The 72,089-nt window shown below is 43.6% G+C and overlaps 3 protein-coding genes and 1 pseudogene across 5 annotated transcripts in view; 3 read left to right on the top strand and 1 right to left on the bottom strand.

Annotated features, from left to right (window-relative positions):
• The first annotated feature begins 9,450 nt into the window (after positions 1–9,450).
• Positions 9,451–11,494, top strand: LOC147897780 (aspartic proteinase nepenthesin-2-like). The gene is made up of 2 exons (XM_087380591.1): positions 9,451–9,566; positions 9,726–11,494. The coding sequence occupies exon 2, from the start codon at positions 9,746–9,748 to the stop codon at positions 11,267–11,269; it is 1,524 nt and encodes a 507-aa protein (XP_087236717.1). The 5' UTR covers positions 9,451–9,566; positions 9,726–9,745; the 3' UTR covers positions 11,270–11,494.
• Positions 11,495–21,592: 10,098 nt separating this feature from the next.
• LOC147897779 (aspartyl protease family protein 2-like) lies at positions 21,593–41,988 on the top strand. Its single transcript, XM_087380122.1, has 3 exons — positions 21,593–21,658; positions 21,818–22,837; positions 41,945–41,988. Exons 2-3 carry the CDS (start codon positions 21,889–21,891, stop codon positions 41,986–41,988), a joined length of 993 nt encoding a protein of 330 aa, XP_087236248.1. The 5' UTR covers positions 21,593–21,658; positions 21,818–21,888.
• Positions 41,989–47,459: 5,471 nt separating this feature from the next.
• Positions 47,460–49,170, bottom strand: LOC147897778 (ava biosynthesis cluster protein M-like; annotated as a pseudogene). Its single transcript, XR_015541628.1, has 3 exons — positions 49,018–49,170; positions 48,574–48,926; positions 47,460–48,426 (listed from the first exon to the last, which is right to left on the bottom strand). The product of XR_015541628.1 is annotated as an ava biosynthesis cluster protein M-like (transcript).
• Positions 49,171–70,426: 21,256 nt separating this feature from the next.
• The window catches only part of LOC147897777 (actin-like), a 2,785-nt gene continuing 1,122 nt past the window's right edge, over positions 70,427–72,089 (top strand). Inside the window, exons 1-3 of one of the 2 annotated variants that reach the window (XM_087380518.1) lie at positions 70,427–70,581; positions 71,524–71,597; positions 71,738–72,089. The exon at positions 71,738–72,089 is cut by the window's right edge and continues 42 nt beyond it. In XM_087380518.1, coding sequence (XP_087236644.1) covers positions 71,538–71,597; positions 71,738–72,089 — 412 coding nt within the window. In that variant the 5' untranslated portion in view covers positions 70,427–70,581; positions 71,524–71,537. Of the gene's footprint in view, positions 70,582–70,911; positions 70,934–71,523; positions 71,598–71,737 lie in introns of those variants that run through there. The other variant, XM_087380519.1, reaches the window with a different exon arrangement.

The following is a 72,089-nucleotide window of genomic DNA, read 5'->3' as shown; positions in this document are numbered from 1 at the left end:
CCTTGGGGAAGGAGACCCAGTCTCCGATGTGGACTGATTTGAGCAGATATGTGAAGCCTTTGGAGCTCCCGAGGATCTAGAAATGGCTAATGCATTTGGTCTTAGCTTGGATGGCAAAGTAGGCCAATGGTATAGGGTTGTCACCCCAAAAGAAAAAGTCAATTGGGAGACGAGAAAAGCCTTCATTGTGGGGTTTTCCCCCAATGGACATAAATGGAGCCCAATTAAGCAGTTATATGAGGTAAAGCAAAACGACAAGGAATCCCTTCAGGATTACATAGCTAGAATCAAGAACCATACAAGCAGATGAGTGATGAATGATTGTTGCCCATACAAGCAGATGAGTGATGAACGATTGTTGCCCCACTTTCTCATCAGATTGTCAGACCCGAAGCTGCACAACCACCTAATGGTTATGAATCCTACCTACTTTGATCTATGCAGCAAGGTGGTTATCCGTATAAGTGACAATATGATGGACAAGGCTAATTCAGATAAAACCCCAATCCCATCAGAAGTAGCACCATTAGTTAGGTCTTCCAGTGTGGAGACAATCAAGAAGGAGACCAACGAGTGAGCCTCTATTACATATCGCTTCTCTAGGATTGGGTTAGGATAGGTTTCCTTATAGGAGGGCAGGGGTGCTAGGCCTTGGGCATGCACTGGCTTGTTTACATCTGAGCTCAGAGGTACCTTTGGTTCTTCATCGTGGGTAGAAGCACGTTTGGAGGCAGAGGAGGTGGCGAGGGTGGCTGTCTCCTCATCAGAACCGTCTTGGATGAGCACCTAGTCAGACCCATCACCTACCCGTATGGCCTTCTTGGATCGGGTCTGCGGATGTTGAGGGACCTCAGGTCCTTGCGATAGGGGCCCTTCATATTTCCTTGCCTATTTTGTCATTACCTTAACTATTGCAGCTTTGGCTTGCATCCTTGTGATGACTTTTAAGGGTACTGTGGCCACCTAGCCTTGTTTGATACTGAGCAAGTTAAGGCTGGTGCTCTTAGGTAGGGTGACTGGGGTTGTTGGTCTTCTCAAGGGACAGTCCTTTTACAGATGCTCAATTCTGCACCCCGCACACAAGGGTGTAGGGCCGATCATGGGAGGAGCGGTGGGGGTCACGATCCCTATAGGGGCAGTCCTATAAGAAATGCGGCCCCTAACACTTGAAGCATGATATCGAAGGGTTCGAAGTACCTTTGTAGGGGCATTCACTTGCCCTATGTGGGCCTGGCAGGTATAGCATTGGATCGGGGGCTTTCAAGCAATAGAGTTTAGGTCTCTAGCCCTTGGGTTCATGCGATCAGTCTGGAACACGAGGACTTGTTGGTCCTCTTGCAGGAGGTAGTGACTTAGGGTGCCACTTCCTTCATCGTAGGGGTAGTAGTCAAGGGGTCCGTGGTCTAGATCCGTCTCGTCCCAGTCATTGGGCACTTCCTTTACCAATACTTAATTGACCGGAGCTATACAAGGTAGTGGAGGTTGAGGGCCCACTATGGGTGGTGGTAACGGAGCCTGTTGGTGTACTGGCTTGAACTAGCCAAAGGGCCACCTTGTGCATTCAGAGGATTAGGCGGAGCTGTTAGGGCTAATGGGGGTCTCGTTTGATACATGGGTTGGGGCAGGGACCTCGAAAATCAGCATTGGGAGGTATTGTGGTTTCCCCATCTATGACAGTGTGTGCAATAAAGTGCCGGCCTTGTCCTCAGGCGAGGCCACTCATTGGAGGGATGGTTGCCATTGCATACCCCACACTAGATGTTGTCTCTCTGTGGAAACAAGTGGGGGTTGCTTGGCGTCTCCTTGGAGGTTCTTGACCTCCACTATTGGCCTAGTTGATTTAGCAAATTTGAGGCTAGCTCACTCATATCCAAGCCCTTAATTAAAGTATTTGGATTCACATACCCCGTCAGGTTCGTAGTCATGGACTTCACCCAGCAATTGGGATATGAGGCTATCCTAGGTAGACCCTTCTTACGAATGTCCAGGCTTGTACATGACTGGCATATCGATAACAACTATTTGAGGCACAAGGAACAAATCATGCAAGTGGACTTATGCACTTACAAGGCCCACCCATTGTCAAGACACCTTTTCGTCGTGGAATCTGACACAACCGTCTAGACCACATCCCTGAAGGTGTTCCAACACTGTGAGAGGGAAGAGGATGAAAAAGATTCCGATGAAGTTTCTCAAAACTGGATGCTCATCTTAGCCAACATTGATGTTCCAGAGAGAATAGGGTTCTAGATCACAACCCTCGAGCTCGAGGGAATGACCCCGGTGGTCCCCCTTAGAATGTTTAATATGCTCAGACCCCATGAGGTGAGCAAAGGGACAATAAGGGTCAAATCAGACCTCCACTGGCTAGCATACATGGGCACCATGATTGCTCACCATGAGTTCTCTTCCAATTGGGGAGCCAAGGTGTGAGCAAGATAACTTCCCCAGTTGGCTCTATAAGTGCAATGAAAGAGCCCCCTTCAGGTCTAAAACTCCCTTTCTCCAAAAGCTCGGCTAAGGCCAAAAGGACCACTTCTCCTGCAAAAATAGAGGAGGTTAAAGACAAGGAAGACCTATGACAGGTACCAGCCCAATACAAGGCCTACACGATCAAGCATCACAAGACCTTTTGCCAACAGGCCAAGAGATCTTGGGAAGGGTGCTCCCAAGGATATGACGGTCCAGCCCTAGTCAAGGAGGTAATCCTGGCTCTAGAATGGTAGGACCCCCAACCTGTATTCGTCATCGCCATCGATGATCTCACCCCCAACGAGGAGAATACTCTGATAGCTCTCCTATGAGAATACAAGGACTGCATGGGCTAGAAATACACCGATATTAAAGGGGTGCTACTGAAGTAGTGCAGCACACGATTCCCATGCTCGTCAAAGCTAGGTCGATACATCAACGTTCCTACCCTACGAATCCCAAGTACGTGCTCATAGTGAGGGAGGAAATCCAGAAACTGATATATGTGGGATTCATCTATGAGATCAAGCATACAGACTAGGTATCACCCATCGTGATAGTCCTGAAGAAGAATGGAAAAATTAGAGTATGTGTGGATTGGAAAAAAGTTAAGGTTGCCACCTGGCATGACCAATACCCCTTGCCATTCATGGAACATGTCCTGGAAAGGGTAGCCGGAAAGGAAGCCTATAACTTCCTAGACAAATTCTCTGTATACAACCAAGTGTCCATCGCCTCGTAGGATCAACATAAAAGTCTAGCCTTCGCAACTAAGTTGGGTGTGTATGGGGCTAGAGTAATGATATTCGGGTTGACTAATGCGCCTGCCACCTTCCAACGGATGATGATCACGATCTTCAAGGAGTTTTGAGAGAATTTGTGGAACTCTTATTGGATGACATGCATGAGCTCAACGTGGGATGATCACTTGAAATACCTCAGACTCATCTTAGAAAAGTGCCAATTATACCACATATCCCTAAATCCTCTTAAGTGCCAATTCTAGGTCAAACATGGTGTAATTCTTGGCCACATAGTGTCCCCAAATGGAATCTCCATGAACCACAACAAAATCAAACTCATCTTGGAATTATCATCCCTCACCAATGCCATGGGAGTACAACAATTTACTAGCCACACGGGCTACTACAAAAGGTTCATCTTGTTCTACGTGAACATAGCCAAGATGCTAGTATCTTTGAGTGGACCGAGGAATGCCAAAAATCCTTCAAAACCCTCAAACTAGCCCTAGCCACCACACCGGTGTTGAGAGCACCTTACTGGGATCTAATATTCCACGTCCATATCGATGCTTCCAACTTTGCTATCGGGTGTGTGCTAGCCCAACCAGGGGAGCATAACCTGGACTACCCGGTGTACTTTGCAAGTCATCAACTAAATGGGGCTGAGGTCAACTACACAACAACCAAGAGGGAAGGTCTGCTAGCCATGGTCTATGCAGTCAAAAAGTTTAGGCATTACTTGTTGGCCAACAAGCTCATCTTCTTTGTGGACCACCAAGCCTTGTTATACTTGGTCAAACAAGCCATGCAGGATAAGATGAGTCACTAGGTGGATGCTAATCCTCATGGAGTTTTACTTCACAGTTATTGTATGTAAGGGGAAGACCCATATCCTAGTTGACCACCTATCGAGAATTCCAAATAGTGAAGCCCCAATGGGAGTTGAAGATGACCTCCCTGATGCCTCCCTCTTTCTCATCAACATCATACCTGAATGGGCCGTTGAGATCGGTCACTACCTGGCCAACGGCCTACCCCTGGGCCAAGCTCTTGAAGCATCATAGATCAACCTTGCATACTTCCATCACAAAGGGGTTGGCTAAACCCAGTTGGGCAGACAAAGCTGATTGGAAGTTCTTCAAGAAGCAGAATAGGGACCATCCCAAAATGTTTGAGGGTCAGAGGAGGGCTACGAAGAGATGGCTGGACATCATAGGTACTTCGCACTTTGGTGCAGGCAGACGATTGGCATTCGAGGCAACCGTGGTAAGTCTACTTCTTCTCATTTAATGTATTGTTCTATTTGTTTTACTACATATTACATGCACTTTAGCTAACTCTAACTCTCGTAAATTGGATCCACAGCAAGCTGCGATGGGTCATCTTCCTACAGATGCAGAGACGCGATGCGCATTTCGCATAGGAACAAAGCCATGGTTTATTGAGCAAGAGGCAATGGAAGCGATGGTCAATTGGGCTAAGGTGGCTACTCGTATAAGTCTACTCCTACTTGTAATCTCACTTTTTAAATTGTTTTATTCTTTAAGTTCCAATCTAATTTTCAACTTTTATGGTTCACTCTTAGGGTCAAAGCTCAAGCGTCCCATCATCGGAGGCGAGCGATCACCAGGGCCAGGGATCAGATGCATGTGACAAGGATGAGGAAGAAGGCGCAGCTCACGAGGACCAAGGATTAGGCCAACAAGACGAGGACAAGGACGAGGAGTAGTAGTAGTAGCAGCAGTTTGCATTTTCTTCACCATGTATGTCATTTTGTATATCCGCTCGTTTGAGCAATTTTGTATCACCCTTTCGAAAGGGTAATTTCGTAACAAACAATGTTGTATATGTTCGACATGTATATGCTTTTGTTGCTTGATCATTTCATTTGAGCGATTTTCTATCACCCTTTTCGCAAGGGAAATTTTATTATAAAAAACTTTTTTTTGTAATTACAAAAAAAAAGGATTAGTGGGGCTAAACAGCGCCATAGCAAGCCCTGTTTAGCCCCACTAATCCTTTTTTTTTTAGTTGTATTAATCGTCGCTATATAGTGACGTTTACCAGTGTTGCTATATGCTATATACACTACTTTTCAAAGTTATTTGATTCCGTGGAAGTATTTACATTTCATTGTCAATTAAGCTGAAATGAATATCTCCTTTGACAAAGAAATGCTTCAAAACCTAGACTCATTTGACGTTCTTGCAAATGAAAACTTTTTAAACACAAGTCCACATAACACAGACATTATTAAGTGCTGAGTGAAACTTTTCCCCTCACAATCATATTCATCATTATTATGCATTCTTACACAATCCATCCAAGAGAATGTTAACTCAAGTAGTTGCCCATGGAATGCACTTAAAGATTAAAATGACTTTATCAATGAAACTAGTAGAGTTGTTTACATTGTAAGTATGGTAGCCAACGTCTCCACTTGAAGAGCATTGATTTATAATTGTTTGATGAAGTTTGTATAGCAATTACATTGCTCATTCAAAACAATTTGCCAAACCGCAATGAATACTTACAAAAGCTTCCATGTAGTTTGTCATTATACTACATCATACCATGCGATAGTCATTGATGAGACAACAATTCCAATAGGGTCAACGTTTGCTTGGGTGTAGCCAATCACGAAACTATTTTCGAGGCCATTTTGGGGCCGTAATGCGATGCGCTTCTGGGTGAATATTTGAATTTTCATGAACCCACGCTCTCGTCGAAAACTTCCCCGACGTCATGAACGTGCAGAGGCTTTTTGTTACCTACAGTCATTGTTTGTAGTATAAGTGTAGTTGTAATATCAGCCCTAAATAGAGGATGTCATGGTAGCTAGTGGTGAGGTATCTTGCCTACCAAGGCCAAGGCAATGGCCCTCGTTCGAGTCCCAATAGCATGCTACATAGGCACACGACAGGGTGCCCCTTAATTGCACCAATAGGTGGGTGAGTTGGTGCATGTGTTTCACATACATACATACATACATACTGTTGGCTCTTTCCCATGGCTTCCACAGGAAGAGCAAGGTGTTTTGAGATGCAATCTTATCATGGTCAATAGCACAGAGCTCGACACATGGCACTATATGCATTTACTCATGAGCATAGAGGCTATGGCTCCTGACTACATCATGTAGCCTTTGCCTTGCCATGTTTGCTTTCGCAACTTCGCCATCTGTCACTGTGCAACATAATCTTTTGCTGTGCTGACCACTATGCTGGTTCGAGCATAACCACACTGGGCTGACAACAGCACAAAACTTTTGCCTTGCCACCTTTCATTACACAACTTCACCATCTATCACTGCGCAACACAATCTTTTGCTGCGCTAACCAGCGTGTTGATTCAAGCAATGATGTTGGCATGGAGACACCACCACATTGGCATGAAGACCACTGTGGAATGTCAATCTCTAACAGGACCCCTCAAGGTCCATATCTGCAACCACCACACTGGATGTTAGAGTTGTTTTAGTTCTAAACCAAGGAAAATAGTGTTATTTTAGAGATAATTTAGTCGTATTACTCCTTGTGTAACAATTTCTCAACCACCGCACATGTTCTTGGAGCTATTTTAGTTCCAAGCTAAGGAAAATGTAGACATTTACAATTTAGTATAGTTTTCTTGTAGCCATCGCACTGGTTATTGGAGCTATCATAGTTCTAAAGCACCGCGCTGGTTATTGGAGCCATTTTCACTACATTAAGAAAAGTTTTTTCAACAATTTCTTGTGCAATGATCCATATGGTTGCAGCAAAATGTAAACGAGAGCAAGAATATGCCATTTGTTCTTCATTAGAGCCACTTTCACTACCGAAGTAACAACCAACAATAGTTTTGGCGATAAAGGTACTACATTGAAATTGAAACAAAAGAAATTACATCTGATACTTTTTGTAATAATAGTATTCCATCAAAATTGAAACAAACTCTGGGTGCCTATTGCTACTAAGAGCACACAATCACCAGTTGGATTTTGCTGGTAGCCTAGCCTAGCATAGGCAGTCATCTAGATCATCCTCTAGCCATCACACATGCGATTAGATGGTTGCTATGCTAGAATTTCTTGGTCATCGGAGCGAAGATCTTGTGTCAGTTGTGCGACTCTGGGTGCCTATCACTACTAAGAGCACAAAAATCCACCAGCTGGATTTTGCTGGTAGCCCAGCCTAGTGTAGGCAGTCATCTACATCATTGTCTAGCCATGCCGTCCAATTAGATGGTTGCCATGCTAGAATTTCTTGGTCATCATAGCCAAGATCATGATAATTCAATAGGATGAGGGGGGAGGAGCAGTGGCACATACACCCAGCTTTGTTGGTAGCCCAGCCTAGCAACGGCAGTCATATACATCATCAACTAGCCATGACGTGTGATTAGATGGTTGCCATGGGATAATTTCTCGGTCATTGGAGCCAAGATCATAATAATTCAATGGGATGAGGGGGGAGGAGCGATGGCACATACATCCACCTTTGATGGTAGCCCAGCCTAATGTAGGCGGTCATATACATCATCGTCTAGACAATGATGTGCAATTAAATGGTTGCCATGGGAGAATTTCTTGATCATCGGAGCCAAGATCATAATAATTCAATGGGATGAGGGGGGAGGAGCCTAGCCTAGCATAGCCCAGCCTAGCGTAGGCGGTTATATATACCATCGTCTATCCATGATGTACAATTAGATGGTTTCCATGGGAGAATTTATCGGTCATCAAAAAATGCTAATCTGGGTAGCCTGTGAACTAGATGGCCCCTCATGCAAAGTCATTGTTATTACAATCAACTAAAGAAAGGAAAGATCAAAATAGGACATCAGATTAGCATTGAGTCAGTCCATCAGGCTATTATAACAACAATAGTTCTCATTCTAAACTATTGTTATTACATCCGGATACACTGATTGAATGCTAATCTAAGCTTGTGAACTCGATGGTCCCCCATGCAAAGTCATTGTTATTATAGTTTGATTCCAGCTCAATGCTAATTTGAGCCTGTCAATTAGATGGTCCCACATGCACAATCATTATTATTATAGCCTGATTCCAACTGAATGCTAATCTGAACCTGTGAATTAGTCAGTCCCTCATGCACGGTCATTGTCACTAAAACAAGCTCGGTGGCTGTTTGGGATTAGTATATTGTGTGGGATTTATATTTTCCTTTTTCTGGGATTTATTGATTGCCACATCGAATATTGCACATCTTATATGACAAAAGTAGACAAGGAAACTAGTGAGGTGGTGAAAAAGGCATTTACAGATTATATTGAATAAAAAATGCCAACCAATGAATGCATACGTAAAGTTGGCAATGCAATTCTCAACACTCAACATATAAGTGCACATCAAGCTATGTATTTATTCCTATCTCTTCCTTTGACCACAAGCACCAGAAAGTTCTCCTACATTAACACTAGCCCAATCAAGGAGACTAGGACTTATTATTGAAACGATGCCAACAATTGGAGAAGCTAGACCTTGAAAGCAATGACATCTTCTTTGCTAATGTTGTTTCCAAGTACACGCAATGTAAACCATCCATGCATAAAGCTTGCTTGGTCTCCTTTATTAGTGAGTACGGTAGCAACAAAAACAATACGAAGATACCCAAGCAAAAATCATTCGCTTCAACAACTATAATCAATTCAAGGAGACCCATAAACCTATTATAGAGAATTGTGCTTGCTTTACTTGCCTTTCTTTGGGCATTCTGTACCAAAAGCTTCTTCCTGAACTTGAAAAAAATTGGCAGGCCTTCTAAATGTAATTCAGCTTGTTAAAGGTGGTAGCCGCTCTGGATACTTAGCTTTTTAGGTCAAGAGAAAAGATTAAAGGTGGTAGTGATTTAGGTACTTGGAAAAGAAGCCAAGTTTAAAGGTGGTAGTGATATAGATACTTAGAAAAGAAGCCAAGTTTAGGGGGAGTGCTAAAAAACAAAACTACTACTAAATTTAGGACAAACTATAAACACCTTAAACTATCCTTAACCTGCACAAAAAGTTTTCCATGAACACGTATGTACTATACAGGCCGGTGTCGTGAGCTTCTACACGTTCCCCGCTGGAGTCTTGATTGATTGACATGGGGTACGAGCTTTTATGACTCCCCTGAACTGGCTGCCTCCAGCATTCAATATGCACAAGCTCACGAGAGTCTTGTGTTACACTCGGCGTTCGGCTCAAATATTAGCTGCACACATCCATCTTCTCCATCTGAGAACGAGCTTGCACACTCAAGACAGGATTCAGACCCTCATGGTTCTAGTTTCGGAGCATTTGTGCAGCAGCTGCATCCCTCTCTCTTCTTTGATATCGTCTCGCCAACAGGGAAACGCCAATCTGGTGAGCAGTGTGTTTTCTCCTCTGTCTCGTTTTTCCTGCATCGCAGAAAAATCGAATCTTAAGCGGAATGTAGGGTAAAACTCTGCGTGATATCACCGGCTTCATGGATTGACGGGTTGAGTAGAGGAAGCAGCATGTGCTAAGATGCATCGTTCGCAGGTTCCGAGCAATTGTGTAAGATGGAAAAGATACTAGTCCTCGTCTTGCTCGTCAGCTTTTGTGGTGCTTACATGCTTTGCTTTTCTGAGGGAACGAAATTTGTTCGTCTCCCTTTGCACAACCGTCACACGTCTACAAAAGCTGCATGGAGGAATGGCTTGAGAGGAGAAGCTCATGAGAATGCTTCAAGGCTGGCATTGCTCCAGGCGGCTGTGACGGAGAGCTTGGTGAGGGCCAATACACTGATGAACAACGGTAGAGGACTTATAAAAAAGCGAAGTCTTCAGTCTGAGGCTCGGGCCAATTTGACGCAAACTGGGGATTACATTGAACCGGTGGTATCGGGAGGTGGAGATTACTGGACTGAGATAGAGCTGGGAACGCCGGCGACGACGCAGGTGGTGGTGCTGGACACAGGGAGCGACTTAGTGTGGGTGCAATGCAGGCCATGCGTGGAGTGCTTCGAGCAAGAAGGCGCGATCTTCAACCCCGAGAGCTCATCGAGCTTCGAAGAACTATCCTGCGCATCGGCCGAGTGCGAGACCTTGGCCTACTATGGGTGCGGTTACGATGCTTCGGAATGCGTTTACGAGTATGCCTATGGCGATGGATCGGAGACCATAGGAGATTTGGCGACGGAGTCCTTGACGCTAGCGACGGAAGGAGGCGATGAAGTGACCTTCCAGCCGTTCGTGTTCGGCTGCGGGCACGAGAACGCAGCAACGTTTGCAGAGGAGGGAGGACCTGCGGGGCTTCTAGGAATGGGAAGGGGTAGTCTCTCTCTCGTGATGCAGCTGGGAAACTACATAGGAGAAAGGTTTTCGTACTGTTTGGTGCCATATGCGTCGACTTCGGAGAGCTTACTGGAACTAGGCTATGGCGACGTTCCGGCAGCTGCTCGTTTCACGCCGATATTGACAAACGGCCCGGCAAACTACTACTACGTAGGGCTACAAGGCATATCGGTGGGAGGAGAGCGATTGGCGATACCAGAAGCAGTGTTTCGAGTGAGCGAGGAGGGAGGAGGATCGATCTTCGACTCAGGGACGACACTAACGTATCTACCGCCGGAAGCGTACGAGAGGGTGGTGGAAGCGATGGAAGAACTGGTGGATGCAACGGCAGTGGAGTCACCGATAGAAGGGTTGGATCTGTGCTACGATGGAAGCGGAGGGGAGATAGAGTTTCCGAGCTTCGAGTTTCATTTCGAAGGGGGGGTGACGATGACGGTTCCGGCGGACAATTACATGGTGGAAGTTGACGAAGAGGGTACTATCTGTTTGATCGTTGCGAACACCGGCGAGGACTTCACCATCCTCGGCAACCTGCAGCAGCAGAATTTCCAAATGTTTTACGACCTCCATGCTTCCCGCATCGGCTTCGCCCACACCGATTGCACCGCTCTGATCGCTTCTTCCTCATCATCTTCATCATCGACTTCTGCTTCCAAACAACAGCCACAATCCAATTCTCATCCTCACCATCGACGTTTTAGCTCCCTTCGTAACTCTTCCGCTTCTCTCGTCCCAAACATCGCTGCCTAGCCTAATTGCACCGGCTAGCTGAAGATCGTCTCTGTTTGTATATGCATCTCAAATTTGCAGAAGATCATCACTCGTTGTTTTAGCTCACTTCGTAACTTTTCCACTTCTTCCATGGTGTCAAACGTACCTCCCAAACCTTTCAGCGGCCAGAAGATCAATAAGCGTCTCATCGCACTTTTATGCTCATTTGAGTTTTCTGATCTTCTGCTTCCACACAAAAACAATCCATTTTCATGATCGACGTTTTAGCTGCCTTGGTAAATCTTCCACAGCTTCTCCCACCTCAAACATAGCTGCCTAGCCCTGCAGCAATTATATGCATCTCAATGCACTTTTGCGCTCATTTGAGTCTTGTGATTTTGTGAACCTACCCTGCATATTAATATAAAGTTGACTTGACTTTGTGGTCACTCTTCTAGAAAGAGAGATCTCTTAGAGAAGGTCCTTTAGAGTGAGTCATCTGCAATTTCACTTTAAAGAAGTGGATGAGCTTCTCTTTGTATCAATTTGGTACTAGTCTTTTGTCATTTTGACTTTATCACCCGAAATAAAGGAGTGGGTGATCTTCTCTTGGTATGGAGTGTGAATGCCAAGCTAGTGGGCATAGCCAAACTAGATTTGCGACAGGGAGTCTTTCCATTGTGGAGCATGTGACTACTAACTCAAAATTGAAGCTAAATCTTAGTATTTTAAGGAAAAAAGCGAATGAGTAAAATAGTGGACATGAGATGTGACACAAGGTCAGTTAGGAACCGATCCTCCCTACAAATGTCAAGGATGGTGATTTATTATTGATTTTGTGATGTCCATATTTTGGAAGTTGAAGTCCAACAAATACATGAATAAGGCAATACAATAACTGATCCTCATTGTAGTTTATACAATACTGTCACATGGACTACAACCATATGAATAAAGGTGTAGTCATCCTTCAATCCTGCATCTATCTTGGATTTCCTTGCTCCCTCGCATCAATAACATATATTAAACGAGAGGAATATTGTAAGAATTCATATTGAAAACAAAAAAATTTGAATGGACGAGTAATTGAAAAATATTTATATGATAATATATAATATATAATTATTATAGCCACATATAGTGTGGGCAGGGAGGCGACGCGCTTCCTTCCCCAAAGAGTTATAATTCGAGGGAACGGGCCCTTCCCTAGGTGCCGAGATAACACCAATAATATAAACGCCGAGAATATTAGTGCTGAGGATAAGTCTCGCGAATGGATAAGAAACTGGCATATTACCTGGATGTCAATAGTCGTAATCGTAGTCAAATGTCGTTAAAATCACTACGAGCTGTGCGATAGGCAAAATTCAAATTCTCATCGTCTTTTGGTGATTTCTTTGGTCTTAGAGACATATCCTGAAAAGTTGCCAATGTGATCGTGAGAGGATTTGTGCTTGTCCTTGAGCGGGATGATTCCAACATTCTCAGATTGTTCAGTAGACTTTGGACAACACAAAAAGACAACAACTATCGGTAGAGGAAGTCAGAGTTTGAACATTGTAGTAAGTCGAGCTTTTAAGCTTGTGAGAGTAGAGTATAAGGTCATCATGAGGCTCTCCAAAGCTTCACATGCCAAGGCTATGCCATGCTGTGCTTCATCTCTTCAAGGCCCTTGCTATGCTTATGTGCTAGCACCTGCTTAAACAGAAATCCATCTTGGTGGTTGCTTACAGCTGCAAAACTGCAAATCTTGGAGGCTGGTTGGCTTCCAACAACCTCACCGCAGTGTCTCTATTGTAGATAATGTGATACCCGGAGTGATAGACAAATAGATAGATTGTTTAGCATCATTCCCATAGAGCTCTAATCATTCAATTGTCTAGCAACCTCAAATCTATAAACAAAAAATACCAAATGCACATCGACTTGGTTGAAGACACTACAAGCAAGTAGACCTCTGCACCGTCGCTTGAAGACACACAATATGCTGACAATCATGTTCTTGTTTACGAATTATATAGATTTAAGACTAAAGCACTTCTACAGAATTTTGGGCTAGTATGCGCTTTTGCAGGCCCCTCAAACATGGCTATAAATTAATTCAAGCTACAAACAATTCATCCAAACCTCGTCTCCATTAGGGGAGATTAATTGGGGTCTCCAAAGGGCCCCCAATTAGTGTTTCCTAATTTCAAGGGATTGCTCCTTTTTGTGGGGCAATGACATGTTGAGGTGGAGGGTGGGAAGACCTGCAAACAGCCCCTATTGGCTACTCCTCTTACATTGGGGACCACTCAAACCATCCCACCCCCCCCTTAACCCATGCTTGACTTTCCTCCCATATGCACCTCCCCCAAACAAACCTACAAGTCATTCAAGAGGCGGTGGGCCCTTTTGGGTGAATTTCCCCCCCTCTTAGCTTGTTACAGGCCTGCCCCTCCTCTTCGCTAGTCCAGCTCCATTCTCCCTCCATTTTTGAAACGTGGGAACTCATTTGGCAGCTTCTTTGCCCCCTCCTGCTCTAGTCCACTATCTTTCTCCCTCTCCAGCACCTCCTGTAATAGCTGCTCATTCTCTCTCCATTCCTAGCTACAGCACCTCCTACAGTAGTAGCTGCTTATCCCCCTCTCCTCTTTCTCCCTCCATTCCTAGCTACAGTACCTCCTGTAGTGGCTACTCATCCCCCTCTGTGCTTTCTCCCTCCATTCCTAGCTACAACAGCTCCTGGAGCAGCTACTCATCCCCCTCTGCTCTTTCTCCCTCCATTCCTAGCTACAGCACCTCTTGGAGCTTCTCTCAATGTTCACTTGCACCCTTTATACCTTCTCCCTCTCTCTCCCTCTATGCTGCTCTCTCCCTCCAAGCTACACTTTCTAGTCCACTATTGTTGTTGTGACCTCTGTACAAGCATGGTGAGGAGACCATACATGTACTCTATGTCCCACAGGAGCAAAAATGCACTGGGTGAATGGGTGCCTTGCACCTACACCTTGAATGATTAGATAGTCATGAGAGGATCTGCCAAGGGTCCACATAAGCTTCCCAAGAGCAAAAGAGGTAATCTTTTGCATGAATGGAAGGGCCGCAACATGAAGTTCAAGCTTGGGAAGAAATGATGGCTTGCAAAGGTGCAACGCATCTACATGGGGAAGGACATGCACCTTCCTCCGTCAAGAAATCAATTGATAATACCATCGCATTGTAAGTCTACATTTTGTGTAAGATTTTGAAGTTTAATGAGTCAGTTTGAAATTGTATTTTGAAATAGCACCAGTGTAATGAGTCAGTTTGAAATTATATTTTGAAATAGCACTTGTGCATAGCAGATGTATTTCCTTCAGACTTTGAGGAGTGGGAACCAGTCGAGTGCTTCTTAGTAAGTTTACTGCCATTCATGAGGATTTAGGAAGGCAAATGCATGCTAGAGAGAAGTCCTCTGCTTTGAAACAGAGAAATATCTATTGGTATAATGCCAAGTACATTACTCCAAGGATGGCATCAGGCTATGGCCATCTTCAATGCATTGCAACACCACAACTTGAAGACATGGATTGCAACATGGTGGACACAAGAACAGAGCAATCATACAAGGAAAAGATTGCAAAGGATGTGGGCATGGCCATGAAGTTTACATTTGCCTCTAAATGGGTAAGGTTGTCTTGGTTTATGCCTCTACACATTTTTGCTTCTTGTTTTTAGAATATCTAGATGCATAGAACAAAAACCATGTGGTCATGCAAGTGCCTACATGAGAATGCCCTTGAGGAATTGCTTGGGGTGAATTGGGGAAGCAGGTCAGGTGAACAAAAGGGTGATCTGTTTCAATGCCATGTATGTAAGGACAATGTGGTTGTCAAGTACCACATCTCCCGCTAAATGTTATATTTTGCTTTCTAATATAGGCGCTGGAAGAAAACAGGTGGCAATCGGCTCCCCCTTGACTCTAACAGACGATGATAATATAGGGGTAAGTTTATGTATTGGTTCTCATTTAGGAGATGTCAAGAATGTGACTGTCACGTCACAGTGGACTCTCAGGGACGTGCGGGAACACCTATTGGTCATGGAGGATGGCATGTCTGAGTCCTTTCACTCCACCTTAAATGGTGAAAAGGTGGGAAAGTGTGTAGAGAAGCGCATTCATAGTGCCACTTTTATCCCTCCTACAATATTGAAGATTGTAAACAATGTGGGGTGGAACAATTGTGCATTTTGACAATTTCCAATTAATAGTGGTGCAATTAATTTTGATGTTTTGAATGGTTTTGTTTCATGTCAATGTCAAGTTTTGCCCAAAAAAGTTATAATTCTTTTTATTATTTATATTTAGAACATTTGGTTATATATAGGTTATAAAGTTACTTTAGTTTCAAAGTTTCACTATCATAGCCATAGTTCTCCTAGCTACCAAACTACCATGGATTTTGCTAGGTCTACCTTCCATGATTTCATCTCCCATACTCCATTAGTTGATAGAGAGGAGGAGTTATTTCCAATCTTTGGTAAGAGTCTAGATGTCCTAAGCACCTACTTGGGAGCCCGAGATGATTTTGAAGAGCTCATCAAGTACATGCAAGACCACATCGCGAGTTTTGCATATAAACTTCATGAGTCTACAAAAAGATGGGTCCCAATTGATTATTTGAAGTACTTGTTCAATCAAGAACCCAGGTTCGTGAAGCGTTTAGATCGCTTTCAAGCCCGGCTCGCACCCTTAGGGTTTAGGGAGGTGGACATGACCTCCTAGCATGCGGAATCGTCGAAAACACAGGAAATAGGTTCCTATTGACCCTGTCCCTTCCCTTTTTGATCCTCTTATTTATGTACATGAGCCCAACATCTACAATGAAGAGCCCATAGATAAAGAAGCTGAGGAGCAGGAAGCTACATTGGCCCTAAAAGTGCTCCAGCAACCTCCTGAACCCCATTCTACTTCTCAAATTCCATCCACCTCGGGCACCACCTTTGTTGACCCCGCAATAGTGATATGGTTTCTTGCTCCCCTTCTTGTTAATGGAGAATAATACCTCTTTCTCCATGACATCAAGGATGAAGCTCTTGGTGTCCTGTGCTCGAGGGGGTCACCCATCTTATGTAACCCTATCACGTGAGTTCAACAAAAGGATATTTTTAATTTCTAAAATTTACAGAATTTAACTTACATAAGGGAGTATTTTAAATGATTTAAGAAAAAAATTACAAATTCATATAGAAAAAGAATACATTTTATTAATGAAAAATCTATGGATAAGGGAATTTACAAATAAGCCTTGCATGCATGTGATATAGAGAGTTTATACATAGTGACCCCCCCGAGGTCCTGTGTGGATATGAGGTGGACACGACTATGCAAGAACCTGGGTTTTTGGGAGTAGATGATTCAATAGAAGAGGTTCTTGCTTTAACACTAGCCAAAATCAAAGATGCAGAGACATCAATCTACTCCGACCTACTTGATGTTCCAGAAGAAGCCTCCACATCTCACTCCGGATAGCAAGAGGCCTCTGGATCCATCCTCATTGACAAAGAGGAAGGGATTGAGCATGACGACTCCATAGTGGTAAGAAACTATGAGCTTTGAGTTTCTTCTCTATTGGTATAATTTTGCTTTAACGGAATTCTAATGTAATGTTGGACTGTTGCAGGTCTAGGCATTTAAGGTTGACCTATTCTCATCTCGGCAATGCCTTGTTAGCAGTAGCTTCGGCCGAGATCACTCACTTGCACATTACCTTGGCCAAGCAAAAGGGCACTTTATGGTTATCCACAAAAAGTTTTCTCCACATGGCACTGATGACCTCCTGAAATGCAAGGCCTTGTCACACGTGATTGGTCATGTTGACATCAATCGCAATGCTGACAAGGTCATTTTGGTGAACCGCATGGTTGCCCTCAATGCTTTTGGAACCAATTTTCAAGGTATGGCATTGATGATAGTAGCCATGTCCCTAGCCAGCAACGACAATAGCGTTAACTCTCTATCGACTAGGTTTAGAGCTAGGAGTGTATTTGGGAATTCAAAGCCCGATGTTCTCAGTGTTTTAGAGAAGAGAGAAAGGCTTTGAAGCCTTATTGTATAGAACTTTTATTTTATATGAATACATATATACTTTTTATACAGTGTCCCATTTTGTATTCTTTTACAAAATTTATTTTATACTATCATTGTATTTTGTAACTTTAATTGTTGTTGGCATTAATATTTTCATTCACTATTCTGTTCAAAAGCATGCTATCAGATAAATTTTTGCATTATAATTGTCATTTCTGAGCAATCCAATAAGAATCTCACCATGGCGTAGAATGAAAAAGCATCATGCGGGAGCTCAGAAATGTCAAAACCGGCTATGGCGCGTATGGACCTTGTTTGACCCATAGCAGGTTTTGACATTTCTGAGCTCCCTGCACGATGTCGAACACATTTGCCTTCTATGCCATGGCAAAAAAACATCATTTGACCACTCAAATTCACACTGAACTTGCATAAATTGATGGAAAGCATCACGTAACATGTATAATAACATGGGAACAGTAATAGAACATAAAAATATCTTTTATTCATTGGCCTCAAAGGGCAAAGATTTACAAAATGATTCAAATTACACCAAATGAACCTAAACAACATCTAGGGCCTAAGGGAGGAATCGGAGCAGATGCAATTGGCGAGTATATTGTCTCTTTTAAAGAACTTTACGGTTTTTCTTTTAAATTAGGGTTTTTTTAGTCCCCCCCCGGTCTTTTGTTGCCAGTTCGGTAATACTTAATCTTCACCACTATCCCTCCCAACCCACTCACCCCTCTACCCTGCCATGTCGCACATGCAATTCTGCAATTTCCAAACAAATTTGTGAATTTTAGAATCTATATTTGACTCAAAATAGCGTTAACTTTATTCATCAAACATTTTACATTTGGGGTTCTCTTAGGACCCAATGCCTCCCCTGTCTAACTCTACGACGTTGCAACCAAAGTGCAACCCCTTGGCTCCCTGTTAAGGACTTCCAAGCAACATATCTCCTTGTCTTCTTGACATTTTTAACCGCTTTTGCGAGACTTGAGACCTCCACCTTATCGCGCTTGAGAGCCCTGGCCTCTAGACATCTATAAAATCAATCAAACATTTCGTGTAGTGCATTGCTTCACGTGGTTCCACCCCCATGCCTTGTATTCTTGAAGTATGCTGCCTTTGCTCTGTACTGCGATTTCTCCATTCCTTGAGTATTCCAAATGGACAAAGGGCCCCATTGCTCCACAAACCATGGTGCATGTGTGAAAAGAATATGCTGTAAAGAAAAACATCGTATTGAAAACATAAACTGGCTCAAGTTTAAAGCACAAAATTTCAACCTATCTCTCCTAATAAAGCTCATCTATTTGACCTTGTCTAAGCAACTTTATAAATGCATCAAGCTTTGTCCACAGTTTGCTCTCAAAGTAGCAATTCACGGATGAGAAGCTTGATTTGTAACTAGTGTACTCATACAAAGCTTTCTTGTACTCCCAACCTAGGGTGCTTTGAGCTAATGTATGTTTTTCTTTATCAACATTGTGGTTGGACAAGAACCTCCTTGCCTTTCCTCCGGAGACCCATGGACACTTTAGCAGGAAGATTTTGTGTCTTTCTTGATTGTTTCTTGTCCTGCTTAAGCTTCACATTGCCTCCATGAAGTCCCATTAGTGAGAGTAGTTCTTCATCTTTTGCAATGCATTGTGCAGATACTTGTTGTGGCCTCAAATTCCAAGCATAACTAGATGGAGATAGAGTAACATACGTAGTTCAACATGCAAACTAGACACGTGTACCCGCTCCAATGGAATTGGTAGAATGGGGTCCCACTTAGGATCCTTTTTGTGATGATCAGGAGCTGCACTTTGGTTGCAAGAAAGGATGCCATTTTCCCACTGTAGGCTTAGAAGAGTGGGAGCAATACAAGCATGTCCATTTTGCATCTGCACATGTATCACAACCATACAAGCACTTGAGGGTCTTCGAATCACTAGCTAGATGCCATTCAACTTGAAACATTCCATTCCCATCCACTATTAATGTTTGCCTTGCCTCTTATCTTTGAATAATTGACGGGATGCCAGTTCTATCCAAAACCCACTTCAATGTCTTGTGGCACTCCTTTGGGGTCTTAAAGGATGCAATCCACCATATGTCCTTCTCAAATTGGACTGAGGAACCCTGATCAACTTCCTTATCGCCTTGAGCAAAACACAAGGCATCTTTCATAATACAAATGCTCACCCTCTCTAGCTTGTGCTCTTTTAGCAACTAAGCTTCATCCATTTTTATAACAAATACTAGCTTGCCATCTATACAATGAAAGAGAAATACAGTAAGGATATAGAAATAAGAAGAAATAAAGTTGAATGCAAAGAGGGAATTTCTCTTACCTTCTTCTCTCATCCCATAGAATTTGACCATGGCTCTCTGCAAATTCTCTACATCCATGTAAACATTATTGAAAGCATTCATCTCAAACATTTGGATGCCAGATTTCTTTTTACTCTTTCAAGTCATTGTGCCACTTACACAATGGTATCCTCTGGACCCAAATCGAGCTATGGACTCTGGAGCTGTACAAAACCTCAATTACTCTTAGTAGCTGAATGAATGAAGCGGGTTATAGGACACCTCTTCTGTGCTGCCACCTTCGAGTAGTCTCCACTCTCCCAAGTTCCAAGTTTTGAGCTATCAAAAGATGTCTAGCATTGAATCAATCAATTACACAAACTCATGAAACTCACTCAGCTCACAATTCACAGTCCGCCATAGCCATAGCTTGAGAGCTCCTCCCACAGCTCAAGCTCGCTCCTTTCCTCTTCCTCCTCCTGCATCCCACCCCTGTCAGTTTACCTTCCTCTTCATTCTTCCTCTTGCTCTTCCCAGTTCCCACCCTCCCCTCACTTTTGCATCATCAATGCCTCTCTCCATTCAACATACGTCCTTCTTTACCACTTCTTTACCACCTCCATGCACAACTCACCTTGCATGCACAGTATCCTGCCTGTCCTCTCCCCCCTCATCCAACTCCCCACGCATCCCCTCATGTCTTTTCCCAGCTCCACAAAAGCCGCGCCAATTGCTACAGAATTTCAAAATCGTGGTAGCCAGCATGACCATGGATTGCTATGGATCGAGGAATCTCTTGTTTATGGTGTCTCCACAAATAGGAAGATAGAAGAGTATGTAGTTTTGTCGAAGCTGTGGGAAGTAAACACTGACCTTCAATTCATTGAATCCACATGGAATATTGCACATCTCATATGACAAAAGTAGACAAGGAAACTAGTGAGGTGGTGAAAAAGGCATTTACAAATTATATTGAAAAAAAAATGCCAACCAATGAATGCATACGTAAAGTTGGCAATGCAATTCTCAACACTCAACATATAAGTGCACATCAAGCTATGTATTTATTCCTATCTCTTCCTTTGACCACAAGCACCAGAAAGTTCTCCTACATTAACACTAGCCCAATCAAGGAGACTAGGACTTATTATTGAAACGATGCCAACAATTGGAGGAGCTAGACCCTGAAAGCAATGACATCTTCTTTGCTAATGTTGTTTCCAAGTACACGCAATGTAAACCATCCATGCACAAAGCTTGCTTGGTCTCCTTTGTTAGTGAGTACGGTGGCAAAAAAAACAATACGAAGATACCCAAGCAAAAATCATTCGCTTCAACAACTACAATCAATTCAAGGAGACCCATAAACCTATTATAGAGAATGGCGCTTGCTTTACTTGCCTTCCTTTGGGCATTTTGTACCAAAAGCTTCTTCCTGAACTTGAAAAAAATTGGCAGGCCTTCTAAATATAATTCAGCTTGTTAAAGGTGGTAGCCACTCTGGATATTTAGCTTTTTAGGTCAAGATAAAAGATTAAAGGTGGTAGTGATTTAGGTACTTGGAAAAGAAGCCAAGTTTAAAGGTGGTAGTGATTTAGATACTTAGAAAAGAAGCTAAGTTTAGGGGGAGTGCTAAAAAACAAAACTACTACTAAATTTAGGACAAATTATAAACACCTTAAACTATCCTTAACCTGCACAAAAAGTTTTCCATGAACACGTATGTACTATACAGGCCGGTGTCGTGAGCTTCTACACGTTCCCCGCTGGAGTCTTGATTGATTGACATGGGGTATGAGCTTTTATGACTCCCCTGAACTGGCTGCCTCCAGCATTCAATATGCACAAGCTCACGAGAGTCTTGTGTTACACTCGACGTTCCCGGCTCAAATATTAGCTGCACACATCCATCTTCTCCATCTGAGAACGAGCTTGCACACTCAAGACAGGATTCAGACCCTCATGGTGCTAGTTTCGGCTCGTGATCTTTTAATCCTGAGCCTTTGTGCAGCAGCTGCATCCCTCTCTCTTCTTTGATATCATCTCGCCAACAGGAGAACGCCAATCTGGTGAGCAGTGTGTTTTCTCCTCTATCTCGTTTTTCCTGCATCGGAGAAAAATCAAATCTTAAGCGGAATGTAGGGTAAAACTCTGCGTGATATCACCAGCTTCATGGGTTGATGGGTTGAGTAGAGGAAGCAGCATGTACTAAGATGCATCGTTCGCAGGTTCCGAGCAATTGTGTAAGATTGGAAAGATACCAATCCTCGTCTTGCTCGTCAGCTTTTGTGGTGCTTACATGCTTTGCTTTTCTGAGGGAACAAAATTTGTTCGTCTCCCTTTGCACAACCATCACACGTCTACAAAAGCTGCATGGAGGAATGGCTTGAGAGGAGAAGCTCATGAGAATGCTTCAAGGCTGGCATTGCTCCAGGCGGCTGTGATGGAGAGCTTGGTGAGGGCCAATACACTGATGAACAACGGTAGAGGACTTATAAAAAATCGAAGTCTTCAGTCTGAGGCTCGGGCCAATTTGACGCAAACTCGGGATTACATTGAACCGGTGGTATCGGGAGGTGGAGATTACTGGACTGAGATAGAGCTGGGAACGCCGGCGATGACGCAGGTGGTGGTGCTGGACACAGGGAGCGACTTAGTGTGGGTGCAATGCAGGCCATGTGTGGAGTGCTTCGAGCAAGAAGGCACGATCTTCAACCTCGAGAGCTCATCGAGCTTCGAAGAACTATCCTGTGCATCGGCCAAGTGGGAGACCTTGGCCTACGATGGGTGCAAGTACGATGCTTCGGAATGCAGTTACAAGTATGCCTATGGCGATGGATCGGAGACCATAGGAGATTTGATGATGGAGTCCTTGACGCTAGAGACAAAAGGAGGTGATGAAGTGACCATCCAGCCGTTCGTGTTTGGCTGTGGGCACGAGAACGCAACAACGTTTGTAGAGGAGGGAGGACCTGCGGGGCTTCTAGGAATGGGAAGGGGTAGTCTCTCTCTCGTGATGCAGCTAGGATACTACATAGGAGAAAGGTTTTCGTACTGTTTGGTGCCATATGCGTCGACTTCGGAGAGCTTACTGGAACTAGGCTATGGCATCGTTCTAGTAGGTGCTCGTTTCACGCCGATATTGACAAACGGCCCGGCAAACTACTACTACGTAGGGCTACAAGGCATATCGATGGGAGGAGAGCGATTGGCGATACTAGAAGCAATGTTTCGAGTGAGCGAGGAGGGTCAGGGGCTGCACTTTGGTTGCAAGAAAGGATGCCATTTTCCCACTATAGGCTTCCCTTTTGCATCTTCTGACATTTTGTATATGCACGTGTATCACAACCATACAAGCACTTGAGGGTCTTCGAATCACCAGCTAGATGCCATTCAACTTGAAACATTCCATTCCCATCCACTAGTAATGTTTGCCTTGCCTCTTGTCTTCGAATAATCGATGGGATGCTGGCTATATCCAAAACCCACTTCAATGTCTCGTGGCACTCCTTTGGGGTCTCAAAGAATGCAAGCCACCATATGTCCTTCTCAAATTGGACTGAGAAACCCTGATCAACTTCCTCATCCCTTGAGTAAAACACAAGGCATCATTCATAATACAAATGCTCACCCTCTCTAACTTGTGCTCTTTTAGCAACTAAGCTTCATCCATTTTTACAAATACTAGCTTGCCATCTATACAATGAAAGAGAAATATAGTAAGGATATAGAAATAAGAAGAAATAAAGTTGAATGCAAAGAGGGAATTTCTCTTACCTTCTTCACTCATCCCATAGAATTTGACCATGGCTCTCTGCAAATTCTCTACATCCATGTAAACATTATTGAAAGCATTCATCTCAAATGTTTGGATGCCAGATTTCTTTTTACTCTTTCAAGTCATTGTGCCACTTACACAATGGTATCCTCCAAGCTTTTCTCTAGCACATTAGTTTGTTTCTTGGCATGCAAGCCTTACAGACCACGGTGTTGGCAATGGCATTGTAGATGTCTTATACTTTCCTCCATAGTAGACTTGAAAATTTTAAAAACAGAGTTGTAAGCTTCACGACTTACACCAGCAGCATCACAATCTCCAAGCACCTCCTTTGCTTGCACGAGCCCTTGAAGTCCTTCATTACCTCTCTAGCAACTTGTTCTTGTAGCCCTTTTTGTCTAGGGTCCTTCAACACTTGAATGACATCACTTGGCTTTAATAAACTTCCTAGAACATATGAAGGATCACCATCATCCATTTCCATTGTTCCCATCACATCCGCCATGAAATTCCTAAAGTAGAGTACAAATGAGTCTTAGTGGAAATAATGCAACACCACAAATATTTTGAGGTAAAAAATTTCATTGAAAATTTGGGGAACTAATCTTGCAGCCCATATTCTTCTCTTTCCAGCACCACTATTGGTTGACAATGCATCCATAGATTGCAATTGTCTTTTCCTCTCCTTCAGTCCGGAAGGTGTTCCCTTCAACTTTTGTAATCGTTCTATCGACTTCTCTCATTCCTTCTCCACAACACGTTGAACTTGGCCATAGATAGACCTTTCCAAATCTTGTTTGCTTTTAGCGAGCTTCTGGATTGATTCTTCCAATTCCTGTCGCTCCAAGTCCAGTGCACGTGCTTTGTCACTGAGTTCTTTGTTTTGCAATTGGAGATCTTGCATACTATTATGCATTGCCACAATAGTAATATTTCCCAAATGTGCAAGTTCTTCTGCTTGGGCTCTTTGCACCTCGCTTGCTTGCATAGCCAATGTCTGAGAATGGTTCAATTGATTGCAATAACCAAGCAACCCAGCATGTCCATTGCCAACAAACCGAACAACATCATGCACTGTATGAAAAGGAGGACTCTTTTGGGTGGCAGGGTCTAAAGGATATAAGTTTCCATCCACCCAAAGGACAAGATGCTTCTTCCCTTGCAATCGAAGACTGTGGAGCGCACTTTAAGGAGTTCCACTATATCCCAAATGGCGTGTGCTTGCATATTCTTCCTCTAGTTGTAGGTTCACATGGTACTTGTTGGATATGTCCTCAAATGGTGCCATGAGTACTCAAAGAGAGGTATCAGTGAGATACTCCACCTTCTCCTTGAGTAGGGGAAAACTTTCTCTTTCTAGAGATAGGGAGAAACCTTCAGTTGCACAAGAACTCTTGTCTGGCTTTATGGTAATCCATAGAAAAAGCACACCCTACTACCCCCAAGGGAATTGACAGGCCAAATCTACCAACAAAATATTATGCATTATCCTCACCAAGGTAGTAGTAGAACCACAGTGTTCTGATTGGGTAGAGAAACTCAATGCAGCCTTATGGGCATACCGAACCACACTCAAGGTTAGTACAGGAAATACACCTCTTCTATTGGTGTACGGCCTTGATGTTGTGGTCCCACTCAAATTTGTAATATCAAGCCTATGCCAACGATATCAAGGAAGGTGACCTGGTCTTGCTATACAATGCCAAAGTCCACAAGGGAAACCTCAAGTATCTAGGTCAAGGACCCTATCAAGTAAGAAAAATGAATCCCATGAGAGCTGTGCTGCTAGAAACATTGGATGGAGTCTAATTTAACACAACCACAAACGGGAGCCGACTGAAGCACTACTACATCAACATGCAAGCCATCCCCGACTGAAGCACTACTACATCAACATGCAAGCCATCCCCGACAAAAATGAAGATTTGGGAACCCCAAGTCTTCCATAGTTAGTATTACATTGTATCACGAGCACTCACTTGCATATGTACACCTTTGCACATATAGGTAGCATCAACCGATTTCAACCTAGGGCATAGAAGTGATGCCTAAGCCCTAGCTGTCCTACGAAGTCCTAGCAAAAATAAAAAAAGCATATAGTTAGTCTCTACCTAGTTACTAGGTCATGTACACTCACACGCTTATGCTTAGACACAATCAGTTGCATGAATAATAACATTTTCTTACCCTCCCTTAGCGGGTTGGTGTGGCAAATCTCATGGTGAAATAATCCTTCTATATTGGCATAGCCAGTTTGATGGAGCACACGGAGACGAGGGTCATTTCTTTTTCAAAATTCACTTAATATTGGAAGTGTTTTTCTGCACCCTCTATCTGTTCTGAGCAGCTAGGTGGTTATGTGGCAAATGGGGTGGCCATGAGGAACTATGTGGTTGTGTGTGATACATATGCTCAATGCCCCACTCTCTTGGTAACCACCAATGGTCCAAGGTGCACAATTAGTTGTAAGGCCCCCATATGAGGAGAAGCCCTGTGTGAGCTCGGGACGCTGGATGGTGGATCCTGACTTGCATGTCAGATGAGGTCTATCAATGAGACCCTTGATGGTAGAAAGGTGGCTGTGTGGGAGCCCCTTATTCTTATTGGGGTCTGGGGGCCAGCGGCCCCCCAGGTGGGAGTTCAAGGGCAAGAGCCCCCGAGGCAATAGTATAGGGAATATTCTTTCAATATTCCATGGACGACTAGTCGGTTCCATCGACTAGGTTGACTGGTCGTCTCCATCGACTAGGTCGATTGGTCGACTCCACCGGCTACCTTGATCCGACTACCGCCCTCATATAGAGATTCAGTATCACTATGTGCGTGATTTGATCGCGGATGGGATAGTGGGATTGGTCTACTATCCAACAGAGCGAAATAGAGCAGATATCTTACACCAAGGCACTCGGGAAGGATCAGCTTCAGGGTCATCTTCAGAGACTCTGCATTGGGCCGAGAAGGTAGTTCACCTACGAGTGGACATTGAGGGAGGGTGTTAGATATGCTCCATGCCCTACCCTCCTGGTAACCACCAGTGGTCGAAGGTGCTCAAGTTTTAAGGCCCCCATATGAGGAGAAGCAATGTGTGAGCCCAAGACATTGGATGGATCCTAACTTGCATGTCAGATGAGGTCTGTCAATGAGACCGTTGATGGTAGAAAGGTGATTGTGTAGGAGCCCCTTATTCTTGTTGGGACCTAGGGGCCAATTGGCCCCCAGTTGGGGGGTCCCAAGGGGGCCAAAGACCCCCCTGGTGGAGGTTCGAGGGCGGGAGCTCTCGAGGCAATAGTATAGGCAATATTCCATGGACCAGTAGTCGGTTCCATCGACTAGATTGATTGGCTAGCTCCATCGACTAGGTCGACTGGTTGACTCCACTGACTACGTTGATCCGACTACCGCCCTCATATAGAGATTCAGTATCACTATGTGCGTGATTTGATCGAGCACGGGATAGTCGAATTGGTCTACTATCCAACAAAGTAAAATGGAGCAGATATCTTCACCAAGGCACTCCGTAAGGATCAGCTTCAGGGTCATCTTCATAGACTCGGCATTAGGCCGAGAAGGTAGTTCACCTACAAGTGGACATTAAGGGAGGTTGTTAGATATGCTCAATGCCACACCCTCCTGGTAACCACCAGTGGTCCAAGGTGCTCAAGTTGTAAGGCCCCCATATGAGGAGAAGCCATGTGTGAGCCCGGGACACTAGATGGATCCTGACTTTGGATCCCGACTTGCATGTCAGAGATGAGGTCTATCAATGAGACCATTGATGGTAGAAAGGTGATTGTGTAGGAGCCCCTTATTCTTGTTGGGCCCTGGGGACCAGTTGGCCCCTAGCTGGGGGGTCCCAGGGGGGCCAGTGGCCCCCCTGGTGGGGGTTCGAGGGCGGGAGCCCCCAAGGCAACAGTATAGGGAATATTCCATGGACGGCTAGTCATTTCCACTGACTAGGTTGACTGGTCGGCTCCATCAACTAGGTTGACTGGTCGACTCCACTGACTACATTGATCCGTACTGACCTCATATAGAGATTCAGTATCACTATGTGCGTGATTTGATCGAGGACGGGATAGTGGAATTGCTCTAGTGTCCAACAGAGCAAAATGGAGTAGATATCTTCACCAAGGCACTCAGGAAGGATCAACTTTAGGGTCATCTTCAGAGACTCCGTATTGGCCGAGAAGGTAGTTCACCTACGGGTGGACATATAGGGAGGGTGTTAGATATGCTCAATGCCACACCCTCCTGGTAACCACCAATGGTCCCAGGTGCTCAAGTTGCAAGGCCTCCATATAAGGAGAAGCCATGTGTGAGCCCAGGACCCTGGATGGATCCTGACTTGCATGTTAGATCAGGTCTATCAATGAGACCGTTTATGGTAGAAAGGTGATTATGTAGGAGCCCCTTATTCTTATTGGGGATTGGGGGCCAGTTGGCCCCCAGCTGGGGGGTCCCAAGGGGCAAGCGGCCCCCCTCGTGGGGGTTTGAGGGTGGGAACCGCCGAGGCAACGGTATAGGAAATATTCCCTGGACGACTAGTCGGTTCCACCGATTAGGTTGACTGGTGGGGTCCACTGACTAGGTCGACTGGTCGACTCCACTGACTACGTTGATCCGACTACCCCCCTCATCTAGAGATACAGTATCATTATGTGCGTGATTTGATCGAGGACGGGATAGTGGAATTGGTCTACTGTCCAATAGAGCAAAATGGAGCAGATATCTTCACCAAGGCACTCAGGAAGGATCATCGTCAAAGACCTGACATTGGGCCGAGAAGGTAGTTCACCTACAGGTGGACATTGAGGGAGGGTGTTAGATATGCTCAATGCCCAACCCTCCTCGTAACCACCAGTAGTCCAAGGTGCTCAAGTTGTAAGGCCCCATATGAGGATAAGCCATGTGTGAGCCGGGGACACTGGATGGATCCTAACTTGCATGCCAGATGAGGTCTATCAATGAGACCATTGATGGTAGAAAGGTGATTATGTAGGAGCCCCTTATTCTTGTTGGGGCCTAGGGGCCAGCTTGCCCCTAGGGCAATGGTATATGGAATATTCCTTGAATATTCCATGGACGACTAGTCGGTTCCACCGACTAGGTTGAGTGGTAGGCTCCACCGACTAGGTCGACTGGTCGTCTCCACTAACTATGTTGATCTGACTACCACCCTCATATAGAGATTCAGTATCACTATGTGTGTGATTTGATTGAGGACAGGATAGTGGAATTGGTCTACTATCCAACAGAGCAAAATGGAGCAGACATCTTCACCAAGGCACTCGAGAAGGATCTCCTTCACGGTCATCTTCAAAGACTCGACATTGGGCAGAGAAGGTAGTTCACCTATGGGTGGACATTGAGGGGGGGTGTTAGATATGCTTAATGCCGCACCCTCCTGGTAACAAGCAATGGTCCAAGTTGCTCAAGATGTAAGGCCCCCGTATGAGGAGAAGCCATGTGTGAGCCCGGGACACTGGATGGATCTTGACTTGCATGTCAGATGAGGTCTATCAATGAGACTGTTGATGGTAGAAAGGTGATTGTGTAGGAGCCCCTTATTCTTGTCGGGGCCTGGGGGCCAGCTGGCCCCTAGCTGGGGGGTCCCAGGGGGGCCAATGGCCACCCTGGTCAAAGTTCAAGGGCGGGATCCGTTGAGGCAACAGTATAGGGAATATTCCTTGAAGATTCCATGGACGACTCGTCGGTTCCACCGACTAGGTTGACTGGTCAACTCCACCGACTAGGTCGACTGGTCGACTCCACCGACTATGTTGATCTGACTACCGCCCTCATATAGAGATTCACTATCACTATGTGGGTGATTTGATCGATGGGATAGTGGAATTGGTCTACTATCCAATAGAGCAAAATGGAGCAGATATCTTTACCAAGGCACTCAGGAAGGATCAGCTTCAGGGCCATCTTCAGAGACTCCGCATTGGGCCGAGAAGGTAGTTCACCTACAGGTGGACATTGAGGGAGGGTGTTAGATATGCTCCATGCCCCACCCTCCTGGTAACCACCAGTGGTCCAAGGTGCTCAAGTTGTAAGGCCCCCATATGAGGAGAAGCCATGTGTCAGCCCGAGACACTCAATGGATCGTAACTTGCATGTCGGATGAGGTCTATCAATCAGACCATTGATGGTAGAAAGGTGATTGTGTAGGAGCCCCTTATTCTTGGTTGGGCATGGCGGCCAGCATCGACTAGGTCGACTAGTTGACTCCACCGACTACGTTGATCTGACTACCACCCTCATATAGAGATTCAGTATCACTATGTGCGTGATTTGATCGAGCACGGGATAGTCGAATTGGTCTACTATCCAACAGAACAAAATGGAGCAGATATCTTCACCAAGGCACTCGGGAAGGATCAACCTCAGGGTCATCTTCAGAGACTCCGCATTGGACCAAGAAGCTAGTTCACCTATAGATGGACATTGAGGGAGGGTGTTAGATATGCTAAATGCCCCACCCTCCTGGTAACCACCAGTGGTCCAAGGTGCTCAAGTTGTTAGGCCCCCTTATGAGGAGAAGCGAGGTGTGAGCCCAGGACACTAGATGGATTTTGACTTGCATGTCATATGAGGTCTAGCAATGAGACCGTTGATGGTAGAAAGGTGATTGTGTAGGAGCCCCTTATTCTTGTTGGGGCCTGGCGGCCAGTTGGCCCCGACATGGTCGATCCCAGGGGGGCCAGTGGCCCCCCTGGTCGGGGTTCCAGGGCGGGAGCCCCCGAGGCAATGGTATAGGGAATATTCCTTGAATATTCCATGGACACTAGTCAATTCCACCGACTAGCTTGATTGGTCAGCTCCATTGACTAGGTCAACTGGTCGACTCCACCGACTATGTTGATCTGACTAACGCCCTCATATAGAGATTCAGTATCACTATGTGTGTGATTTGATCAAGGACCGGAGAGTGGAATTGGCAACAGAGCAAAATGGAGCAGATTTCTTCACCAAGGCACTCGGGAAGGATCAACTTCAGGGTCATCTTCAGAGACTCTGCATTGGGCCGAGAAGGTACTTCACCTACGGGTGGACATTGAGTGAGGGTGTTAGATATGCTCAATGTCACACCCTCCTGGTAACCACCAATGGTCCAACGTACTCAAGTTGTAAGGCCCCCATATGAGGAGAAGCCATGTGTGAGCCCGGGACACTAGATGGATCCTGACTTGCATGTCAGATAAAGTCTATCAATGAGACCGTTTATGGTAGAAAGGTGATTGTGTAGGAGGCCCTTATACTTGTTGGGGCCTAATGGCCAGTTGGCCCCCAGTTGGGGGGTCCACGGGGGGCAAGCGGCCCACCTCGTGGGGGTTCGAGGGCGGCAACCCACGAGGCAACGGTATAGGAAATATTCCCTGAATATTCCATGGACGACTAGTCGGTTCCATCGACTAGGTTGACTGGTCGGCTCCACCGACTAGGTCGACTAGTCGACTCCACCGACTATGTTGATCTGACTACCGCCCTCATATCGAGATGCAGTATCACTATGTGCGTGATTTGATCGAGGACGGGATAGTGGAATTGGTCTACTGTCCAATAGAGCAAAATTGAGCGGATATCTTCACCAAGGCACTCGGGAAGGATCAGCTTCAAGGTCATCCTCAAAGACTCGACATTGGGCCGAGAAGGTAGTTCACCTATGGGTGGACATTGAGGGAGGGTGTTAGATATGCTCAATGCCCCACCCTCCTTGGAGCCTCCTCGTAAACACCAGTGGTCCAAGGTGCTCAAGTTGTAAGGCCCCCATATGAGGAGAAGCCATGTGTGAGCCCGGGACACTGGATGGATCCTGACTTGCATGTCAGATGAGGTCTATCAATGAGACTGTTGATGGTAGAAAGGTGATTGTGTAGGAGCCCCTTATTCTTGTTGGGGCCTAGGGGCTAGCTAGCCCCTAGCTGGGGGGTCCCAGGGGGGCCAATGGCCACCTTGGTCAGGGTTCAGGGGCGGGATCCCCCGAGGCAATAGTATAGGGAATATTCCTTGAATATTCCATGGACGACTCGTCGGTTCCACCGACTAGGTTGACTGGTCGACTCCACCGACTAGGTAGACTGGTCGACGCCACCGAAAACGTTGATCTGACTACCACCCTCATATAGAGATTCACTATCACTATGTGCGTGATTTGATCGACGGGATAGTGGAATTGGTCTACTATCCAATAGAACAAAATGGAGCAGATATCTTTACCAAGGCACTCAGGAAGGATCAGCTTCAGGGCCATCTTCAGAGCCTCCGCATTGGGCCAAGAAGGTAGTTCACCTACAGGTGGACATTGAGGGAGGGTGTTAGATATGCTCCATGCCCCACCCTCCTCGTAACCACTAGTGGTCCAAGGTGCTCAAGTTGTAAGGCCCCATATGAGGAGAAATCATGTGTCAGCCCGAGACACTCAATGGATCCTAACTTGCATGTCAGATGAGGTCTATCAATGAGACCGTTGATGGTAGAAAGGTGATTTGTAGGAGCACGTTATTCTTGGTTGGGCATGGCGGCCAGCATCGACTAGGTCGACTGGTTGACTCCACGGACTACGTTGATCTGACTACCGCCCTCATATAGAGATTCAATATCACTATGTGCGTGATTTGATCGAGCACGGGATAGTCGAATTGGTCTACTATCCAAAAAAGCAAAATGGAGCAGATATCTTCACCAAGGCACTCGGGAAGGATCAACTTCAAGGTCATCTTCAGACACTCCGCATTGGGCCGAGAAGCTAGTTCACCTACGGATGGACATTGAGGGAGGGTGTTAGATATGCTAAATGCCCCACCCTCCTGATAACCACCAATGGTCCAAGGTGCTCAAGTTGTCAGGCCCCCTTATGAGGAGAAGCCATGTGTGAGCCCGAGACACTAGATGGATCTTGACTTGCATGTCATATCAGGTCTAGCAATGAGACCGTTGATGGTAGAAAGGTGATTGTGTAGGAGCCCCTTATTCTTGTTGGGACCTGGCGGCCAGTTGGCCCCCACATGGTCGATCCCAGAGGGGCCAGTGGCCCCCCTAGTCGGGGTTCCACGGTGGGAGCCCCCGAGGCAACGGTATAGGGAATATTCCTTGAATATTCCATGGACGACTAGTCAGTTCCACCGACTAGCTTGATTGGTCAGCTCCATTGACTAGGTCAACTGGTCGACTCCACCGACTATGTTGATCTGACTAACACCCTCATATAGAGATTCAGTATCACTATGTGTGTGATTTGATCAAGGACCGGAGAGTGGAATTGGTCTACTGTCCAACAGAGCAAAATGGAGCAGATATCTTCACCAAGGCACTCGGGAAGGATCAGCTTCAGGGTCATCTTCAGAGACTCCGCATTGGGCCGAGAAGGTACTTCACCTACGGGTCGACATTGAGGGATGGTGTTAGATATGCTCAATGTCACACCCTCTTGGTAACCACCAATGGTCCAACGTACTCAAGTTGTAAGGCCCCCATATGAGGAGAAGCCATGTGTGAGCCTCGGACACTGGATGGATCCTGACTTGCATGTCAGATGAGGTCTATCAATGAGACCGTTTATGGTAGAAAGGTGATTGTGTAGGAGGCCCTTATACTTGTTGGGGCCTAATGGCCAGTTGGCCCCCAGCTGGGCGGTCCCAGGGGGGCAAGCGGCCCCCCTCATGGGGGTTCCACGGCGGCAGCCCCCGAGGCAACGGTATAGGAAATATTCCCTGAATATTCCATGGACGACTACTCGGTTCCATCGACTAGGTTGACTGGTCGGCTCCACTGAGTAGGTCGACTAGTCGACTCCACGGACTATGTTGATCTGACTACCGCCCTCATATAGAGATGCAGTATCACTATGTGCATGATTTGATCGAGGACGGGATAGTGGAATTGGTCTACAGTCCAATAGAGCAAAATTGAGCGGATATCTTCACCAAGGCACTCGGGAAGGATCAGCTTCAGGGTCATCCACACAGACTCGTCGGTTCCATCGACTAGGTTGACTCGTCGGCTCCACTGACTAGGTCGACTAGTCGACTCCACCGACTATGTTGATCCGACTACCGCCCTCATAAAGAGATGCAGTATCACTATGTGCGTGATTTGATCGAGGACGGGATAGTGGAATTGGTCTACAGTCCAATAGAGCAAAATGCAGCGGATATCTTCACCAAGGCACTCCGGAAGGATCAGCTTCAGGGTCATCCATAGAGACTCGACATTGGGCCGAGAAGGTAGTTCACCTATGGGTGGACATTGAAGTAGGGTGTTAGATATGCTCAATGCCCCACCCTCCTTGGAGCCTCCTCGTAACCACCAGTGGTCCAAGGTGCTCAAGTTGTAAGGCCCCCATATGAGGAGAAGCCATGTGTGAGCCCGGGACACTGGATGGATCTTGACTTGCATGTCAGATGAGGTCTATCAATGAGACTGTTGATGGTAGAAAGGTGATTGTGTAGGAGCCCCTTATGCTTGTTGGGGCCTGGGGGCTAGCTGGCCCCTAGCTGGGGGGTCATAGGGGGGCCAATCGCCACCCTGGTCAGGGTTCAAAGGCGGGATCCCCCGAGGCAATAGTATAGGGAATATTCCTTGAATATTCCATGGACGACTCGTCGGTTCCACCGACTAGGTTGACTGGTCAACTCCACTAACTAGGTCGACTGGTCGACTCCAGTGACTACGTTGATCTGACTACCGCCCTCATATAGAGATTCACTATCACTATGTGCGTGATTTGATCGACGGGATAGTGGAATTTGTCTACTATCCAATAGAGCAATTATACTTGTTGGGGCCTAATGGCCAGTTGGCCCCCAGCTGGGCGGTCCCAGGGGGGCAAGCGGCCCCCCTCATGGGGGTTCCACGGCGGCAGCCCCCGAGGCAACGGTATAGGAAATATTCCCTGAATATTCCATGGACGACTACTCGGTTCCATCGACTAGGTTGACTGGTCGGCTCCACTGAGTAGGTCGACTAGTCGACTCCACGGACTATGTTGATCTGACTACCGCCCTCATATAGAGATGCAGTATCACTATGTGCATGATTTGATCGAGGACGGGATAGTGGAATTGGTCTACAGTCCAATAGAGCAAAATGCAGCGGATATCTTCACCAAGGCACTCGGGAAGGATCAGCTTCAGGGTCATCCACACAGACTCGACATTGGGCTCAGAAGGTAGTTCACCTATGAGTGGACATTGAGGGAGGGTGTTAGATATGCTCAATGCCCCACCCTCCTTGCGAGCCTCCTCGTAACCACCAGTGGTCCAAGGTGCTCAAGTTGTAAGGCCCCCATATGAGGAGAAGCCATGTGTGAGCCCGGGACACTGGATGGATCCTGACTTGCATGTCAGATAAGGTCTATCAATGAGACTATTGATGGTAGAAAGGTGATTGTGTAGGAGCCCCTTATTCTTGTTGGGGCCCGGGGGCTAGCTAGCCCCTAGTTGGGGGGTCCCAGGGGAGCCAATGGCCACCCTGGTCAGGGTTCAAGGGCGGGATCCCCCGAGGCAATAGTATATGGAATATTCCTTGAATATTCCATGGACGACTCGTCAGTTCCACCGACTAGGTTGACTGGTCGACTCCACCGACTAGGTCGACTGGTCGACTCCACCGACTACGTTGATCTGACTACCGCCCTCATATAGAGATTCACTATCACTTTGTGCGTGATTTGATCGACGGGATAGTGGAATTGGTCTACTATCCAATATAGCAAAATGGAGCAGATGTCTTTACCAAGGCACTCAGGAAGGATCAGCTTCAAGGCCATCTTCAGAGCCTCCGCATTGGGCCGAGAAGGTAGTTCACCTACAGGTGGACATTGAGGGAGGGTGTTAGATATGCTCCATGCCCCACCCTCCTCGTAACCACTAGTGGTCCAAGGTGCTCAAGTTGAAAGGCCCCCATATGAGGAGAAGCCATGTGTCAGCCCCAGACACTCAATGGATCCTAACTTGCATGTCAGATGAGGTCTATCAATGAGATCGTTGATGGTAGAAAGGTGATTGTGTAGGAGCCCCTTATTCTTGTTGGGACTTGGGGGCCAGTTGGCCCCCAACTGGTGGGGGGTCCCAGGGGGCCAGCAACCCCCGTGGTGGGGGTTCAAGGGCAGGAGTCACCAGGACAATGGTATAGGGAATATTCCTTGAATATTCCATGGACGACTTGTCGATTCCATCGACTAGGTTGATTTGTCAGCTCCACCGACAAGGTCGACTAGTTGACTCCACTGACTACGTTGATCCAACTACTACACTCATATAGAGATTCAATATCACTATGTGCGTGATTTGATTGAGGACGGGATAGTGGAATTGGTCTACTATCCAACAGAGCAAAATGGAGTAGATATCTTCACCAAGGCACTCACGAAGGATTAGCTTCAGGGTCATCTTCAAGACTTGGCATTGGGCCGAGAAGGTAGTTCACCTACGAGTGGACATTGAGGGAGGGTGTTAGATATGCTAAATGCCCCACCCTCCTCGTAACCACTAGTGGTCCAAAGTGCTCAAGTTGTCAGGCCCCCATATGAGGAGAAGCCATGTGTGAGCCCGAGACACTCAATGGATCCTAACTTGCATGTCAGATGAGGTCTATCAATGAGACCGTTGATGGTAGAAAGGTGATTGTGTAGGAGCCCCTTATTCTTGTTGGGACTTGGGGGCCAGTTAACCCCTAGTTGGGGGGTCCCAAAGGGGCCAACGACCCCTCTGGTGGGGGTTCGAGGGCAGCAGCCCCCGAGTTAATAGTATAGGTAATATTTCCTAAATATTCCATGGACGAGTAGTCGGTTCCATCAACTAGGTTCATTGGCCAGCTCCATCGACTAGGTCGACTTGTTGACTCCACCGACTACGTTGATCTGACTCCCGCCCTCATATAGAGATTCAGTATCACTATATGTGTGATTTGATCGAGCACGGGATCGTCGAATTGGTCTATTGTCCAACAGATCAAAATGGAGCAGATATCTTCACCAAGCCACTCGGGAAGGATCAACTTCAGGATCATCTTCAGAGACTCTGCATTGGGCTGAGAAGCAAGTTCACCTACGGGTGGACATTGAGGGAGGGTGTTAGATATGCTCAATGCCCCACCCTCCTCGTAACCACCAGTGGTTCAAGGTGCGCAAGTTGTAAGGCCTCCATATGAGGAGAAGCCATGTGTGAGCCCGGGACACTGGATTGATCTTGACTTGCATGTCAGATGAGGTCTATCAATGAGACCGTTGGAAGGTGATTATGTAGGAGCCCCTTATTCTTGTTAGGGCCTTGGGGCCACCCTCCCCCAGCTGGGGGGTCCCAAGGGGTCTAGCAGCCCCCCTGGTGGGGGTTCGACAGCAGGAGCCCCCGGGGCAATGGTATAGGGAATATTCCATGAATATTTCATGGACGACTAGTCGGTTCCACCGACTAGGTTGAGTGGTCGGCTCCACCGACTAGGTCGACTGGTCGACTCCATCGACTACATTGATCCGACTACCACCCTCATATAGAGATTCAGTAGCACTCTGTGCATGATTTGATTGAGGGCGCGATAGTGGAATTGGTCTACTGTCCAATAGAGCAAAATGGAGCAGATATCTTCACCAAGGCACTCGAGAAGGATCTTCTTCATGGTCATCTTCAGAGACTCGGCATTGGGCCGAGAAGGTAGTTCACCTACGGGTGGACATTGAGGGAGGGTGTTAGATATGCTCAATGCCCCACCCTCCTCGTAACCACCAATTGTCCAAGGTGCTTAAGTTGTAAGGCCCCCATGTGAGGAGAAGCCATGTGTGAGCCTGGGACACTGGATGGATCCTGACTTGCATGTCAGATGAGGTCTATCAGTGAGACCGTTGATGGTAGAAAGGTGATTGTGTAGGAGCCCCTTATTCTTGTTGGGGCCTCGGGGCCAGCCTGCCAGCTAGGGGGTCCTAGAGGGGTCAGCAGCCCCCCTGGTGGGGGTTCGACAGTAGGAGCCCCCGGAGCAATGGTATAGGGAATATTCATTGAATATTCCATGGACAACTAGTCGGTTCCACCGACTAGGTTGAGTGGTCGGCTCCACCGACTAGGTCGACTGGTCGACTCCACCGACTACGTAGATCCAACTACCACCCTCATATAGAGATTCAATATCACTAGGTGCGTGATTTGATCGAGGATGGGATAGTGGAATTGGTCTACTGTCCATTAGAGCAAAATGGAGCAGATATCTTCACCAAGGCACTCGAGAACGATCTTCTTCACAATCATCTTCAGAGACTCGGCATTGGGCCGAGAAGGTAGTTCACCTACGGGTGGACATTGAGGGAGGGTGTTAGATATGCTCAATGCCGCACCCTCCTAGTAACAACTAGTGGTCCAAGTTGCTCAAGTTGTAAGGCCCTCATATGAGAAGAAGCCATGTGTGAGCCCTGGACATTGGATGGATCTTGACTTGGATGTCAGATGAGGTCTATCAATGAGATTGTTGATGGTAGAAAGGTGATTGTCTAGGAGCCCCTTATTCTTGTTGGGGCCTGGGGGCCAGCTTGCCCCAGCTAGGGGGTCCCAGGGGGGCCTGCGGCCCCCTGGTGGGGGTTCAAGGGCGGGATCCCTCGAGGCAACGGTATAGGAAATATTCCTTGAATATTCCCTGGGGACGACTGGTCGGTTCCACTGACTAGGTTGATTAGTCGGCTCCAGCGACTAGTCGACTCCACCGACTACGTTGATCCAACTACCGCCCTCATATAGAGATTCAGTATCACTATCTATGTGATTTGATCGAGGACGGGATATTGGAATTGGTCTACTGTCCTGGTCTACTGTCCAACAAAGCAAAATGGAGCAGATATCTTCACCAAGGCACTCGAGAAGGATCAGCTTCAGGGTCATCTTCAAAGAGTCGACATTGGGCCGAGAAGGGAGTTCACCTACGGGTGGACATTGAGGGAGGGTGTTAGATATGCTCAATGCCCCACCCTCGTGGAATCCACCAGTGGTCCAAGGTGCTCGAGTTGTAAGGCCCCCATATAAGGAGAAGCCATGTGTGAGCCCGAGACACTGGATGGGCATGTCAGATGAGGTCTATCAATGAGACTGTTGATGGTAGAAAGGTGATTATGTAGGAGCCCCTTATTCTTGTTGGGGCCTGGGGGCTAGCTGGCCCCTAGCTGGGGGGTCCCAGGGGGGCCAGCGGCCCCCCTGGTGGGGGTTCGTGGGCAGGAGCCCTTGAGGTGATGGTATAGGGAATATCCCTTGAATATTCCATGGATGACTAGTCGGTTCCACCACTAGGTTGATTGGTCGGCTCCACCGACTAGGTCGACTGGTGAACTGCATCGACTACGTTGATCCTACTACTGCCCTTATAGCTATAAAGAGGCGATCTCCCCAGTCCATTGTATCAAATCAGATCAGATTGGATCAGAACTTCCAGCCAGTAGCTCTTCACCTAGTATTTGTCTAGATCACCATCTAAGCTCCACTGTGGGAGTGCACGAGTAGACAGAGCCATCATCTGTACTACATCAGTATTGAAGGAAAAGTTTGTTTCTCTCTAGTTTGCTGTGTACTCTCTATTCTTTGTTCAGTGTCTATTCCACTGTGTCGTGTAATTTAACATGGTATTAGAGCCCAGGCGGCTCTAAGGATCGAAGAATAGAAGAGAGGCGAGGGGTTCAATAGCATGTGGAGTGATGGCACCAAGAAGTGGCTCAATAGGAAGCGGCTTGAGTTCAACAGTTGCTACTGCACCAATAGTGCAGGCGTTGAGGATTCGCCCACCAGCCTTCACTGAAGGTAAGCTAGATGGTTTAAAATTACTGCTATTCTAGATTCATATGAGCTTCTGGAGATAGTACTAGGGACTACTGACCCAAAACCACAAGGAATCCCCGACCCAACAAATCTGAGGAGTACGATACCTCCTAATGCTGACCTTCTACGAGCTTGGAAATGCAAGAATGCAGATGCTCTATGGGCCCTGGTTACAAGCACTACTAATAGTGTTTTCAACATACATCTAAGGCAACTGTGGCCTAGAACATATTGAAGAGTTAGTATGAGACACGGAATTAGACAAGGATCCAGAACCTAGAGAATCAACTCGCAGCTGAGAAGTTTAATGAAGGAGAGACAGCGGAGGTGTTCATAACCCAAATCAAAAATCTACGTGACCAGATGGCTGGTGCTGGGATACAAAAGACTAGTAGAGAGCTAGCTCAGCGGTGTCTCCAGATATGTCCACCAAGGTTTGATGGACTGGTAACAGTGCTTAACACTCAGGTGAGACCCCAACCATTGTCATTTGAGGAGTTTTGTGCTTTACTTATGGAGGAGGAATTGAGGCTTAAAGCTCGAGATGGAGGTAGCAATGGGGATGCTACTTTCTCTGCCACTGCAAAAGGCAAAGGTGGTTCCTCCACCAAAGGTCAGTCCTCTACTAGTGGTGACAAAAAGAAGAAGGGCGGCAAGAAGAAGTTTCAGGGGGAATGCCTCTACTGCAAGAAGAAGGGCCATATGATTGTAGATTGCCGGGTCAAGAAAGCAGATGAAAAGAATGGTATCCTGAAGAAGATAGATAAGGGGAAAGAGACATCTAACACAGTAGAAGTAGAGTTGGATCTATTTCTGGCCATTGAGGAAGAATGTTCCTCAGTTCAAGAAGCTTCAACCAGTGATTCATGGGTGTTGGATAGTGGTACCTACTGTCACATGACCTGCAAGAACGGTCTATATTGTTCCATGCATCCTCTATAGGAACCCATCACTGTGACAGTTGGTAATAACGCAAAATGCCCTATTGAGGGTATAGGTACGGTTTCATTTGTTTCTGTAAATGAAGATGTTAAGAAACTATCTAATGTGCTGTATATTCCACAAATCAAGAGGAATTTGCTATCAGTTGCCTCCATAATTGACCTTGACCATGAGGTGAGGTTCAACAAGACAGGAGCAAAAATTTTGGATAGTGCAGGCAATCTTGTTGGCACAGGAGTAAGGAGGAACAACCTGTATGAGCTAAGTGCTCTTACAGCCACCGCTGGAGTGGGCACAAGCAAACTTTGGCATGAAAGATTCAGCCACATCGGATTTGCAGTGCTGAAGGAAATGTAGAAGCAAGGTATGGTTGCTCACTTACTTGCACTCACAGAAATCACAGAACCGTGTGAAGCTTGCATGATGGACAAGCAACAGAGAAAGGCATTCCCACGAGAAAGCAAGAATAGAGCAAACGCTCCTCGAGTTGGTGCATGTTGACTTGTGCGATAAGATGCCTACACAGGCCTTGGGGGGATCTTCCTATTTTTTATTGATTGTCGACAACTATAGTAGGAAGATGTGTGTGTACTTTCTTCACAAAAAGGCTCAAGCTTTTGGTAAATTTAAAGAATGGCTACAGCTTGTTGAAAATGAAACAGGGAGAAAAGTGAAGAAAATCAGATCGGATGGTGGTCGTGAGTTTGTTTCTACAGAGTTTGGAGATTTTTGCAAGAGCAAAGGGATCAAGCAACAAATGACGACACCACATACGCCTCAATAAAATTCGGTGGTTGAGTGCCGAATGTGGACCACGGTGGAGATGGAGAGGTGTATGTTTAAAGGTGCTGGACTACCAAACCACTTTTGGGCTGAGGCTATCAATACTACGGTTTACATCCTTAATCACAGCTATACAAAGGACTCAAAGGTAAAACACCACATGAGGCTTACAACAGTAAGAAGCCATCTGTCTCCCACTTCAGAACGTTTGGGTGTGAATGCTATGCGCATGTACCAGACAAAGAGAGAAACAAGCTACAACCAAAAAGCACCAAATGTATCTTCTTAGGCTATTGTGATGAGAAGAAAGCCTATAAGTTGTATGACCAAGGGTCATCTTCAGAGACTTGGCATTGGGCCGAGAAGGTAGTTCATTGAGGGAGGGTGTTAGATATGCTCAATGCCCCACCCTCCTGGTAACCACCAGTGGTCCAAGGTGCTTAACTTGTAAGGCCCCCATATGAGGAGAAGCCATGTGTGAGCTCGAGACACTTGATGGATCCTGTGACTTGCATGTCAGATTCATGAGGTCTAGCAATGAGGCCGTTGATGGAAGAAAGGTGATTGTGTAGGAACCCCTTATTCTTGTTGGGGCCTGGGGGCTAGCTGGCCCCCAGCTTAGGGGGTCCCAGGGGGGCCAGCGGCCTCTTTGGTGGGGGTTCGAGGGCGAGAACCTCTGAGGTGACGGTATAGGGAATATTCTCTGAATATTCCATGGACAACTAGTCGGTTCCACCGACTAGGTTGACTGGTCGACTCCACCGACTAGGTCCACTGGTCGACTCCACCGACTATGTTGACCTAACTACCGCCCTCATAGCTATAAAGAGGTGACCGCCCCAATCCATTGTATTAGATCAGATCAGATCTTCCAACTAGTAGCTCTTCACCTAGTATCTATCTAGATCGCCATCTAAGCTCCACTGTGGGAGTGCACGGGTGGACAGAGCCATCATCTTTACTACATTAGTATTGAAGGAAAAGTTTGTTCCTCTCCAGTTTGTTGTGTACTCTCTATTCTTTGTTCAGTGTCTGTTCTGCTGCACTGTGTAATTTAACAGTGTGCAAGCTAGTAATAGTTGTAGGCCGTGTGCAAGCTTTCTGAGATAAAAACGGATGCCTATTGCCAAGATTAGTGAGAGCTTTATGTGTCCTAGATTCAAGGTTTTTTCCAATCAAATAAAGAAATACCAATTTAAGGGTTTCCAAGGTTGGGGCAAAAATCTGTGTCTTGCATTGGGTGCAGGGCCAATCTAGCTCCCTTTGCTGTGACTTTATTTGCTAATTTTCTAAGTTAAGTTAATTGCGATTCCGAGTTATTGTTCTACTACACTTTGGTAGATAGTAAGGGCCAGTTTCATGGCTTCATTGCCGGGATATCACCATCTTCACTAGGGAGGTGAGCCTAGTGGTTGTCTTTGGTGCACATAGTACTTGCTCTAATTCTAAGAGAACTTATTAAAGATGTTATAAAGTAAAGAAGATTGGAAAGAGGAGTTGCAATCCTCTCATGATGGATAATCATTGCTTGAGGATCTTTTTTTAATGATCAAAAATTTGATGGTGGATAGCAAGCTGTAAATTCACTTGATGTGCATTAGGGGAGAATTAGGGTCTCAAAAGGGCCTCCAATTAGTGTTTCCTAATTTCAAGGGATTAGAGAGTGATTTGAGGTGTACCAATGAGAGTGCTAGAAGGTGTGGGGCAATGGTATGTTGAGGTGGAGGGTGGGTAGGCTTGCAGAGATATACTTGATCCTTGTCACAATGCAATAATAGAGTTTGATGGATTTGAAAGAGATTCAAAGCATAAGAGATATCCTATGCATCATTTTTAATAAATGGTGCATCTTTACACCACATCCATGTTGATATCAACAACTCTTGAATTATCATATTTACCTCAAGTGATTTTGTTTACAATTGAATTAATTATTAGTTAAGAAGATGATTATTAAATAATGAAATAATTAATTAATAATGAATCTAAAAATTAGTTATTAATAGAATTTAATTAATAATTTATTTAAAAATAATTAATAATTAGATAAGAAGTTAATCAACACTCAATTAACAAGTTAAAAAATAACTAATCAAAAAAATAATATGGTTCGCCTCCCCCACATATGGAACATGAAACATGTTGGGGGCTCCTTCCCTTTTTCTCCATTAAAACTTTCATTTGGGATATCAAAATGTAGTCATGTTTGTAGAAAAAACCACGAGGAGGCAATATGTAAGATGGCATTCGCAATTTACAAAAGGGGTTATATTTTATGGAGTTATAAAAGAATATATATAAAAGGGGCTTTTTAGTTCAGAGAGTGAAAGTTTCCATACATACGGGATACTTTTAGCATCTCAGAATTTATACAAGTGTATGTAGGTTATAAAAAGCCATAGGTAGTGGGTTCTTTTAATACACCTTGATTGGACAAGCTATATTATGGAGGTTTTACATAGTGACTCCTTGGCTTCAATGTGATTGGAAAATGGCCAATGAGTACATATTTTATGTTGAGAAAAATATTATACTAAAAAATATGTTTCCTTGCCCTTACAATCTCTTCCCCACCCAAACCTTTATTTGTGTTTCTGTGAGTCAGAATTGGATGGAGGTGAAGATATGTAGTCTTACAAAAACAACAATTTTTTACTACACTAGGTGAATATCAAGTAGAGGAAATTGGTTTGCAAACAAAGTCCAGAATATGAGAGAAGTCCAAGAATTTAGAATAACTGGCCAAAATTATGCCTTTAGATAAAGGATGGAGGTTGTATGGTCTTTCATGGCCAGTGGATCTATTGGATAGGGGACCAAGGAGGGTGCTACATGGCAATCCCAAAGTGCTTTCAAATCTTTACATTGAATAATTAGTCCCCTGTACTTGACATTAAAAGTCATGTGAATAATGTTGCATAGGATCTTTGCCTCTACTCTAAATGCTCATGAGTCACATCCCTCACTCTCTTTAACATGGCCTAGAGGGTATTTAAAACTGCATTATTACATCAATTATGTCCATGGGATCGACTTTGTCATCTAGCAAAGCAAATCCGGTGCCGGTCGGTGCTCGTACTCTTTAGATCATGTAGCTATCTAGGGGTCTCCAAAAGCAAAAACGCACCATAGGATCATCATTAGAGGTCCAATGGCCATAAGGCATTCATTACACACCATTGGATGGAGTTGGAATGCATCTAGGTCCTCCAAATTGCCAAATATATTGCTATGCATGTATTAATGTCCCTCTTCCTCTTTATGAGAAGTCAAAATCCGCTCTTTACCATGAGCTCTTCACCTATAATTAAGGAATTAGTCCATTTTCTATTCTTTCCCTTATGATGCCCTTCTGAACTCAAAACCCCATTAATATAGACATCACATGCACAAGGTCAAGGCTCCAATAGAGCCAAGGGAATTTGCATAGATACTAGTCATTAATACTAATTTTCCCTCTTGACATTGTAGGCAATTCTTGCATCTTTCGTGCTAGGTATTGGTGCTATACATCTTCACCAAAGTGTCACATGCCCCTTTGGGAGTTGGTGCATCCTCTATGTACACAATCATTGAAAAAAAAATCTCGAAAAAATACATACAAATGGTGAATAGATAACCTTCGTGACTCTCGGATGCCATGAAAGCTTACATTTCCATAGACAGATAATCTAGAAGAGAAGGTTTATGCTCATTGTCTATGATGAACATCCAGAAACCCTTTCCCATTAGGGGATTTGTCATTCTAAATTTTCATGCTTGGAAATTGATCTTGTTGAGTTTCTCATCAACAATTTGTGACAAGTAGCCATTCTATTGTACAACGAGATGAAACTATAAACCTCAACTCATAGCTTTTACCTCACAAGGGCAAACTCTTTCATCTTGACCCCTTCATTGACATCCATAGAAGGAGACTGCTACAATACTCCTCCATGAAAATAATCACCCATTCATCTAGATAGAAGACCGATGCAAAGATGAAAAATACAAGGGATCCTTTTTTTATTATTTAAATTGAGCATTTGAAGTTTGCATGGATAGTGCATGAAATGGTATATTCACTATAGACTTATTTACATTCACACGTCGATGGAGTGCAAAGTCCACTTCTATAAGGATTAGATGGATCCTATGTCGCTTAGGGGGAAGATGTCCAAGACTAAGGATAGACCCAGACTTAAAACAACAAAACACAAAGTGAGGAGTCGGCTTGACAATGCAGCCATGCATACAAGTGCAAGGTTTCAAACCTATACCATTAGATTGTTACTGATTAGTATATTTGATGGTGCATTGATTATACCATCGCATATCCCATCACAAATCCCTTGCAAATGTCATTGATGAGGTCGTATCGTTGCTTTTATTAGTGCAAATACCATCATATTGGGAGATAAAATAAAAACTATTTCAATGAAACTTTCACCAATATATACATTAAAAACAGGTCCAAAAATAGTAGTGTATAATGGCCACTCAATGGGAGCAAGCAGTTCCCAAAAGCATGTTGATAGACTCTCTGTGAAGATGTTACTATCAGAATGTACATGGCTAGTCCATACAAGCCAACCAAAGGGCTTTAAATTCACTTAGGGTGGGTTCAGACCACCCGCCCTGGACATCCCTCCAAAAAGAAAAAAATGTTCCTTGTCCTAGTTAGCCCAATGGGGGAATCGGGCCAAGACGGTTGACAAGGAAAGAATTGCTCACCCCTTGAAGGCCGTCGATGGAGTAGGCGGCTGCAAAAAAAAGGTATGAAACACACTTACATGGAATAGAACTCTCACCAACTGTCCCACAAAATATATTTCAACCACTTGCGAGTTGTTGTAACTTCATTGGCAACTTTTATATAAAGACTATTTCCGGTTGGTGTGAATCACAACCCCACCGGATCATCCTCCTATTTTATTGCCGCTTCCTTGGCCGGGCGGGTGGTGTGAACCCGATCTTTTCATTGACTACCTGGATTGCTTGAGTTGACATGAAATGACTTTGGATTACAAGAAATATGCAATGAGGAGGCAAATTGCTCTAGAATAAACTTTGAATGCTTTTGACTTTCAAAATTTTATGTGTTGAAATGGGAAATAGCAAAAGGGCTGGTGTAAAAAGTTTTGTTGAATCATATTTAACTTAACCAAACTAGAAAGAGTCTTCTTGCGTATATGTTAATCTCATCTAATTTGCCATGTCAATTTACATTACTATAAAATGGACGTGCTATAGCAAGCTTTTGTGAGTGAATGGACTGACATTAACCAAAGATTTAGAGTAATATCATGAACAACAAGATCCAATTTTGTCTTTCAAGTCATTTTTTACAACGAAAGGCATCTCTACTCTCTATTAACGAGAGCTTTAAGTTAGGATGATTGGAGAGTACTGGATCGTTGGAGGTAAGAGCACACCCACATGCAGCCCTCCAATCAACCAAGTTCAACAGTAGGCCTCTGAAATGAGCAATCAGCGGCAAGCTACCTTGACCACATGCTCTCACAAGAGACTATGTGGATGCTGCAGAGGGAAGGAAAAGACGATCTACAGGCACACTCGTCTAGGTGAGTTTGCTTACGACTCCACCTAGGACTCCATCTGAGGTAGGGAGGGTGAATGGTGGGGGCTTTTTGGCCCCTCCAAACTTAGCCATTCTTGAGCTGGGTGGAGTCCAAGGCATAGTACACTCAACCCAGCATATTACAAGCTTGCTATTCCAGCGCTAAAACGGATGTTGAACCTCTGATTTCAATGGCATCTTCTTCGTTGCATGTGGCCTGAAAACAGACCACCGAATAAATGTTTTACCTCACTTTAGTGTTGCATGTGGCTGCCCTGTAAGGAGGGCGAATGGAGGGGGGGGGGGGGGGGGGGGGGGGGGGGGGGGCCTCCAAACTTGAGCTGGGTGGAGTCCAAGGAATGGTACACTCCACCCAGGCATAATACAAGCTGCTTTGGCCCTGCCGTTTACTCTTCAACTTTGGCGGCTTCTTGTTGATGGCATGTGGCCTAAAAATGCCCAAGGTAATTAACCCGCTAATGGCTCCTACAACTAAAACCTATTAATTAATTCGTTGCAAAATTCCGCTCGATTAAGCCGGGATTAATCCTCGCTTCCTCTCATCCCCTCGTCCTATTAATCTCCGGGGCCCTATTCGCAAGGCAATTAACTCGCTCAAGAGAGGGAGTTCAACGCGTTGCCCAACCTCCAACATGCCCGATTTTCTGCAGGAGAAAATTTCACGACAAACTGAGCATGAGTGGACATAAATGAGAAGCATTTATCAGTGGCGAGGAAAGCTCATGGCCGGGATTCGGATCCCACACAGTTTAACGCTACGGTTTTCATAATATTTTGTCCGCAGGAACATGGTCTGACGCCAACGAATGGCACCATGTGTACTGCGCAGCTCATCTTCAGAAACTCTAAAAACTAAACGGTGCCCCAGAAGGGAGTAACCGAAAGCTTTCGATCATGAAGTTACATTTGAGATACAAAACATTAACGTGTCAGTTCCACTGCCATCGAATGCACTGTGTAAGAAACTTTCCTGGATATTCCGTGAACAATATGTTCAAAATCTTTAAAGAACACTCGAAAGCTGACATTTGATTAAGAGGCTAGATATTCGCTTCTACAGAGAACGGGGCCTTGAGGCATCTCCCTTCATTCACAACGCAAGAATCCATGGAACCATGAGTGAATGAGAAACTGAAGGATCATGACGGCTAACGACTTTTTGCGAGATCGCTTTTGCTGTTTCCGCTCGATACATTACATTAAGCAGCAGAAAGCTGATGGATTGAGACTTTGAGAGTCTATTAGAATGTTGCGAAGGACTTAGAACGCACGTAGCTATGGACAAGTCCACTACTGAAGTTTGAGCAAAAGTGCTACAGAATTGACTGATTATCTCTGCATTTGATAGCTGAAACAAAAAAGCCACTCCTGAGAAGTTGATACCTTTTAATCCGTGGCTTGCCACGGGCTTCTTACCAGTAACCATTTGAGAGGAGCGTACGGCGCAGAAAAAGGTTGCAAAGTACAAGGCTAGGACCAGCTGCTTTAGCAGCCCAATTCCACGGACAAGCCTCTGAAAACTTGCTGTGTCGTTACTTGCAGGGAAGGCCACATCTTCTGGTATTTCCACCTCTAGGAAAGCGCAGAGAGGACCCCATCCCTCCCTCATATCATACACCAGCAGTTTCTCCTTGGGGACACTCCTCTTCACCTCCTCCGTGTGCTCTTTGTACACCCCATTGGCGAACTCTTTCTCCTCAAACCGGCCATCGAATTTGCCCCTTAACAGCGCCACTTCCTCCAGCATCCACAGTCCCCTTGCAAACATTCTGTTCACCAACATTTTGTGCGACCAGTACACCGTTTTGTGAAAGCTCTGGTACCATTTCTCTGGGTTGCGTATGTTCAGGATTACTTTCGCATCCGGATACGCAGCCATCAGCTCCTTGTAGAAACACGTTGCGGGGAAATCGGCTATGGCTGTGTAGCCATCCAGAAGCGACTGCCAATCGCCAAACTTCCCTGCAGAAAAGAAGACGCACGGCAGGTACCCGATTAGAAAGACGCAACCTATGTACAGGATTAAAATATCTGTCAGTACGATCGTTGACGATTAGCATATCTGTGAGTGCGATCATTGACCGATCCTGCAACGTATTACTGTAAGACCTGTTGCTGCGACCTCCAACCATAGCTTGGGGTGAGAGGGAATCAGGAGGTTGTGCCATGGTAACAGCGGAAACCTATAAGATCCAACGCCATCTTGAGAGACGACGTGCCGGATCGGGGGAATCCACAGGCTATAACTTTCAGGCCTTGTTCAGACCTCCACCCTGGAAAACTCAAACGGAAGAGCATGTGATTAGATGTAGAGAACATAGATTGGAGATATACAATATACAGAAAAGCGATTGTTACGAAAGAAAACCGTCACTCTGTGTGTGCTTGGGAACGAAAGATGATTTGATTCGGAAGTATATAGCATAATCTAGGATGAAAGCGCCGACTACATGGAGGAGAACCTGCAATCAAATGTTCCCAACGTGAACATATGTTGGATGATACGTTAAAAGGAAAGAGAAGACAGAGGCGACAGGGAGGCTACAGATTTACCAGTTTGGCAAAGAAGAGAATGAAAGTATGCATCAAAGGGTCTTGTGTGGAAACCATGGTGCAGAACTCACATGAGAGACGTTATCCCTTCTTTCTATTTATCTAAACTATGCACCTTTGGCCCCTCTCTCCTTCCCCCCAAAAATATAAGGTTGGTGTACGAGTCCCTTCTACTTTTTCAGAGCGAACGTTTCACCCTCTCGTGACTCCAAACCTTTTTACGCGTGGCTCACTTAACTTGACTCACTTGGGCTGCGGCAACTCCCACCATCACACCATCCTTGGTTCACTTGTTGTTTGGAACTTCTCCATGTTATATGTGATAATTTGTCCATCATCATCAATCATTCTTGTTTCACTTGTTGTTCGGAACTTCTCCATGTTATATGTGATAATTTGTCCATCATCATCAATCATTCGTCTCTCCATTGATTCTTCTTCTTTTGATATGACTTGGCCACAAACCCCCACCACACGAAGCTTTCAGACTCACAAGTGGCGGTTGCGTACTAAAGGGATAATGATACGGTGGGAAATTGGGAACATGGGGAAAAGCTTCTTTTGATATGACTTGGCCACAAACCCCCACTACACAAAGCTTTCAGACTCACAAGTGGCGGTTGCGTACTAAAGGGATAATGAAATGGGAAATTGGGAACATGGGGAAAATTAATATTTCCCAGCATTTCTAGACTTTCCTATGATGTGGACATCTTTGCATGCCATAAAAAGGAGGCCCTCAATCTTTTCCCACATATACACTAAGGTCAAATGCTCAAGGGAAAGGTGGGAAATTACAACCTACCACATACGATGAATTTCCCACCAAATTCCCAAAAAAACCCCTTTCAGCATTGGAAAATACAATTTCCCACAAATCCCCTTCGATGTCATAAGGCCTTAGTGTGTCTTTTTGCTTGCTTTACTTGTGTGCAAATGTGACTACCATAATCATACCACCCTTGCAAAAAAGAATTTGAGAGGAAAACTTTATATATATATTATTATATGAAGAAAAGGAAAAAAGAGCAGTCTCATATGAGACAATTACAAAGATGCTCTGCATCCATCCATTTTCAAGCAAACTATCCGACTTGACAGCTTTTAAAGCCACTCTTAGAGTAACTTCTAACTCAGGATAGCAACCCCCAGCCATAAACTTATTATCAAAGATAGCCCTATTTCGGCCTCTCCAAATACAGTCGATAACAACAACCTTAATGACCTATCACATCTTCCACTATTCCTCATTCATACCACCCTTGTCGGCCAAGAAGCACACATTTCCAGTTAAATGGAAAGAAGGATTGCATCAAACCAAACCATCTTCTCCATACTAACAGAGCAACTGGTCAATCCCATAATACATGATTCACACACTCCTCATAAGACTTGCAAAAAATACAGAAGGGCGAGATTGAGGCGAGATTTTGGGGTTCCATTTACTTCACGGGCGATGTACCAATGAATACCCTTCACAACAATAGATTATACTTGAAACAAGGTCTGGTTCCCCACACTCTGTCCCAGTTTCTAACCTAGACATTCATTCTATCCTTGGGTGCATGCTTCTTCCACTCAACCGCTACCCAGCATCCCCTTTGCATGTTCAAATCCTTTAGAGAGCATTTACTCAGCACTTTACCACAATAGCATTGACAAAAGCCCTCAGATCCCCTCTGTCAACACACACCCCATTACTAGGCGAGTCATCTCGAATATTATTTAATAGTCTCTTGATTAGCACCTATAATTGAGCATCTGAAAAAGCAAATTTTCTAGCAATAGGATCTTCTCTTTTCCACCTATGCCCACCTGGATCCCTTATACTCCTGAAGCTAATCAATCCTTTCTCACAAACTTTTTTTAACTGCACAGATGCAACCATAGGCTTAAAGATACCTCTATATGCCTAATCAAAAAAACAAATTGACCAGCTAAGAGAGGCATCCCCCTGCACAACTAACCAGTACCTACCCATGTAACATTGTTAAAGGTGGCCTTCCACTTGGCAACCATCTTAGTGAGAACTTCAGACTGTGGAATTTTGAAAGCATATTTGCATAGTACTATGTCTTGCCATGGAGCCTTGACTCCCCTAGGCCCATTGATCTCAATTAAATGTCTGGCAATTATTGCCCAAGGCTGACTGCAATGAAGCTTTAACCATTTGGCAATCATTTTTCTGCATTTTTGCATCATACCTTCTAAATGGACCCAAGAGTGTGCACATAGAACATGGTTCTACAACCCAAGAGGGTGGTTCAGGAACCCAAGACCATCCTCCTAGAATTGTTCTCCCAAGAAGGCACCGTGGATCCTTTCCAAGGGAGAGGAGGCAAGGGTCAAGGCGGACATTGCATCTTTTCGGACACCCATTGGACACATGTGTTGCTTAAGGGGAGCATTTACAAAGAACAATAAGCTTAGTGGCCTCAAGTCCCACTATTGACACAAGGTCTTACAGGTACTCTACATGTTAGAGGCAAAGATCCTATGTAGCATTATTCATAGGGCTTTCTATGTCAAGTATATGGGACTCATTATTTAATATAATGATTTGATTGCCATGTAGCACCCTTCTTGGTCCCCTATCCACTAGATCCTTTGGCCATGAAAGACCATTCAACCTCCACCCTTGATCTAAACACGTACTTTTGGCCATTTATTCTAAATTCTTGGACTTTTCTAATATTCTTGACTTTTTTTGCAAACCAATCTCCTCCACTTGATATTCACCTAGTGCACTAAAAAATGGTTGTTTTTGTAATACTGCATATCTTCACCTCCATCCAATTCTAACTCACAAAAACACAAATAGAGGTGTGGGTGGGAAGAGATTGTGAGGGGAAGGAAACATCTTTTTTAGTATAGTATTTTGCACAACATAAAAAATGAACTCATTGGCCATTTTCCAATAGCGTTGAAGCCAAGGCGTCACTATGTAAAACCCCCATAATATAGCTTGTGCAATCAAGGTGTATTAAAAGAACCCCCTACCTATGGCTTTTTATAACCTACATACACTTCTATAAATTCTGAGTGATAAAAATATCCCTTATGTATAGAAGCTTTCACTCTTTGAACTAAAAATCCACTTTTATATAAAAATATCCCTTGTGGTTTTGACTACAAACATGACTACATTCTAATATCCCAATGAAAGTTTTAATGGAGAAAAGGGAAAGGAGCCCCCCACATGTTTCATGTTCCATACGTGGGGGAGGGGGACCATATTATTTTTTTGATTATTTATTTTTGAACTTGTTGCTTATGTGTTGATTAATTTCTTATCTAATTATTAATTGATTTTTAATAAATTATTAACATTACAAAAAATTTGGACTCAAAAAGGGCCCTATAAGGGAGCCCTTGGGCTGGTGACATGGAAGAATAAGGTGAATAAAACCCAATAGAATATTGGCTGGTGGAGGGCAATAGAATATTGGAAGTGGCCTGACTTCTCTATTTCTTTATTCAATGGCCCAAACAATGAGGTGGAGCACCCACTTGCTACCTTAACTCTCCCATCACGTTTTTTAATTGTAACCAAACTGAGAAACCTAGTTTCTCAACCAAACTTGAACCATTTGACCTGAAACCAAATCCTCCCATCCAACTACCACACTCCTTTCATTCTCTCTCATTCCTCTTGCTTCCCCCTCATTTTTTAGCACCATTTTGAATTTTTCTTTGCTCTAGCCCTCTTTTCAAATGTCCTGCTGGCTCTTGAGCGGGAAGCTTCTTTCTCTATTCTCCCTCTCATGGGATGGACTCTCATGCCAAAATCTCGTCACTTCTCTTCTCTGCCTACATTTCCCTCCCATTTCACTCTCATTCTTTCAAAACATTCAAGATTTTTGAATGAGATTCAACCTACCTTCTTCTTTCTCTATTTTGGGCACTTCTCCTTAAAATCTCGCCACTTCCTCTCTCATCTGAGATTCTCCCACAATCTGAAATCATTTCATTCAAGAAGACAAGGCAATCAATGTTCTAAGTGAGATCTCACCACTTCCTCTCTCATCTGAGATTCTCCCACAATCTGAAATCATTTCATTCAAGAAGACAAGGCAATCAATGTTCTAAGTGAGCCATGAATGATGCAAGGTTGAGGCACATGGGGCAGGAGGGGCACTACCAGATGTGTTTTCAGGAGGAGGAGTCCCTGAAGCACTGCCTTTGGAGCTACTCGCATGGGTAGACAGTTTGGAAGGGAGTCATGGGGATCTTAGCGAGGGCTGCACCTGAGCTATGACCGATCACTTGGGGAGCCATTTGCTGGTGCAGCACCGAGATGGGACATCACTTGGCTTATGAGTTCTCTAGGTAGGATTCAGTCTTCTTCATCACGCAAGCCACCTGGGCATACATGGACAGCTTCCCTTGGCATCTGACAGAGACAGATGCAGGAGCGATAACTCGACACCCAGTTTGGGAGATCATAAGGAGCATTGCAGGTTGGCATATCTGGACTTCCAGATGCGCGCAGACCTTAGGAGATCAAGCTTCTTCTGCTACCTAGACCCTAGCAGACATTTGGAGCATGATCATTCACACGCTCAAGGGTCAGTGGGATCAGATTCAAGGGGAGTCCCGGGCAGGGAAGGAAAAGAGACGGCGCTTCCTTCACGACTGGGACCACCGAGAGCTATTCTTCCAACACTCTCCTCAGAGTCTTCAGTGGCATTACTCCCCCCCACTGTGGCTGTTTGTCCACTCTCCGATGATTATGCCCTGAGAGGGCTGTAATTAGCATTTTGGCTCCTCGGACTGTATCCATTTTGTGATTGCAGCCCGCTGGCCTTTAGGCCCTCTTGTACTCTCGTTTTCAAGTAATATAACTAGCACTACTTTTTGTGTAAAGAAAAATGAATGATGCAAGGTGTTTGGAGCTTAGAAGGAGCTATTGGATGAGATTCTTTGAGAAAGGACAAAAGAAGATTGACTTTCAGGCATTGCAGTTGTTGATGCATGAGAATCAATCTTTCTTTTGCCCATCTCTCAATAGTAGTTACTTTCCTAGCTCTGCAATCTCTAAGGGTGCATGATTTCGAACCATTTGTGAAGGTTTGGGGTCCATCCAAACAGCTTGTATGGAGGTTTAGGTGAGATAATCTTTGGAACAATGCAACACTGTGATTATGACGAGATTTGTTTGTTAATGATGTAACTTTGAAGAGAGTGTTACTTCGTAATTCATTTTGTGTAGTTGTGTTGTTTTGTTTTATTTCATGGTTTGAAAACATTGAAATTTTATTTGTTACTTTTGTAAGAAATTCCATGAGAAATGAGTCTTTTTCACTCTTACTATCAATGGTTTTCTACATAATATTGCTTGAAATAGATTTCGAGATGTTTGGGAGCATATAATTTGTTTTGAAGCAAGAACCATCAACTTCATCAATCCTGGAATACATTTGGGACCACTGGGAGGGACAAGTCATTTTTCTTTTAAGGAACCTTGCTCCAAGAATCAGGAACTGTTCATTCATGTAGTTTTAGAATGTTTTTAGCTTTCAACTCAAATCAGGGTCTATCAGAGCAACTTGCATGGAGATTCAGGTGAGAAAACTTTTAGAACAATGCAAGACAATGAAAATAATGAGATTTTATAATGCAACTTTGAAGAAGCAGTTAATTTGTAGTTTGTTTTGGTAATTTTGTTGTTTTCTTTTAATACATGATTTAAAGAGAAAGAAAGATTTTTTTGTTTTAAAAGATACACTCTTACTATTGAGGTTTTTTATAGAAGATGGTTTGAAATAGATTTGGAGTTGTTTGGAAGCATATAATTAGTATTGGAGAAAAATCCATCAATTTCAACATCCTGGATTACAAGAGGGACCATTGAGGAGGACAAGTTTGATCACATTTTTTCTTCAAAGATCCCTATGAGGTATTGTTCATTCACATAGTTTAATAGTGTTTGATGATAAGTAAATGTTTTTTTGAATTCGTAGATTTCAATCGTTAGATTTTGCATGCAATTGGGGTTTTCATTTTTTCTTGGTTTGATACTTTTCTGAAACATGTCATGTTTGCATATTATTTGTTGATGTTAATGTTATATTATATTAGGTGGAAAGTGCATGAAATCATGCAAGCCACTCGAAATTAAAAAAAGGTAAATATCCATTTTCAAATAGATGCAGAGAATGCACCATTTTTAAAGAGAAATGAATCCTCTTTAGCAAGTGAAAGTGATTTAGTAGCTCTTCGAAATCAAGGAAAAGCGCACATGGATTTGTGGTTAGAAGGGAAAATATATCCCAATAGATCCACAAACTTGTCAGACTCCTCAATTCCATGGATTGACCAGCTTAATGAAGTTCCTATGTAAGGGTGAGAATGGTTTGTTAGGATATTGTCGAAGGTTGATTGGCTTGGGGGGGTCACTCATCATATGTAACCCTATCACGTGAGTTCAACAAAAGGATTTTTTTTATTTCTAAAATTTACAGAAATAAATATACATAAGGGACTATTTAAAATAGTTTTGGGAAAAATTTACAGATTTGTATAGAAAAGGGGTACATTTTATTAATGAAATTTTTTACATATAAGGGACTTTAAATATAGGCCTTGAATGCACGTGATATAGAGGATTTATACATAGTGACCCCCCCGAGTTGATTGGTCATGGAGCAAGTAGCCTTCAGAACCAATATCAATCTTTGCTTAATGAAAGAGACAAAAGGATCGCAATGTTGGAGGCTTGGAATCAACATTTGGTATCATGTATGCAAGCTACAAGTATTCAAATGTCTACATATGATGGCACAGAGAAGAAAAATCAGGAATTACAGGTAAAGGTTCAAACTTTAGATGCTCAATTGGGAGAGAGCACTATAAATGCAATTCACTTATAAATGCAAAACACAGCTCTCAAGGATGAGATCAAGAATTTAGAAAAAACATTATCATTCATGAAGGATACTCCAATGGGTCCAAGACTACGTAAGAGGAAATTGTATCCAATGGATAAAATATCCAAGAAAAGTGGTCACTAGAACTGTTGAGTGAGAGCTTGTAGAAGTGTTTCAGAACTCATGTCTATCCATGATGAACACTATGGTGCTATGGGTGAAGTGTTTACAAAAAAAATGTTGGAGTCTGTTATACAACATCCAAAATTCAAAAGTCTAAAATCAGAGATAACATCTAACTCAATGAACAAAGTTGTGGAGCATTTCAATGCAACTAGTGCACAGGGAGTTTGTGATACTGCAGGTATAAGTACAAGGGCATATCGGCTCATATTAAAGAGCTTAAAAACACAATGTCTTTCTGTGGGAACAAAAGTTGAAGCCCCGCTTCCTAAACCGACTGATGTTGATAAGGCCAGGCATGCACTCAATTAGGGCATACTTGATTTAGTCGGTGAGCCCCAGCATGTATGTAGTACACTAACTTTGAAAACAAAGGCTAGAGAGACTAAAGAATTGGAATTGATAGTCAACAATAACTTTGTGATGGATGTTCGAAGAGTTCTGCAAGCCATGGTGAAGTTTTATGATATGCCTATCGAGGAATGCAATAGTACTCTAAAGATTGTACTAAAGCTTGATGAAAGTGAGGTGGTCAAAGGTCAAAAATTAGAAAGAGTTAGTTTGACAATGATGAATAGAGAATTAGACCTTGAAGTTGAGCTTGATGATGCAAGACAGTTCAGTGTGCAATCTAAATAGAAGATTTGGTGGTTGGCTGCCTTTGAGGTATGATGGAAATTTGAATTTTAATGCAATAATGCAAAAAGACTTAGAATATTTTGAAATAACATGTGAGTTTTTTTTGTAGGTGCTGAAAGAGTCACATTCAATTTTGAAGTGGTTCTTTGACCAAACCAATATCCCAAGTGTGATCGAAGGTCATAACAATGGTGAGCTACTTGAAGTTGAGGGCTATGGATCCTACCGTGTAGAATGGCATCTAGCTGTTGACCTCAAGACTATTAAATGTATGTGTAATGTGGCACATGGAGCAAATACAAGCCATCCTTGTCCACTGTGCATGCAAACGAGAGTACCTGCAAAGGGTGGTAAAAGGAATCAAAAGCAATGGGCCTCTAAACTTGCAGAGATAGATCAAACTAAGGGACGTGATAGGGATGCTCCAAGGAAAGATCCATCATGGAGCCCAATTCTTGAAATTTCTCTTGAGCGAGTACACATTTATGCGCTTCATGCTATTTTGAGAATAATTGAAAAGTTGGTGCATATGTACATAATTGATGCATATAACTTGAAGCCCCAACAAGAGAGTCAGAGGATGATTGCAAGAATTGAAAAGGTTCTTTCAAATATGGGACTACACTTTGGGCAAGTAAAGATTACAAAAGATGAGAAAAGATCTGGAAAAACAGGCAATGTTCCTTGTAAGCCAAGCTTTGGTGGTGTCAAGGCTTTAAAATTCCTTTCTACAAAGAAGAAGAATGACAAGCTCAAACGTGCTAATGAGTTTGATGTATGGAGAAAGTTACACAATGCCTATAGTGAACAAGGGGGGAAGAGAGAAAAAAGATAGGAAAAGGCACGAGTGTGGTTAGCTCTTGATAGCTTGGTACCTTTACTACAAAAGAAAAGATTCGAAGAAGATGATGCATAGTGTTCCATCAATGCTGTGAATGACTTTAGCCAGAATATGGAGATAGCTTGGGGAAAGAATCATTTCACATAGTACATGGTAATCTCTAACTTGGACACTGATTTTATATGCTCATGCACCATACATGGCATGGAATTATGGAAGCATCGGAGTATGGTCCACTCAGAGCATGAAAAGATTGCATTGGCAAGCACGTTGTGCATATAATAGAGCGACCCAACACGGGGGTGGTAGAACTAAGTCATGCCCAATGGTTCAATTGGTTCAATGGTGGTATAGGCATATCGAAATAAGAGCAGCGGCAACACTAGCATTCAAAGAGTCCTTAGTGTCCCATGCAGTGCAAGATGTTAACGCGAAACGTCGAAGAAGAATATACAACTCATCGAATGCAAGACAAAATTATGCAAGGTGGCATGCAACCCATCATAAAAAAGGGCGCATATGGGTGGAGACAGATGAAAATGATGGTGTAGACTCTTCCAATGTGGATGCCCATGCATAAGTTTCAGAATTTCTTTGTAATTTTAGTTATGGGATTTGCAGTAAAGCCAATGTATGAGTTGTAGTATAAATCAAAATTTTTGTGTTATTGGATGTTAATTATAAGTATTTAGCTCAAGGTTGGACTAATTTCACTTTTTTTACGGTTTTTATTGAAACAAGTATTTTTAAAAATTAGGGTTTTGGGCCCTATATAAGAGAATGTGCCCTCATTTTCATTTCATTGTTTAAAGAGCTTTCCACTTCCACACCACCTCCCACTTGCCCCTGACATTTCCACCCTATCTCTCGCACCCTCACCCTTTCTCTCACACACTCTCTCCATCCCCCATGGCGAGGCCCAAGATCCACCATGGAGACTAGCACAGCCAAAGACCCACCTCCAGACTCAGAGACAGAGAGTGATAGCCTCCACCCCTCTCCCCCCGATGATCCTCGTTGAAGGGAGAAACTGCCAATTCGGAAGCTAAACAGGGAGCAAGAGGGACAGACGAAGGCACAAGATGAGGGATAGAGGAAGGCACAAGAGGAGGGACAGAGGAAGGCACAAGAAGATCATTTGATAGAGACGGATGACTCAGAGAGCACAGAGGAGGAGTGTGCAGAAGAGGAACAACGAAGGATAGAGCAAAGGACCAAGGCAAGAACAGACAATCCTTGTCCATGCCAACAAGGGAGAGGTGCCCGAGCTCCAAGTGGGTCAAAGAGGCCCTCAACATCCAGGAAGAGGCCCTCCACATCAAGGGCAAAAAGGCCCTCCTCTAGTGAGGTAGTACAGATTCAAACCAGGGACAGTGGCACTTCGGGAGATTAGAAAGTTTCAAAAGTCCATTGATCTACTCATCCCGATGGCAAGCTTCGTAAGGGTGGTACACAAGGTCATGCAGGACCTCAACCTTAGCCCAACGTCCCGGTTTTACAGGCGTGGAGTTGTGGAGGCTCCCTGGCATATTTCTAGAGATGCCTTGCTTTCCCTATAGCATGCAGCTGAGGCCTACCTAGTAGACCTTATGGATGACACCTAGCTGGCTGCCATCCATAGGAAAAGGATCACGGTGACCGCCGCAGACATGCAATTTATTGTACGGCTTAGGAAGCCCAAGGCCACTTAGGGATTTTGTATGCTCCACCTTGTACTCTGCATACGGGCATCTATCTTGTGCTCTACCTACGGGCATCTACCTTGTACTCTGCCTACAGGCATCAATATAATAAAATGTCTTTTTTAGAATTGTCTTTGTATGTGCAATCTCAAATTTATTTTCAGTGTATTTGCAATCTATTAATTTACTTACATGCACTCTCAATTTACTTACGAAAGACTTTCTGATGATGTACACAAAAGCAAAATGAAATAATAAACTTCATGTTGGCTTGAGGTGCTAGCTTCTTCATCTCTCTCTCCAAACAATTCCCTTTGCAAATTCATGAACTGCTCATTGGACATGTCGTACTCTGGTGCGGCATCCTCGATTGCCTTCTGTGTTATTTGGATTGCCTCCAGATCGGTGAGGCTCAAGTCATCAAAGCATGCAATCTCATCAATTGCTGGATTGACTGGAGCATCAAAGTCAATGACATCATCAAAAGTGTCATTCAAGAGCCGACATAGCACGTCATCCTCTCGAAGACCGGTTTCTTCCATCACTTCCAATAGGGTAAGGCATTCCTCTCCCTCAATCCTGATTGGATCAACCGAAGCAAGGTGTGGCTTGGTTATTGCCTCCTCTGGATTATAGGTAGAGGATGGATATGCACGAGTTAGATATGAAGATAAGATGACCTGGCTTTCAACTTCCCTCTGTCTCTTTCCCTCCCTTTGTGTCCCTTATCTCTCTCTCTCTCTCTCTCTCTCTCTCTCTCTCTCTCTCCCTCTCCCTCTCCCTCTCCCTCTCCCTCTCCCTCTCTCTCTCTATATATATATATTCATACATCTAACTCTGTCTCCTGGCCAGGTGCATTATTTGTGTCGCTTATTGTACTCTCAACTTCTCTCTCTCTCTCTCTCTCTCTCTCTCTCTCTCTCTCTCTCTCTCTCTCTCTCTTTTGCATGCTCTAATTGCTATCTATCTCTCTCACACACTCTCTCTCTTGCACAATACAGATATACAAATTCCCACACAAATTTAAAATTACAAATATTTATCGCTTTATCATTCATAGACCATAGAGAGCCATCAATCTAGAGGTGTAGACTTCATAAAAAAATCTTAACAATAAGTGAAACAACACTTTGTATTATATATGATTTCTATTCATACATGTAACAATGCCTCATTGCCAAGTGCATTGTTGAAGCACTAAGGATCCAAGAAACTGGATATCATACGAAATACCTGCCATCATGTCTCTACTATCTCTAGAGTATGGGGGGGGCAACAATTCTTACAAAGGATAATTGCAATTCTTCCCTGATAAATCACATGGTCCACTCCTCTTCCAATTCCAACATTAGATCAGGATGTCCTTGCCGATTAATTAATACCTCAACAATAGGATTGTGAGTCCCATCGCGCATATCATCATCCATTGCTTCCCATTGAAGGTTCTTCCATCTAAACCTTCTATATGTGAAAGTCATGCAGAGATTTGCCTTCCAATGAAATACCTGCAAAATTTGGGATTTGTTAATACATAGTATCCTGATCATTTTTTATACAAACAAGAATTGTAAGATTTGCTCACTGAAATGTCACATCTGAAGTGTTCAATCGACATTGTACTAAATCTTCAGCATGACATGTTCTTGTTGTCCATCCATTGTCAAATAGCTCAGATAGCCACTCCATTTCTAAGCTCTTTCAAGTGTAAGTAAAATATTGGTTTTCCTTAATTGCCTACAACTTGCAAAGAAATCAACAAAGCATGGAAATGGAAGAAAGCAGCTCAACCTAGCATTTCTTCCACCAATAGTTGGCTTCATAGCATTTCTCACATCCTTAAACATTCTATTTCTGTATGATTCACTTCTCTCCATGCTTGGAAGCGGCCATTCTGGACTATCAAAAGAGGGCAAGGGAAGAGATTCTAATCTACCATACTGTCCTTCTTCATCTGGCACAATGAACATTGAGTCATAAAAGAAGGTCCCGTCCTTTTTTAATTCTGATGGTGTGCGACCTTCATATTGAAGGCTCCCGATCTCAACATGGAGGACATGCAACACCCCAGTTACGCATGGTGCAGGCTCCCACTCTTTGTAAAGTAGATGGATATAAGTCTGTAAAACAAATACGAGGCATAAGACAGTAGTGTCAATGTCCCCAAATAAATGCAAATACTCTAAAAAGAAAATGAAGTAGTACACTTTGAAAAACTAACAATTGGGCCTACGATATGGAAGTCCTACATTCGGATGCACATATATGTTTTCATGGGTAAAGACATGCTGGATATATAACTGTGTCACTATGTTACTGCCAGGAGAAATTTCAAAATCTAAGATCCTTTCCTTCCAATGTTTGGAGATGTCCATTGCATCCTTTCGACCCACTTTGTAGCACCCACGATTAGTGGGTTGCATTGTGATCCAAGAATATCTCCTGTAGAGCTGAGGAATCCATTCCCCATGCTCATCCTTAACATTCTTCAATACAAAAGATTGTAAACTACTTTTGTATCTATTAATTTGTAGTTCCATAGTTTTTGCCCTTGTACCATATGCTTAAAATTAGCTCTTTCTATTGCCAACAACAAATTACCAAAGTATGAGATATTTCTTGACTCAAACAAAGCTCTCCGAGAAGCATATGAAATGGGCAAACATGCTGTCAATGTATCATTTTGAGATTGTCCATACTTCAGGAGCTCAGAATAGAGTCGTAGATGCCTTGTCTCGACCCCAGGTGAACAATATGACTATTGCTCTTATCATAGGGATGATGAAGACATGAGGAAGCAATATGCTAATGATGCAGATTTTAGTGAGATTTTTTAGCAATTGCAAGAGGGGCAGTCCACCAGTCACTATTACTTTGAAGATGGGTATGCATCACCCAGGAGATGAGGAAAAAGATTTTGGAGGAATGCCATGCACCTCCATATGCTAGGCATAGAGGAATTACAGCAACAACTCAAGCACTAGAGAGGTATTTCTTTTGGCCAACAATGCGGAAAGATATACATCAGTTTGCCACAGAATGCCTAACCTGCCAAAAGGTCAAATATGACAGATGGAAGGCACCTGGCCTACTTATGCCTCTTCCGGTGCCTCAGGCACCATGGGAAAGTATCGCAATGGACTTCATTTTTGACTTGCCAAGATCAAAGTCAGGGAATGATGGGATTTGGACCATCATTGATAGATTCAGCAAAAGCAAGCTCATTTCATTACGGTTCGCAAACTATAAAGGTAGATCATATGGCTAAGCTTTTCATGGTACAGATATTTAAGCACCATGGTATGCGTAAGTCCATTGTCAGTGATCGGGATCCCAGAATGACCAATTTATTCTAGAGACTTTATGGGGACGGAATCAGAAATTTTCTTCTTCTTTTCATCCCCAGACACACAATCAAAGTGAGGTAGCGAATTCTACAGTGTTGGATTTATTGAAATGCTACGTGGCTACCCAAATTTCAGACTGGGAAAAGTACCTACCGTTGGTGGAGTTTGCTTATAACAATATAATTCATAGCTCTACAAGGAAAGCCCCCTTTGAGGTCATCTATGGGAAGGTGATTCTACCACTTACCTTGAGGACCAAAGATGAAATATTTGCAGCTGATCAGTTTGTCAGAGACCTCCAAACAGCTTTTAGCCAAGTCCGGACAGCAATTGAAAGGTCTCAAGAAAGAGTTTGCAAGTCTCTCTCTCTCTCTCTCTCTCTCTCTCTCTCTCTCTCTCTCTCTCTCTCTCTCTCTCTCTCTCTCTCTCTCTCCCCCCCTCCTTCTCTCTCTCCTTTAACTAAACCTCTCACAAAAACAAACAAAATATTATTACAAACAACATAGAATACTTCTCTCTCTCAATCAATCTTCCAAGGTACCCCTCACACAAATAAACATCAAAATTTTTTGAAATACTTAGTTTATGATATGCTCTCTTCCTGCTCTGTTTCTCCACAAACAAAGAAAACATTATCAATATCATATCACTCTCTCTCTCTCCCTCCCAAAATCTTTGATTAAAGATCTTCTTTTCTTCCTTCTTTCTCAAATACTTCTAAAACCTAGTAGTTTGAAATACTAGGATGCAAAACGGATAAATACAAAGCTCTTATTTACATTCACACATCATTGGAGTGCAAACTCCACTTCTATGAGGATTAAATGGATCCTGTGTTGCTTAGGGGGAAGATGTCCAAGAGTAAGGATAGACCTAGAATTGAAACAACAAAACACAAAGTGAGGAGTCAGCTTGACAATACATACATGCATACAAGTGCAACGTTAGATTGTTACTGATTGGTATATTTGATAGTGCATCGATTATACCATCGCATATCCCATCACAAATCCCTTGCAAATGTCCTTGATGAGGTCGTATCGTTGCTTCTATTAGTGCAAATACCATCATATTGAGAGATAAAATAAAAACTATTTCAATGAATCTCAATGGGAGCAAGCTGTTCCCAAAAGCATGTTGATGGACTCTCTATGAAGATGTTACTACCATAATGAACATTGGTTAGCCCATATAAGCCAAGCAAAGGGCTTTAAATTCACTTAGGGTGGGTTCAGACCACGTGCCTTGAACATCCCTCCAAAAAGAAAAAAATGTTCCTTGTCCTAGTTAGCCCAATGGGGGTACCGGGCTTGGACGATTGACAATGAAAGAACTATTCACCCCTTGAAGGCCGCCGATAGAGTAGGCAGCTGCAAAAAAAAGGTATGAAACACACTTGTAGGGAATAGAACTCGGGATCAATCTCCTGCTCCCTTGCTTCCTCTCACTTTGGGCACATGAGGCTAAAATCTCTACGCTCCGACGAGAGATAGCTTACGTGGCATGAAAATCTATAACGAAAGGAAGTCGGACAGGCTATCCTTGCCTAACGGTTGCAATTGGTGTACAGAGCTAGGTAAGAGTCCAAATTGACCAGCAACCAATGGAATGCCTCCTCTCACATTATGATGAAGCCCTCTACCTGAGTTTTTGCCAATCAGACCATGTGCCCATAATTCTGGCAAAGGCTTTCAGTCATTACGGTACTCATGTGCCCATATTTCAGATAGCATCTGATAAAGAGTGCCCTTAACAGATTGCTATCTCCAACATGGATGTGCCCAATCTATCTCATCCCCTCGCAAGGCAATTAACTCGCCCACGAGATAGAGTTCAATGCATTGCCGAACCTCCAACATGCCTGATTTTCTGTAAAAGAAATTTTCATGACAAATTGAGCATGAGTGGACATAATTGAGAAGATTTATCAGTATGTTGAGGAAAGATCATGGCCGGGATTCAGATCCAACATAGTTTAACGCTAGGGTTTTAATAATATATTGTCTGCGGGAATGTGGTCTGACGCAAATGAATGACGCAAATGAATGGCACCATGTGTACTGCGCAACTCATCTTCAGAAACTCTAAAACTAAACAGTTTTCTAGAAGGGAGTAACCAAAAGCTTTCGATCATGAAGTTACATTTGAGATACAAACATTAATGTGTCAATTCCACTGCCATCGAATGCACTTTGTAAGCAACGTTTTTGGGAAGTCGGGCTGATATTGCATGAACAATATGTTCAAAATCTTTAAAGAACACTTGAAAGCTTACATTTGATTAAGAGGTTAGATATTCACTTCATAAAGAACAGGGCCTTCAGGCATCTCCTGTGAGATCACTTTTGCTGTTTCCACTTGATACATTACATTAAGTAGTAGAAAGTTAATGGATTGAGACTTTGAGAGTCTATTAGAATGTTGCGAAGGACTTCGAATGCTTCTGTGTAGTGTTCACACAAAACATTTTTCTCATCAAATCACAAAACTTGAGGTTTCAAATTTTGATGGTTTTTCCTGAGAATTAGCCGTTTTTAGAGCTAAAATATAACTAAATTGCCTAAAATTTTGCATATTTTATAAAATTGAGAAAATATTTTTTACATGTGAAAATGAAAATGTTATATGTTCATTGTATATATGTTCATTGTATATAGTAATTGGCAATGCCAATCCTTTAAGATGTCCTTGGCAAAGATGACTTACATGATCTATTGCATATAGAAATGATATGAGATTCTCTATCATCGTCTATGATATGTCTCATGTCATCCACATCATACAACAAACCTTGAGGAGATGTTGATCATCTAGGGTCATCTGTGCTTTACCAAATGATTTTGGAGTGCTTGATAGGGTATGTGCCCCCCTCTCGCTAATAGAAAAAGACTTGTCCATTCTACTGGTATGCTTCCTACACTCCCTTTTTGTCCTTTTTTCCTTTGTGTGATGTCATCCTGGAGCAAATAATGATGCTTGATTACTAGGCACTCATTAGTAGGCATCTATGTTTCATAAGGGTGGTGGGTAGAGCATGGGGACTTTGAAGAGAGCAATGAGGAGTAGGAGGCATGCTGAACCCATGTAAAGTTGTGATGTAATCAAATGTGCATGATCATCTCATCCACCTAGTCAATGCTCATGTATGATAAGATGAAGCTATACATTAAGAACTCAATAATGTTGTAGAGGATGTCTTATGAGACAACATGCAAAAATAATTAGAGCTTATGGTAGTCATAGGAGACTAGGCTACAAAATAAACAAACAAATGACATGTTATATTTATGAAATTAAAAAAGTGGAGAAGAAAAATCAAGTGAGTGAGAAAAATAACCCAAGCAAGGTGTAAGCATCCTTCTTTCATTCCTTCATTTCTTATGCTCCTTTTTCTATGTACTTGAAACATAATGTGAAATCTTATTTTGGCACATGAAAATGATGGATCCCTTTAAAGGATATTCTCTTGATTGAGCATCGATAAGGCCAGGGTGCACTCCATCAAAGCTATCTCTTGATAGGCACTTTACCTCAAGCATCATGATATCCAAGATGCACCTACTTATACACATAGTGGATGAGGTCATTGTGGTCATATGGTCATATAAGTGATGTTTTTGTGTTGGAACCCATTGATTTTAAGAAGACTTGATTTAACTATGGGGTCATGGCTAACTTCATACAAGATAGTTGAGCAAGCACATCATATGTAAATATTCTTTCTTCATATTTAGATTATTGTGGGACCATATAACATATCTTAAAATTTGGATTTAATCAAGTATTTTCATTGTCAATGTAAAATGGTATATAGTTATCTAGAATGGTCCCAATACTACAATGAGTCAAGATAGTATTGGCTTTTTTCCCATGCAATGTACGAAACCCTAGATAAATGAGATTGATACTTTTGTCGTCAACAATACAAATAAGTATGCACATAACAATTAAGCTCATTACCTTACTTTCAAGCATTGGCATTTGTTTATAATACCAACAACATGTTAGCATCTATGGTTGTAGTGAATACTATTTGTCTCACCAATGTTGTGCCTTTGCCAATGCTTCACTACTTTTTTTGACGTTTAATCTTTTGGGGGAAAAAATAATTAAGAGTAAAAACTACCACAAAAAAGGGTATGGAAATGGTTCCATCTGTAGTAGGATTCTTTGCTAATTTGTAGTGCAAAGTAAGAAACATAAGGAATGATATTACCAAGTAAATATGGAAACAATATCTTCAAACATTATGATTTTTTGCTAATTTGTAGTGCAAAGTAAGAAACACAAGGAATGATATTACCAAGTAAATATGGAAACAATATCTTCAAACACTAGGATTTTTTGCTTATTTGTAGTGCAAAGTAAGAAACATAAGGAATGATATTACCAAGTAAATATGGAAACAATATCTTCAAACACTAGTGGGAGAGGCACTTGATTCAATGGACACTAGAGGTGCAAGGGGAAAGACAAGGATTGTTTTTGCACTCTAGATTGCAATAGGTTGCAACTTTTCCCTTATATTGGCACACAATATCAATACAGTAAATAGAGAAACCTATACAACAAATTGAGAACGTGGGGACATAAGGCTTTTGATTACACATGATTGGATGGTAACCTACTTTAGTAAGATGGTAACCTACTTCAATAGCTCAAAATGTTGCAAAGAGATAACAAATGCATTTTATAAATACATTTCAAGCTTGATCTCATGGAAAGAAAATGACTCTCATGTAAACTTCAATGACTACAGTTATTTTGTGACCATTAACCTCATTTGTGAGGTTCTAACACATGCCATTTGCATTATAGAAGGGATAAGCTTGTTCTAATTTTACTATGGATGCCTTCTAGTTGGCCATTTTATCACTTACTTTTCTTTGCATTCTTTCAAAGTGATTGTTTCTTTTGGGCATTAGAGTCTATACTTTGCAAAGAAAAATTATATTGTGAATTTTTTATCATACAATGGTATACCCCATTATGTTTTAATACTTTCTTGTATAATTTTGCAATAATTGATACTAAACATGCAAAAAGACATTCTCAATAAAGAAAAGAGAGAATAATATGATGTTGAGCAATATTCTTGTCTTTTCAAAAAAATATCTCTATATTAAAATTGACGTATAGACATTATAAACAAAGTGTCTCCAGCACTTGGTCTTTCAAAATCCATAATCACATTAATCTCCTTTGTAGGCAAGGTCACAATACAACCATAATCATCTCATTTTACATGATGGTCATTCTCTTTCCATGAGATCAAGCTTGGAATACGTTCCTAAGATGCATTTGTTTTTCTTTACAATCTTTTGAGGTATTTAAGTTGGCTACCATTTTCCAATAATTTGAAATGAAAAACCTTATGTCTACCTTTGGAAAGGTTATAGCTAAGACTCCCAAGTTCAAAGGGCCTCTAGTATAGGATGTAGATGATCATGTTTGCACGTTCTTATGTGTTTGCAATTCCAAGGGAGTGAAACGCAAGGATACTTATCTTGTACTTTTTCCCTCCACTTTGGAATAGGGTGTAGATAATTGGTCTTGTCAGTTTGTGGCCGAATGATTCGCTACTTGAATGAACTCAATGAGGATTTCGTAAGAAAAATATTTCGAGTAGGCAACTTATAGGAAGTCATCCTAAACCCTCTCAAGATGGGAGCAATAGAGAAAATGGAAACACTTGGTACAAGGGACAAAGTTCTCATTGCTCAGCTACCCCCATTAGCCTAGGTATTGGGTAAATGAAACATCAAAATATAAAGTGTGGCTCCACTACTATGTGAATGAGAGAGAGAGAGAGAGAGAGAGAGAGAGAGAGAGAGAGATGAAAAAGATATTGTGAAACTTTTATTGCACAATGGTTTTCCCCATTATATTTTAATCTTTCTCCACGTGTTAGAGATTGGTTATAATAACTAAGGTTTACCAACACCACATGATAATGGAAATGCCGGTTTTTCCAAAGAGCTCAATGATGTACAACAGCATTGTGACAATGAAGGCATGTTTTGAGTCTCCCTTCATAGCTGCAAGGACTCTTATATATGACACACAAATAGGAGACCAAAGGGGAACACATTGAATGGTAAATTTTTATACTTGGGAAGAGATACATAATATCCTTAACTTTCAAAAAATGTCTCTATATTAATATTAAGATATGAACATTATAAACAAAGTTTCTCTAGCATTTGGTCTTTGAAAATTCATAATCACATTAATCTCCTTTGTACTCACAAATGGGAGTCCCACTAAGATCACCAGGAATCGATCGCAACTGGATGGACTCCTTTGCCACTTTTATTAAAAGGGATTGAGTGAGTGAAGACTTTGACGGGATATTAAAGGCATAGAATTATACTTCCCATATGTCCGTCTAGGCCATGTGATAAGTGTACCCTTGTAAGTCAATTATTATTGTTTTATACCACATGAGATGTACAACCTACTTCCAATGCATAGGTTGGTGTTACGTCTCATAATGTACCACCCTTGTAAGTCAATAATTATTGTACATGAGAACTACAACCAAACTTTCAATGCATAGGTTGGTTATATGTCGCTTAATCTAATTAGTAATGGATAGGTTTGTATGTGTGGGCAGAGTAATGCATAGGTGAGTTATAAGTCTTATAATGTAATTAGTAATGCATAGGTTCCCCCCCCTCCCCCCCCCAAAAAAAAAAAGAGGAGTATATTTATTGGGGCTGGTCAGGCCCAAAGAAAAAGACCCATTACAAAATTTGGGTCCATGTAATATGTAAAAGGTTTTATAATGGTAGATGTATATTCGGTAAATGTAATATATCTAAGGTTTTTATCATGTTAGACGTATATTTGATAGGCTACCCGTATGTGTGGTCTACAAGTGTCATGTCCCTCATCTCGAACTTATGGTATCAGAGCGAGAAGAGCTTGAGCTAGAGTGTTTAGCTTTTGACTATTCTCTGTGAGAGCTTATTGTCATGGAGGGATGGAATAGGGAAGAATTGCCAATCATCTCTTGCAAAGGTACACAAAGGAGCAACCTTGGAGAGCTTGTAGAGGAGTAAAGAGCTACAACTCATCTCTTATAGAGAGCAAATGCTACAAAGGTGGTCATAAAGACGTTAGGGAGCAACCTTTTTTAGGATGCAATTGAGGAAAACAACCGTAGGTTGTTTACGAGCTTCCGAAAAAGCTAATAATGTGACTATGGAGTCTATGAATTGTTTAAGGGGTGTAAATTTTGGAGAGGGGCTTGCGATGCTTCAATAGAGTAGATTCCCATGTTGAGTGGGTGTTGTGTTTCCTCGTGTCCAAACGAGCCTTTGAAAAAGCCCACGTGCCAACTTGGGCCTGCATATAGTGAGCAGCAGTGACGAATGATTGGTTGGAGATCTTCAATTTTCATGGTTTCCCGATGATCACACCCAACATTGACGTAGTTGGCGATGTTGGTGGGCTGCATTTGGTTTTGTGAAGCAAGGCAAAAGTTTTGGAGAACGAGGGTGGGAACATTGTAAGTTCAACCCTCGGCATTCGAAGGTCATACATGTTTCGTACAGGGGGAACACCCGCAGAGCACTCACGGAGACGTGGGTAGACGAAAAAACCCACCCCGACAAGGTCTCAAAGGTGTTGTTATATAAAGAAGAAGAAGATGATAGGACCACACACACACACACACACACAAAAAAAAAAAAACTCAAGGAGGGACTAAAGGCCTGGCAGGGACAGGCTGGAAACAGGGTGGGGGTGAGGTGGCAAGGAGAGCTGGCAAAAGCAAAAACTGTGTGTATGAAAAAGAGCAAGAGGAATGGACGGCGGGGATGGGGGGACGGGAGGAAATCTACGGCGAGGAGGGGGGGCATCTTAGTCATCTTCAACCTTTGGCACCTTCCCTTAAACCAAGAGCTCATCTTGCACATTTCCCATTCCTCTGCTCTTGCTCTGCGTCCCTCAGCTCCGTCTTGGCCTCCCTCCCCTCCTCCTCGAGCTCTCCTCCTCCTCAGGTATGTCCCCCTTCTTCCTCATTGCTTTCTCTTAGATCTGTTTCCTTTTGCCTCCCTCTCTATCTCATCCATTTCAACCGCCCCTGCTTTCGATTTGCCCTTTTTGGTCCCTTCTCGCATTTGGGCGACGCTCGGATCCCTCCTTCGACTTCCCCCCATCCTTCTGTACGTCTCTCATCCCACATCCTTGCTGATCTTCTTCCTTGGGGCCGCTACATGGGTGTCCGTGCTGCCTTGATCCCCTCATATGCCCAACGCCATCCTTCCCCGTGCGGTGCTGCTGGGTTTGCGCTTGTTTGTTATACGGTTTGTCCGTTGTGTTCTCCAGGATTTCCTGATCGGCGTTGATCGGGTAAGAAGCTTGGTGACTCTTTTGGATCGGCATGATGTTTGGCCTTTAGACTTTACGATCCGAGGGTTGATTTGGAATGGAATGGAGCTGCCGATGTGCATAGTTCAAAACATAACTTGCATGAATGCTTGTCCGTCGTGTGTTAGTTGTGTGTTGCCCTCCACGGATGTGCTTAATGCAGTTTGCGGTTTAGGTTCAAGGCCCAGATCTCACATTGTGAAGTTTTTGTGGTGGGTCGTTCCATCTTAGAAGACTATGGCTTCCAGGGTTGCAGACGGCTTGTTCCCATATTACTGTCGTGTATCAGATCTGCCTTGTCCCCTGTTTTCGTGGAATGTTTATTTGTTTCATTGCCCATGCTCATGTCTTCAAAATTTCAGTATGTAAGCGGACCAGGAGTTTATTAGGAATGGTAAGCGGACGATGGATTTATTAGGAATGCGTCGTTCTGTGGCTGTCTGTCGTTTCTCAATTTGAGCAGCTATGTTGTAAAGGTCATATGGACCGCCCACATGTTTTTGCCCTCGTTTTGTGTTGGGATCTTTGTATTTTATCTTTTTACATTGTTCTTAAATACAATCGTGTTGCAGGTCGTGACATAAACATGGGGGACGCAGATGAAGTGCAGCCTCTTGTTTGTGACAATGGTTCAGGAATGGTTAAGGTAGAGACAATGTTTATCAGCGTCATTTTATTTTTCTCTGTGTTGAGAAATTAAGAAGCTAGAAGAGAGTAAACTTATCCACTATGTTTAAGTTTGAAATAAGTTTTGCATTGTGTGGAAATGGGGTGACATTTTGGCAGGCTGGATTTGCTGGTGATGATGCCCCACGTGCAGTTTTCCCAAGCATTGTGGGACGACCTCGCCATACAGGGGTTATGGTTGGCATGGGACAGAAAGATGCCTATGTTGGAGATGAGGCTCAATCCAAGCGTGGAATTTTAACTCTTAAATATCCAATTGAGCATGGTATTGTTACGAATTGGGATGATATGGAAAAAATTTGGCACCATACCTTCTACAATGAGCTTCGTGTTGCCCCAGAAGAGCATCCTGTGCTCCTCACTGAGGCTCCATTGAATCCCAAGGCAAATCGTGAAAAAATGACTCAGATTATGTTTGATACATTCAATGTGCCAGCCATGTACGTAGCCA

This window comes from Dipteris shenzhenensis, chromosome 10 (genome assembly GCF_047967505.1).
Source record: "Dipteris shenzhenensis isolate YYH24624 ecotype China chromosome 10, Dip_SZ_1.0, whole genome shotgun sequence".
Lineage (NCBI taxonomy): Eukaryota > Viridiplantae > Streptophyta > Polypodiopsida > Gleicheniales > Dipteridaceae > Dipteris > Dipteris shenzhenensis.
The sequence above is the reverse complement of the archived record's forward strand: the minus strand, read 5'-3'. Positions and strand labels throughout refer to the sequence as shown.

Bases quoted from the DNA above. Each gene is read 5' to 3' on its own strand.
- LOC147897780 (XM_087380591.1), top strand. From the start codon at position 9,746: ATGGAAAAGATACTAGTCCTCGTCTTGCTCGTCAGCTTTTGTGGTGCT.
- LOC147897779 (XM_087380122.1), top strand. From the start codon at position 21,889: ATGCTTTGCTTTTCTGAGGGAACAAAATTTGTTCGTCTCCCTTTGCAC. The intron at 22,838-41,944 runs GTCAGGGGCTGC...GTAATTTAACAG, and splicing joins GTTTCGAGTGAGCGAGGAGG to TGTGCAAGCTAGTAATAGTT.